Genomic DNA, 72,089 nt, shown 5'->3' with positions numbered 1-72,089 from the left:
AAGTGTTGGTCAATTGACACAAAAAGGATACCGAGTTATCTATCAAGGTCAAGACTATGTTATATATGACAAGCCCCCAAGCAAGCAACTGATAGGAAAGGTGCAGATGACGAGGAATAGACTCTTTCCTTTAATCATGAATTACAGTGGTCAAGTGAGTTATTTCACAATTGCATGGTCTGATGATTATTGGTTATGGCACTTTCAATTTTGACACTTGCACTTTTCTAGTTTAAGATTGTTGCAGTAGAAACAAATGGTGAGAGGATTACCTCCCATCAAAGAACCTCCTAGTACTTGTGAGTGTTGCATCTTGGGAAAGCAACACCGTGAAAGTTTTCCAAAGGGAGTTGCATACAGAGAAAAGCAACCTCTTGAGCTAGTGCATACAGACTTGTGTGGACCTATTAGGACACAGTCGATTGGTGGAAGTTGTTACTTCATTACTTTCATTGATGATTATAGTAGAAAGACTTGGGTTTACTTCCTGAAGCATAAGTCTGAAACTTTTTCAAAGCTCAAGGTATTCAAAGCCTTAGCAAAGAACCAAAGTGATAAACAGATCAAGGTATTGAGGTCCTTGATGGTTTCAACAGCAATAACCACATACAAATAGCCTCTGAAGACAAAGACAATACAACCTTTACCTTCCCATGGGGAACTTATTCTTATAAAGTACTGCCTTTTGGAAATTGTAATGCACTTGCTACATTTCAAAGGGTTGTCTTGGTTATTTTTGTTAATTTAATTAATGATTACGTGGAGGTATATATGGATGATTTCATTATTTACAAAAAGGTTTTTTAGTAAGCCCTTGATAGCTTAGAAAAAAACTTTAAAAGATGGCAAGAGTCAAATTTTTCTTTAAGCAATCAAAAATGTTTTTTAATTTTTAATGAAGGAGTTGTCCTTAGACATCATGTCTCTTTCTTGGGTATCAAGGTAGACCCACAAAAAGTTGCAGTAATTGTTAACTTGCCCATTCCATCTTCTCAAATATATGTGAGAATGTTTTTAGGACATGTGGGGTATTATAAGCATTTTATTAAAAAAAAACCAAAATTCTCCTTGCCATTGCTTAAATTTCTTGCAAAGGATATTGAGTTGTATTGGAATAATGACTACCGAATTGCTTTTTATGTGCTTAAAGATAAAATTTCCACAACTCCCGTGTTAAGAGGAACTGATTGGACATTGCCTTTCCATATATCTACAAATGTTTATGATTCAGTAATATGATTAGTTTTTGGGCAAAAATAAGAACAAAGAACATATGACATTTACTATATTAGTAAAAACTTGAGTCCAGGTAAAATTAATTACACTGTTATGGAAAATGAATTTTTGGTATTTGTTTATGCAATTAACATGTTTCGTCATTACATTATTGGTTATGAAGTATTTGTGCATACTAACCATTCTTCTATTTGATATTTAATGAAAAAACCAATAAAAAATGGAAAAATCACAAGATGGTTGCTACTATTATAGGAAGTGAATATCACAGCGCTAGACAGACCATGAAAGGCAAATCATGTATGGGATTTCCTTTCTCGTATCAATAATTCTGGTGAGATCATTCGTATAGTAGATAGTTTTCCTGATGAAAATTTATTTGCAATTTCTGTTATAATACCTTGGTTTGATGATATTGCTAATTATTTGTCTACAAGAAAGTTTCCACCACACTTTTCATCAAAATAAAATCAGAACGTAATCAGACAAACTGTTAGATACTCATAGATTTAGGGATTTTTTTTATTATATAATAGTATATATGGCCATATGTAGATGTTAGAGAATAAGAGGTGTTATATATCTTGAAAGCATGTCACTGTCATGATGAGCCATGTGGAGGACACTTTTCAGATAAAAGGATCACCTACAATTCTCCAGCTTGGATACTATTGGCCAAGTCCCTTTAAAGATGTCTGAAAGTGTGTGAAAAGTTTTGATAGTTGCCAAAAGATGCGTCATCCAGTTATAGCTAATGGAATGTCTCTTTATCCACAAGTTCTTAAAGAACCTTTTGATAAATGGGACTTCAACTTTGTGGGACCCATTAATCCATCATCAAAGAAGAAAAGATACATATTAGTCTCTATAGACTATGTGAAAAAGTGGGCAGAGGAAAATGCCTTGGTAAAAGCTAGTGAACAATTAGTACTATATTTTCTTTTTGAAGATATTTTTGTTCGTTTTGGAGTACTAGAGAAATAATTACTGATCAAGGGACTCAATTACATCAAATATAGTTGATTCAATCATGAAGGAATACAAAATTGAACAGTGGAAATCCACTCCTTATCATCCACAACCTAGTGGTCAAGTGGAATCTACAAATAAGGTTTTGGAAGGCATCTTGACAAAGACCATTCCACTTCACCGAACAGATTGGGCAGAAAGGCTTCTTGTGGCCTTATGGGAATATAGAACAACATGGAAGAGTGCAAGAGTCATACTCCATATGAACTGGTCTATGAAAAACAAGTACTTTTTCCCATTGAATTTCAAGTTCAAAATTTTAAAATTGCAGCTGAATAGGGATTAGACTTGTTTGAACCTCAACAACAAAGAGTCTTATAGTTAAATTAATTAGATGAAATGTGATTAGATGCTCTACATAAGACCACTCTTATACAACAACAGAGAGATAAATGGCATGACAAATTTATAAAGAAGAAGGAATTCAAAACTCGAGATTGGGCCTACTGGTTGAATCAAGGTTTAAAGACTTCAAATGTAAGTTTACTACTAATTGGTTGGGACCATATGAAATTCAAAATGTGTTTAATAATGATGTTGCAAAAATAAAAACAATCGATGAAATAAACATTTCATTTATTGTCAATGGTGTATACTAAAGCTATATCATCAACCACTTTCTACAGATGATTTTCTTCCAATTTTTTAGCATGCAAAGATGGACATTGTGGCTAAAGGGGGTAATACCCCCCATCCACTTCCATTTTTAATTTATATTTCTAAAATAATGAGCTAACTCTGTTCCTTGTAGTGCTCATTAAACAATGAGAAGGACATCTATCAATTTTAGGTTTATTTCTTTATCTAGCTTTGATATATTAAATAACAAAAAAACAATTTTGTAGAGTTTTCTTTAATTTTTTCAGACTCTCTAAAATTGAAAATACTGGAGAGCATTAACCATCCTGGGCTCGAGAAAAATCCACAGGATAGTAGTTGACTTTTTTGTAAGTTTTTCAAACTCTATAAAATTGAAATAAACGGCGAGCATTAACCATCCTAGGCTCGATAAAAATACATAGGATAGTGTTCTAAATATATAAGTAATATAATTTGGTAATAAATGGCATCCACTCAGAGAAAGAGCCTCTCGCTTTCAAAAACAATATGAAAATTGTTTGCTATAAATACATAATTAAAAATGTTCTACATTCCTGTAGACATGGGAATTTATGAAAATATGTATTCTTAATCCCTATAAAAACAGAACTAAAATAGTTTCCTATAAAAAACTTTAATTACAGGGATCTCTGATCTTAAAGAAATTTCAATATTTATTGGAAGAAAGATCATCTTTTGTGACTAATTATCCTTCATACGAAATTGGATTAAAGAGAAATTTACATTTGATATCAGCTGTGGAAATGTTAAGCAGTATTAATAAGAGAAATGAATCTTTTCATAATTCCTGTAAATAGGGGAAGATTCTTGTAAAGAGAAGTTTAAATGCTTGCAAGTAAAATTAAGATTCCTGTGAGTAAAGTTTAAACTCCTACAAGCAAAATTTAGATTCACGTAAGTAAAGTCGAAACTCTTGTAAAGTCAAATTTCTACAACCAAGCAATGGTTTTCTGTAAAATCGATCTCAAAGAAAGAAATGGTTGCAATAAAAAGACCTTTATCTCATCATGACAACAAAAGTGAAAGTAGAAACAAATATTATATTTTGTACTTCCTTGAAAATGTAACAAATTTATTTACATTTAATTATTAAATTGAAAAGAATTTTAAATGTGTGATTTTATTTTTAAATAAATTCTATGTCACTCCCCATAACCCATCATTATAACCATGATTCATGAATTTTTATGTAATCACTTTATTGATAACTGCCTATCAACTATGAGTTATTACCCTGTAATATCTAATGGCGTCAACCTGCCTCATGATGATAAACCTGTTATGGGTAATGACTAAAAGAAATGACATTTGTACCTTCAGTTACAAATATCATTTCTATCCAAAATCAATTTATTCATGCCATTACACGATATAATTCACAGTACCTTTCAATTTCAAAGTCTCGTACAATGTAGTATCGCTACTTTGTAGCATACCCTATATCCTCAAAACCACGTCTAAGTATTTTGACCAAAGATAAGAGTGAGAATGGTGGCTCTAGGCATGGTGCGTACTGAACCATTTTGAATGTCTATCCTAGAACATTTTCAAGCCTATAGAATACACTTTCACAAAGATGGACTACTTCAATTATTTAAAAAAGTTTAGTGACATAATGCTATTGTCACAAAGAAATTTGCTAGTACATTCAGTGTACAAACAACAAGAGTTGGAAACATTACATTAACAATTTTGGAGGAAACCCTAGATATGGTTACAGGGCTACCACGAATAGGTGAAAATTGGTGTAAAGGGAAGATAATAGCGAAAGAAACAACTACATAGCTTTTTAGTATATCCCAGGGGAATGTCGACTAGGCCAAAGGAGTGCCAAGACTATGCTTAAAAGACCCATGGGGTGATATCGTTTATTTTATGCAAAAGTACATGACCTATGAGGGAAGGTACAATATTATATTCCTTTATCATATAAGATTACTCGAGGATGTTAAAAATAATTCTATAAGAATAGGTTTTCCATTATTTTTTTATAAAATCTCTTCGAAAATGACAGTTAACTTTCAGAAATGTCAAGAAAACAAAGAAAGATTCATGTATCATCATGGTTTGATTAAATTAATTATGATAGATAAATTGGCTAGAATGAATCAGACAAGAAGTGATTTCGTACAAATAAATCAATTTGGAATGGAAGAAGCATATCCTCTTGAAAACCCTCATGAAATTAATCCAAGCCCTAATGAAGAACAAATAGAGGGAAATGTACCAAAGACACCTAATTCCTAGAAACAAGATAATTTAGAGCCACATAACCAAAATCGAATTGGAGAAAACAAGGATGAAGAACAAGGGTTACAAGAGAAACAAGGGGATCCAAAATCCCCACCATCCATTGAGGTTATTGGGTCTTCAACTACAGGTAAGGAAGCAAAAACCAGTTCTAGCCGAGTGCAAACAATTGGTAGTAGGCTTGTAATGAGACAAATACAACTACTAATAGAAGCCTATGGAGAAGAATACACTTATATAAAATCAAAGACTCCTTCTAAAAAACCAAAAACTAAGGCCCAACTATTTTATGAAGAAGCTCTCGAGGAGGTACAAGCCGAAAAAACTGAAGAGTTTCAAGAGGGAATTCTTAAGAACGTGCAAGATGAACAAACAAAAAAATTTCAAGAAGAAAAAGAAGTATACACTGGTGGATATTATACTAAAGAAGCCTTTGTGGAATCAAGCCAAATACCTCAACATGAACCAGAGGTATACCCACTTCAAAGTCAATCACCGTAGGAATAGCGAGAAGAAGATGGGGGGCAATCAACTTAACCAGTTCAAAAACAAGAAAGCCCTAAAATTCAAGTAAACATGTTACTGAATAAAAATTGAAGAAAAGGAATAAGATCATTAAAGAGTTGAAACAAAATTTACATAGGGAAGAAATGTTTAATGAAACAATAAAGTCAAAGAATTAATTATTGAAGGATAGGGCTTATAGAAACAAGGGAAAATGCCAAAATATGAAAAGAAAATGTGAAGATTTATATCGAGAAAGTATCCATAGAATCCAAATTAATAAAAGGTTGGTAATAAGGATTAGGGGCTTGAAGGCAAAGTTGAAAGAAAAAGCTAGTAGAGTAAAACCCTCCAGCACTAATCTGAATCTTTTTATCCAAGCAATTGGAGCAGTACAGGGCAAGTTGAGAAGTCAAATTTTGATAGATAGAAGGAAGAAAAACAATTTTGACCAATCATCAAAATACTAGCAGAAGTATCCAATTTTGGTTGCATAAGGTCATGCAAAAGATCAACTTGGGGGACAATTTTGCGCTTCAATTTTCATATCCATGACCATCCCGTTTTTGACATCATATATTCATTTGAAGCTTCACTTTACACCATTTTTACCCATTTTTGGCATTTGAAAATGAGTATAAGGTAAAAAGAATTTGCGATATAATTTTTTTGTTGTTAATCTTTAAATGTTTATAAAAAGTTATTTTGTTACTAATAAGGATGAAAGGTACCAATTTTGTTGATACAAGAATTGAGTCACCAATTTGTTCCACATCAACAAAGGATTTGTATATTAGAAGAATTGGTCCAAGTGAAGGCAAGGTGTCGAATTTGGCAGAATATCCTAGGACTGTCATCATTTTTCTCTAACAAATTCTAAAAGAAGAATACACAGTATAGTTTCAGTTTCCTTAAGTTGTTTTAGCATAAAAATATGGAATTGACCATAATTTTTGGCAGCTCTCTTAAGTACTTTTCCTTTGTATAAAAGTAAACAAATGGTACATAGAGAGGTTAGAGAGAGAGAAAAAAGGCATACCTTTATCCAGACTCTGTTGTATCAAACATTCTTCTTCCAGTAATATCAAAGTTGCAATAAATGTTTTAAATCTTTATAACAACACTTACAAGGTGGTCCCCTTGGTACATGTTGCTTGTATTGTGTTATATGTTTTTAAGGTTTCATATGGTTTGGCATGATTTTTATTTAAAATTTGTGAGTTGTATGCTCTGAACATTATGCTCTGTTTCCTTGTAATCACTTACTATTTTCCTATAATCACATACTTTCAATTCTTACACACTTTAAATTATTATAATTACCCACTGTTCTTGTAATCATGTATTTAAAATTTTAATAATCCCATGCTTAAATTCTTGTAAATTGTATATTTAAAATTCATGTAGTGATCTTATAATCACAATAGGAATTTTCATAGTAACCATTAGAATTTTTATAGTGATACTGTAATCACACATCACAAGAATTTTTGTAACAATTTCAATATTTTTTATAGTAATCTTGTAATCACATAGGATCCTACTTAGTTGTTGTAATTACATATTCTTGTTTTTTTTTAGTAATTTTCTTAAGATTGATGCTTCAAATCATTTAATTAATTAGATATTTATTATTTGATTTATGTTTTCAGAATAGAAAGAGTGATTGTAATTAGAATTTGCTTTTGAAACTCAGAACACTGATTTTATTTAAATTTATTTTCAGAACAATTTTAATTGATTTTGATGAACAAATAATTCAGATGGAGTATCTCGTCTGTGATATATTAGTATAAGGGGAATCAATTCTGCCTTGTGATTGATTTTGATAGAAAAGCATTAAGAATGGATTTGCACATATTGTGTTTCACCTCAAAGTTTACCCATGGGGATTGACAAAATAAATGTTAATTTATTTATCCCACTTTATGACTTGACAATAGTTGAGTGTGAATATGTGGGAGGTGTTTATTGACAAAACAATATTAATTTATTTATCCACTTTATGACTTGACAATAGGTGAGTGTGAGTATGTGCGAGGTGATAACAATGCCCTTAAATGTTTAGATGAGTTTTTTATAATATTGATAATAACATTTAACAATATAGATATGAACTTAATCCTATACATTCAATTTTTATTTGTTAATTGTGAGATAAAGATATTTTCTTTTATACTGTGAGCTCTCACTTACATTCATTCTCATTTCCAAAATATAGGTTACACTATCAACTTTCTTGACTTGTTCAATCAACAAAACTATAATAATTTAAGAACCCTTCTTTCTTTCTTTCTAGTTAATCATAAAAACAAAATATTAAAAATTCTCAATTAATTTTTTAGAATGGAACTTAGTGATCTAAATGAACATTAATCATTTTTATTTAGTTTAAAAATAAATAAAAATAATTAACTTGAAAATTGATATTTTCAAATCAATGATTTAAGTTATATAAATATTTTTGTCATACATCCATCCTCATACTTCAATATTCTTGAGAAAATGATGAATATAAGTACGAATCATTTAATTTGACATTTATTAAGACACCTGCACATTGATAATAAAAAAATTGTATTTTAATTTGACATTGTTGCACTGCATGCAGTCATCGATGACTTTTGTGATGGGCTTGGCGTAAGCGGGGCGGTACGTATCACCAAAGGCGGCTACTTGCCGACCTATTTCAGTGTTTAGGACAGATTTCCCAAGGTTCTAATTGGTCAAATATAACGTGCATTATTCATCTTTTCTCTGTTCAACATTTACAGCTACGTCTAGTCACCTCTTCTTATCTCATCCTCAAATTCATGAAGCAAACTACGCCAATCTCTCTATATAAATGGGGATCACTAATGCCCTTCCCACTTATAGTTGTAAGTATCGCTCTCTGCTCTCAAACACTAAACAGAAGATCAGTGAGCACAAGTACGCGCGTTAACTATTATTTGCTGGCGGCATCTATTTTATCATATCATATCATGGCGTCCACACGAAATTATCTGGTTATGCAAGTTCTGTGTTTTTGCGCAGGTATGTATCCCTCCACTAACTTTTCATTTTCTCATATTAGGTATAGGTTGATTCAACTCAATCGATGACCAATATATAGCTGCCCTTACATTTGAGGTAACGTGGAAGTACACATTGTGTTGGCACTGCAGGTTTCATGCTTCTATCAATGCTACTATGCACCAATGCACAAGGGGGCCCGATAAGGGTAAAAATTTTCTCATCTCTTCCATTCCTTGCAGTTAGATCCGTGGGTAACAATGATATTTGCTGGTTGAATCTATGACATTAATAATTACGTTTTGATTCGATATTTGTGATGTACTGTGCATGAATGTGCAGTGTTCCGATGTCTGCTTTGCTGTGTCATACACTACTTGCACTTCTTCGGGAAACCAACACCTCAAGCCCTACTGCAATTGTTGTTCTGCCCGAACAATCATACCCACAGGGGGCAGCTGCACTCTGCATCTCACCAATGGCACCCAAGTTACTTGTACTAATTAGTTTTAGTGTACTGCGGGTATCAAGTGTGACTAAATAAATGGGAGAATAATAAGAATCGGATATGTGTGTTTTGATATCTGATTATGCTACTATAATAGCAGTGGAATAATTCCATGCATTTCTGTATGTGTATGTTCTGTTATGAATAATAACAGGCGAGAAGAGGACATCCGCTTATCAATATGTATACGCACCTTTTCAATATTTATACGCATACTTTTAATGACAATAGTGTTGTATATATTACGACGGTAAATTATGTTTTCCATCGAACTGTTCACTTTTAATTAATAGAAGTAAGATGACCCAAATTCAACGTATTGCATAACGTTTTATTCATTTATTTTCTAAAAGTCTTCTGCTCATACTTATTTTTATGACAAAGAAGTGTAATTAGTCTTTTCGAAGTTTAAACTCCGACGCGTTTCATACTTGTTACTATCATATGTGAACATGATTATATGATGGAAATACATCGCTAACAAATTGCTGGAAGGATAGGAGCTTTGAACATGTATCAAATTGAAAGGTTAAATTTGTATGAAAGAAATATTTTGAGAAAAATCACATTAGAAGAATTTTGTTAAAGTTTTTAGAATCAACTAGTGTGGTTTATTAAGTTGAAAAATCTGAATATGGCTACTTGTTAAATATGGAGAGCAGAACTTCCAATGGCTAGGTTTGATTAGACTAGATTGGACAAACTGCTATAATCTCTATGAAACTGTTAAATTTGACTAGTCAAATTATTTAGTTAAAATAATATTATTAGAATAGTTAATATATGCATAAGTGTTTAATATTAATATATTTTTATAAAGTTTGTCATTAAAGTTAAATAGGAATATTACTTTAATATTTTTGGTTGATTAAGTAAAAGGATTTAAAAAAAAAAACTTGGGACTATAATAAAAAGTAACCATCAATATTAATATAAAATATTTATTTAAAACACTATTTAAAATATTAACCATTAGAAAATTGAATAAATTATCATGATATTTTTATTTTTCCACATTTTTCATATTTTTCTGTATTTCACGAAAATATGTATTAATTCATTATATTTTATTTTATATAATTCGACATGTCTATTAATTATTAAAAATTAATGTTTGATTAGTAAAAAAATTATCAATAACTATAAAGAAATTCTTAATCATTAATATAGAAATTTATATAAATAAGAAATTCTTAATCATTAAAATAAAATTATATAAATTTTGAATAGATACATTTCAAATAACATTAATATTTTTTTATAATTATTTTTATTATTATTATAATATATTTGATTAAATTTAATTCTTCGAAATTTTAAAATTTTTAATATTTTTATAAATATTAAAAAATATAGAAAATATACTAAATATCATTTATTAATTACTTAGTATATTGATACTCATCTTAAATTTATAACATTTTTCATTAAAACAATACACTAAAATATTTATGATTTTTTAAATTAAAAAATATTATAATATTCAACATGTAACTTTTTTTTGTGAGTTGTTTCATTGTAGATTTCCATAGTTACAAGAAAAAAGTACAAGAAAATGTGTTACCAGAAAATAAATTATATTAACACTTATCTCTATAAAATAATTAAATAAATAAAAAACAATCTCTACATAACATGTAACTTATCCATAAATCTTTAGTAATAACACATAACCCATCCATAAATCTTCAATAATAACACATAACCCTTATATTAGTGAATCAAAAGCTATGAAGACGGGGTAGCTTCACAAGTAAGTGATAAAATGTTCAGTTCCCAAGGATGCTGCAAGGGGATCTTCAAGGGACACATGAAGTGCACTCGTTTGTTTCATTAATATTCATGGCCTGCGGGTGAGAAACCAACGTCACATACAATACACGCATCTCGCTCACCAACCAAGAATTAATTTATGTTTGAATGCTGACATGTTTGGAATTGAATACTAACAAATCAGATAGGAACAACTGTTATCTTTGAATATTGACATGTTTGGTATTGAATAATAACAAAGCAGATTTGAACAACTAATGGTACGGAATTCAAATTAGCAGGCCTTAAACACCACATCATTAAATGTTCTCGTGCTTGTTTGGTATTGAATACTAACAAAGTAGACCGGAACAACTAATGAACGGAATTTAAATGAGCAGGCAATTGGCATTCAACACCACATGATCAAAGCATCAACTTCACTAAAATGGTGAAGTGCAAATTTATATGTAGTGAAAGAATTTATTAAAAATTATAAAAAATAATTTCAAAGTAGGATGGAAGTATTAGTAAACCAAAATTCAAGGTAAAATAATGATTGAAGTTTAAGTTTCATGTAATCAGAATTAATAATTTCAGGTTTTTTTCTCTATTATTTATCTTAAATTGACCTGGTTAATTGATGTTGAATTTAAGTATACGTTATATTTACTTTGAAAAAATCAAAAGGCTTAAACTTATTAAGTAGTCGTAATAAATGTAGATATGTTTTTGAGAGATTATAATTTGTTTATATTTTAAAATGAATGTAATTTAATAAAAAATATATAAAATGTTAATTTAGCTTTGCATTTTACCGCTATACAAAATACTCTGTGTATAAGATAATTTATAAAAATTTACAAATACATAATTACATATAATTTATAAAGAAAAGTGATGGGTATAAAATCAAAATAATTTAATACAATTTATAATTAGATTATAGAATCATCTTTTACCATGCAGGAGAAGACTATTGTTGTAGTGGTGACTATCACCCTCTAAAATTTTGCCTTAGCTTTGCTTTGGAGCTTCCCTACCAACCATCTTTAGCAGCATGTCTTGCACTGTCCAAGTACATAGGTTTTAGCTTAGTTTTAATGGCTTACCAGTCTGTGTTGGTCAATTTGTTTGCCTCCCACCATCAGAGTATCATTCCTGACTTAGTCAATTTTTTGGCTAAGGTGCTCACCTAGCAAATTGCGTAATTACGGAGGGGAACCAACCTTCACTCCAGAAATTGCGCAATCGAGTTGGGTTGCCTACTGGGCTCTAGAAATGCGCAATCCAACCAGACAAGCTTCCCTCTGAAAAGTGCGTAATTTAGGCCAACACTGGGCTTCAACTAAAAAATTACGCAATTATGAATGACAGTCAGGGCTTTAGTCCAGAAATTGCGCAATGCATGAGGGACAACCTGTCTTGCTCAACCCAGAAACTGCGCAAAATTTCATCCCCAAGATTGCACACTATTGCATGCATGGAAAATTTTAGGGGCTAATATTCGCAGATGGGCTAATTTTTCATGATTTTTCCAAAAAATAGATTCACTGATTTCTATTTTCTATAAAAATGATTCGCCCAATTTTTACAACATAAAATTATTTTACCTCAAAAATCACCAACATTATATAGAGAGTATATATAAAATCATTATAAATTTGAATAATTTTACAACTACATCAACAAACATTTTATAGTATCCATATTAGCGACTAGTGAGATTAGCCAATGTTTTTAAACTTCAATATAATTTTCCATTCTTAAAATTTTCCCTGGTTGCATGTGCTTTCAGGTTGACCGGTTCCCCTCATAACTAAGCAATCCTGATTTGCATGCATGGGCTGATTTTTCCCAAAAAAGCAAAAAAATATCCCTATATTTTAGTGATCTATTTTTAGTACCTGGAGGTTACATGCAAATATCATTTTAGAAACTTCCTACCAAGTGTTTCTTTTTCCTAGATTTGTGGCATGCATGCCATAAGCATCATCCTTATCAAACTTATTTATTCGAAGCTGCACAACTCATTCCTCACATCAATCTTGGAGCTCTGACCTCCCACATCGCATCTAGGAGCATTCGGCACATCCAACTCAGCTTTTTCCAGGTAAGTTTTATTTTCATGTCTTTTGCTGCTTTTTTGTCGCTTTTTGTATTTCGCTTTGTGTGAATGCTTTTTGCTTGGTTTTGTTGAACGTTTGTTGTCGTTTTAATGTATGTTAGCTTGTAAAATCATTCTTTCAAGTTTTTCATTGCATCTCATTATTGTCGCATGCATGACACTGTTTTTGCATTAAAGGTTGTTATAGCGGTGACTTGCTTCACACACATGCTTGTTTTCCCATTTTCTGAATCGTGCACTCACTATTTGCATGCATGATCATTCACTCTTTCTTACACTTAGCTTCGCTATGCATTCAGAACTTTTCATGTTTTTAGTCGCCCGTTGAAGGGTTTGGGCTACCTTGGCCCGAACCTTGCCTTGGCCGACTAGCAATGCGCATTTCTGAGAGTGAAGGCTCTGCCTTCCCTCCAGAAACTACGCAAAGATAGCCCAACACTCGCCTCTGGGCTTTCTTTGCACAATTGTGGAAGGTAGTGCCCTACTAACCCCAGAAATTGTGTAATGTAGTTGTTGGGTTTGCATGTCATTGCTGACTGAAACTGCGCAATGTAGTTGCTGGGTTTGCATGTCATTGCTGACTGAAACTGCGCATTGTGCAGTTTCAATCCTAAGTAGGCCAAGCTAGACTGTACAATGTGCAATGTCAACAGTCAGACAACTTCTTGACAACCCGGACTGTGCCTTGTGCAGTTTTGGCAGTCAGTCTCCCAGCCTCCCAGTGAAAATTGCGCAATCTTCCCAGTCAGTCACCTGGGTATGTTGCATGTCAGTCCTCAAAGTTGTTTTGGTTTTCAACTGACATATTGCTTTCCATGAGTGTTGCTATGTCTCTAGGTATCGTAGGTGTTCGTCCGTCTCTCATCACTACAGATACAATGGCCTCCAAGAGAGTAGGGTCAAAGGACACCATCGAGAGCACAACTGAAGTTGTAGTTGAGCAAGTGTCTATAATCTTGCCTATCTATGAAGACACCAAGTTGTTTGTAGACAAGGACCTCAAGATGAAATGGTAATACATCAATGATACATTCTCAGGCACATTTGAGGAAAATCTGGAAGACCGCAAGGTCTATGTCAATATTCACAAGTCTGATTTGTACCAGATTGCATGTAGGTATCCCGCATTTCCATGCACAGACATGATCCACTGGATTGTCTCGCATACTGATCCCGAGACAATGGTGTTGAACAGGGCCAGTGGAACACAACTTGCTACCTTCAGGGCGAAGGACTTTTAGGAGATGTATCACTTGTCATAGTCGGTGATTACAATGGAGAAATACTCTAGCAGACCCAGTAGCAGTGCAAACTCAAGAGATATCTTGAAGAGCTGAGCAAAATAGCCATCCAAGTTCAAGACAACATCCTGCAAGGTTTACAAGATGAAGATAATGTGGAAGGCATACCAGTACTTGGTCATCTTTGCATGTCACTTATATGGCCAAGAGAGCACAAAGACCTTCCCGCAGAGTTGGGTTATCGTGTTGGACCAACAGGCCAGCAAAGGAAGACCTTAGAACTGGTCTGACTTATTGGATCTCAGGTTTAAGGAACAAGCTACAGAAGCCCGACATCCGCCCAAGGGTCAGTAAGCAGAGATATTCATGTCTGCTTACATACTGGATGTAGTCTGTGCCTGTTAGCAGTTCCTAGGCTTGGGTTGGGCATGGAAACCTATGGGACACCTTTGGAAACCTCTGTGCACACTTATTGCATATTGTTCTTTGAATGTAGCTTCTGTGGAGTTATCATACAGTTGTCAAACTATTTTTTCACCTCGGTGTACAAAATGATATTTGAGCAGGATCCGACTTGCATGTCACAGGCAGTGATGGAGGCATTGATCGACATATAATATTGGTATGCCTCACCCCTTAGCCCCTTCATACGGATGTACAACACGAAGAAGGCTCCACATGTTTTACCGAAGTTTTCCATGGGCAAGCTCGTCATGCAAGAGGTGTCATATCACACCTCGACAGGGTTGTCAGTGAGTCTGCACATGTAGAAGAAGGCGCCTTGGCCCTCTCTTCCTTTGTGGATCGATTTGTATGAGATACAAAATCTCAAGCATGTTGAGGCCAATATGAAGGAGTTCAAAAGATTCAACTTCGGCACCAGAAGTTTCAATCGGTGTGACTCACATTGCTTGGTGAAGGACCACTGTGTGAGAGTGTAATTCCCTTGGATCCACGAGGCGTGTCATTGGCTTGAGGAAGACGCATGGAGATATTGTTATCACTCCTCCAGGCTCAATGAACCAGTCGAAATAACTTTAGAGTAGTTAGCAAAGCAGAGGGAAGTAGCATCTCAGATAGCAGCATCATCAGCAGTAGCAGAGGGTATCAATACTGCGTGTGACAAAGCTAAGAGAAAGGTTATTGACAGTGCAGAGGCAGAAAAAAGCTGCAATTTCAAAGCAAATCCACCTGTGTTGAAAGAATCTTTGGAGATTGAAGCTAAGATGCGACAACGCGATAAGAGGATCACGCAAAGGCTAAGAGAGAAATAAAGGATGGAGGAAATAGAAAGGTAGTTGCAGGATTTGAAGTAACAACTCAAGGAAGAACAAGAGTTGTGAAGAAGAGAGAAGGAAGCATAGCAGGAACAGGCACAACAGGAGGTGCAACATGCATATATTGATGAAACTGTGCCCATACAAGTTATAGACTCATCTTAGCATCTGGCACAAAGCAGACATGATGAGAAGTCACAAGAGCAGTACTTAGCTCAAGAGTTTGAACAGATGATAGAGAAGATGGACACGAATATGGTTAAGCCAGAGTCAGATCAGGATATTGACCTCATGCCTCGGAACCAAGATGTCACCCCACTGCCTTCACGAGATCCGAAAGTAGAGAAAGTCCCAAGCAATCAAGGAGACACAAAGATCCTTGAAGACAATCTGAAAGTGGAGATGCACAACATATATTTTGACGAGTCACAACACAAATTTGTGTAGTCACGTAGAGTGCCTTCTCTGGATGTTCACATATCTCCTGTGCAGTTTGAATAACGAGTGATCATAGCTGAAGCGCACAAGCATCCAACAACATTAGTTGATGTTACAAGAGCATATGCCAAATCCACCAGCTCGAGTGTTCGATTCTTGATAGCTGAGAATGAGTGCATGGCTAAGGAGTTACAAGCAGCTAAGTAAGGAGGAGAACTAGTTACATCATCTACTAGAGCAAAGTTGAAGAGAGCTATACTAGATGAAGCATCATCTCTCGAAGCAGTCGTGCAGATGTTTTATTCCAGATTCATCACTGTGCATAAGTCAGTTGTCCATCTCAACAGTTGGCAGCAGTGCTATACTAGGAGAGCAAACATCTTATCAAATCTACATACTACTGTCGATCACATGCAAACATGGAAAATGAGGTATAAGGGAGCCCCATTCCACTTGCCAAAGATGATGAATCCAAAGGCGGTATATTTGAAGGCATGCATCCAGAGTCAAATCCAAAACTATGAGGAACTCCCGTAGCTCATCACCAGTTTGCAGGCTTCACATGCACGGGTGTTGAGAAGCATGGATGTCATTTTGCGCATGCAAACGATCCCATCCATTGGCACACTCACTGAGGTGAAATCAAACAACCAAGTCCAATTGGAGCTCGACATGTACTTTGATGAGTTGATGCGCATAGTAACCAACGTAGACTTGGAGATCAGTGCAGACACTATGCATCAATATGTTGCTGGTCTAACTACACACAAGACTACGATGTGCATATTATTAGACGAGTTGGGAAGAGGTGCCAAATTAGTGTACCCTGATGCAACGGAGACAAGAGTTCACTTTCAACAGGATGTCACTATTAAGCACGTGGAAATTATAATGGACTACCAAACTTGGCATTAGTTCACCATCGTTGATCATTGTGAGGATTTCGAAGAGTTGGTCTTCCCACAGGTGTCTGAGTCTTAGTAATGTCTTGCATAGCTTACTAAAGCCTATTTTGTCTCACATGGTTACATGTGAAGATTGTAATGTAACATCTTGTAAAAGTGAAAGACTAAGTGTCGATAGTAGAGTGTAACAATCATGTAGTAGTTGAAGAGTCATGAGGTTAGGTGAAGAGTCACAAAGGATAATCTCAAGGGTCACCCCACCCTTTGCTATTTATAGAACCTCATAACTCATTGTACAGGCTTTTGGGAGCCAAGCTTCCTATAGGTGTATCTTAGAGAAAGCTTGGAGTGTATTGTAAGGAGCCTTGGCTTCTCCACAATGCAAAGCTAATGTATCTCTTTGGAGGATCACGCGGCAGTGACTGTAACGTTTCATTGTCGTGGCTAGTGGTTGGTCATAGTTGTATGTATGATTGGATCTTTCACTTTCATAATATAACAAATCCAACACATTTCATGCATATGTTGTTAGTGTATTTCAGCTAGCTTAGTTACTCTAATGATATATGTAGTTGTAGTTTACTCATGTATGTATGGAATTTTCTATATATGTTTGTATGAATCTTATCGAGACGTGGTGTTGGTTTAACCATCACTTTGGATCGTTGGCTAACCTGCTTTCTAGTTTGTGATGTATTTCTTCTCATGTGTTCCCTTTCAAGTTGTGTGCTATCACAGGTTTCCAAGGGGCACACTCATACCCCCATTCCATGTGTCAGAGCCATTCATGCACCTTCCTTGACTTGTTGCATATGTCATACCCTTGCTACCAACAAGGAAATCTTACTCACTTATGCACACAACCGCGATCAAGGCAATACCATACTACCCACTTTTGGGACTCCTACACCAAACGCTCTGAGGTCTAGTTGGGACTTCTTACTGGGGAGATCCCCTGACATGTTAACAGGTCCAACATCGTCAACATTTTTGGTGCTAGAATGAGGGCTAGATGACAAGATGAGTCCTCGCATCCTCTTTTGAATCTTCACACATCTTTCATGGATATCATTAGACTCCTCATTCCCCAATGTTTGTCTAATGCTAAACCTGTCGACATCACGAGGGAGTTTCATGCTCTCTTGTCAGAATTCACGTACAATGGTGAAGGCCAAGTGGCCTAGCCTGAGTACTTACTTGACTTCCTTGCATTATTGGAGGATGCAGATGATTTTGATGAAGTCAAGGTCAGATTGATGCTTTCACACACACTTCGCGAATCCCCACAATGATGGTGCTAGAACCTACCTCACAGTTGTGTACACTCACTTAACTAGTTTTGTGATATAATTGAATCTACTTTCCATCATTTTGATTCTTAACCACTTGACAAAAAAATGTTAAAACAATGCAAGACTCCCCATGAATCGCCTATGGATTTTTGGCAGCTCTTCCGTGTACTTCAGTTTGAAGCTCCAAAAAACAAGATGAAATTCCAATGTCTTTGGGACAGATTCGAATATTGTCTTCACAAACAATTCTGTCCCAAGATGAAGTTGAAGTTCAAACCTCACTTAGCATACTTCGGTGATGGAGTTGCATAATCACAAGTGGACATAGTCGTTGTCACAGGTGATTGTCTACCTTCCCCTCATCAAACAGCTCCACCACCGTAGAGTGATGTGGGAGAACATACATACACATCTGTTCAACTGTCATATCCTCCCAGCATCACTTCTTTCAATTTTCGCAGAGATTTGATTGCGAAGCCCATGGGTTGTCGTATGAATTTGTTACCTCAACCTACATCTTCGCGTTCTACTGATCCTCCAAATCACAATGTCTTGTGTTCTTCCATTATGAACTATACACCTATTGTGAACAAGGATCAAGGCACCGACGGAGTTGGTGTTGCACAACCAACCTGCATTCTCATTTATGACCAGTATGGATGGGAATCTAAACATCAACCCACGATGAAGGATGATCTCCTTTTATCTGCGTCTCCTCCACTTTTCCCAGACATCTTTGGTCATTCTACTATCTCTGATTTTCCTTTTGTAAATCCATCCATGGATGCATACACTGTCGATCACTCGCAGAACACACCCGATGTCAGTCCATCATTCGACAATGGAGAGGAAAAATTATTCATTGAAAATCCACTTGCTTTTTCATCCGCTTTTTCTAGAAATGCAGAGGGTGAACATTCTTGCTTCTCATCTACCCCTTTGTTTGATTTCTCTAATCATGAGGATGCCGATGAAATCATTGATTTTTTTGATCGTATCTGTCATGATCCATTTACTCCCGTTTTTTATCATGATGATGATTCTATCACTGTTGATTTTTCAAAGCCATCTATTTATGATGATCTATTTGTCGATAAAGTTGAAACCCCGCAGGCTGTCGAGGCACGTCAGCTTGAGGTGTTGTTTATGTCAGGCCCTCATTATCTTGAGGTTGGTTTCACTTCCGATCAGGAAATTGTTGAAACACCCAAGGCTCCCCATCACCCATCTGTATGCATTGAAGGTCAATCCAACACACATATTTCACTTTCTCCACTTGAACTACATGATCCCATCACTCATGCATTGGAGGAACCTTACACAACAAGCACACTTGCATGACGCAAATTGTCTATGTTCCTCGCATTTGCTTTCATGTCACAATCAAGAGAGTGCATATGATTAACATCTGCACGCAGTGTAACACAACGCCATGGTAAGTCCATAGATTGCATGTCATGATCTTTCACTTTTTTCTTTTCTATGGATGCATTTAAACATAGAGTGTGTTTGTCTTCATTGTTATATCTTTCATGTTTGCTGGTTCACCTGACCCTGTTATTCGCAAACCATGCCTTCACCAACATGGGTCAACAAATGCGTCGGTGGCTACATTAGAAATATCACTTCACGTGATTAGGCCCATGCACCATTAGCTTAGGAGTAAGAGTAGTGTTTTCTTGTGTCTTGTTTGCTTGCATGTATGTTTGCTTTCTTTATTTGTTGTTTGTTTGCCTACTTTCTTGCTTTATTTACATGCTTTTCTTTCTCACTTTCTTCTGCTCTTTGTTTTGTTCATTTGTTTTCTTTTTTACGTTCGTAGGATAGTTTTGCATGAAACCGTGTGTGACTCTTGAAACAAGCAAGGTAGAGTACAAGAGGACTTGTACAACTATCAATACTTGGTTATCTATTGTTCAGTCTTTGTATAGAACTTGTTGTCTTCATTCCATGATACACCAATGGAAAATATGTTCTATTCAAAGTGAACCTTGGTGATAACACAACGCTTGCGTGCCAACTAGTATCACCTACTATACTTGGTTGTTTTTGGGTTAACCCTTATCAACTCAGGCGAGTAAAGTAAGGTGAGGGGGGAAACCTTAAAAAGTACGTCAGAGGTATATACAAAATAATTATCTAAATGAAAAACCTATTCTGCTATCAATAAGTTGAGATCCCTCTTCCACTTTTGAAATAAATAAGTGCTATGCACAGTTCTTGAAAAAAAGAAAAATGAAAAAATGAAAATGTGAAAATTTTTGAAAAATGAATAAGGCGAAAGAAGAGAAAGGCTTCCTGTGTAGAGAGGTGATGGAAGTAACTCTGTTGGGGTACTTACCAAGCTTGTTGGCAGCAGAGCGATGTTTGTGTTCCTACGTGACTCCATTGGGGTACTATCCAGGCCTGGTAGCAACAGAGCAACAACAAAGACGAAACTTAAAGTTTGACTATCATATTGCTTGCATATGAATATACCCCTCATCCCCAATCGAAACAACTGTGTTGACTTAGCTTGGAATGTGTGTTGACAAACCAAGAGCATGGAAGATGCTACATCTTTCAATCAAGCTAGTGTGGAAACCGAGATGATCTAAGAACTGAACAATACTTACAGAGGAGTTAGACTTGCTTTTCACGAAACAAAGTCCATTTAGAGAGCTAGAGTTCTACTAGTGTGTTGCCAAGTGTTGTAGCGGATATAACCACACTCCAAAATTTTCCCTTATCTTTGCTTTGGAGCCATCCTACCAACCATCCTTAGCAACATGTCTTGCACTATCCAAGTACATAGGCTTCATCTGAGCTTTCATGGCTTACCAGCCTGTGTTGGTCACCCTGTTTGCCTCCCACGCACAGGCTATCATGCTAGACTTAGTCAATTTTTTGGCTGAGGTGTTCACATTAGCAAATTGTGCAATTATGGAGGGGAACCAACCTTCCCTCTAGAAATTGCATAATGCAGATGGGCTACATGTTGGCTCTAGAAATGAGCAATCCAGCCAGACATCCTTCCCTATGAAAATTGCGCAATTTAGCCCAACACTAGACTTCAACTAAAAAATTAGGTAATTCTAACTAATGGCCAGGGCTTCAATCTAGAAATTGCATAGTGCGTGAGGGGAAACCAATCTTTCTCAACCCAGAAACTGCAAAAATTTCATCCCCAGGCTTTGCAGACTGTTGCATGTGCTTTTAGGTTGACCGATTTCGGCCAGAACTGAGAAATCCTGATTTGCATGCATGGGTCAATTTTTCTCAAAAAATCAAAAATCAAAAAGAAAAAAAGTATCCCTAGATTTTAGGGATCTATTTTTAGCAGTTGGAGGTTACATGCAAAGATCATTTTAGAAACTTCCCACCAAGTGTCACTTTTTCCTAGATTTGTGGCATGCACGTAATAAGCCTCATCCTTATCAAACTTATTTATTCGATGTTGTAGATCTCATTCCTCACATCAATCTTCGAGCTCTCACATCCCACATCACATCTAGGAGCATTCAACACATCTAGCTCAGGTTTTTCTGGGTAAGTATGCTTTTCATGTCTTTTGCTGCTTTTTTGTCGCTTTTTATATTTTTCTTTGTGTGAGTGTTGTTTTCTTGGTTTTTTTGAATGTTTGCTATTGTTTTAATGTATGTTAGCTTGTAAAATCATTGTTTGAAGTTTTTCATTGCATCTCACTATTGTCGCATGCACGACACTGTTTATGCACTAACGGTCGTCGTTGCAGTGTCTTGCTTCACACACATGCTTGTTTTCCCATTTTTTGAATCATGCTTTCACTATTTGCATGCGTGATCATTCACTCTTATTTACACTTAGCTTCAGCATGCATTCATAACTTTTCATGTTTTCAGTCGCCCATTGGCAAGTTTTGGCTGCCTTGGCCCAGACCTTGCCTTGCCCAGCCTGCAATGAAAATTTCTTAGAGTGAAGGCTCTACCTTCCCTCCAAAAATAGTGCAAAGATGGCCCAGCACTAGCCTCCAGGCTTGATTTTTTCAATTCTGGAAGGAAGTGCCCCCCCCCCCCCCCCCCCCAAAGCAATTGTGCAATGCAATTGTTGGGTTTGCATGTCATTGTTGATGGAAACTACGCATTGTGTAGTTTCAGTCCTCAGCAGGTCAGTCTAGACTATGCATTGTGTAGTTTCAGCAATCGATCATCCTCCTAAGATCCCTGATTGTTCCTTGCGTAGTTTTGGTAGGCAGTCTCCCAGCCTCCCAATGAAAATTGCGCAATCTTCCCAGTCAATCACCCGGGTATGTTGCATGTTAGTTGCCAAAGTTGTTTTGTTTTTCAACTAACAAATTTCTTGCTATTAGTGTTGCTATGTCTCCAGGCATCGCATGTGTTCATGCATCTCTCAGCACTATAGGTATAATGGCCTCCAAGAGAGCAGGGTCAAAGGACACCGTCGAGAGTGCAACTCGAGATGAAGTCGAGCAAGCGTCTATGAGCTTACCTATCTATGAAGCCACCAAGTTTTTCATAGGCAAGGACATCAAGATAAAATGGCAGGACATCAATGATACATTCTCAGGCACATTTGAGGAAAATCTATAAGACTGTAGGGTCTATGTCAATATTCACAAGTCTGGCTTGTACTAAATTGCATGCAGGTATCCCGTGTTTCCATGCGTGGACATGATCCACTGGATTGTCTCGCATACTGATCACAAGACAATGGTGTTGAGCAATGCTAGTGGAACACAACTTGCTGTCTTCAAGGCACAGGAATTTGAGGAGATGTATCACTTGCCACAACCGATGATTACAATGGAGAAACCCTTCAGCAGACCCAAAAGCAGTGGAAACTAAAGAGATATCTTAAAGAGAAAGGTGAAAGAGCCAGCCAAGTTCAGGGCAATGCCCAACCAGGTTTACAAGATGAAGATACTTTGGAAGGCATATCAGTAATTGTTCATCTTTGAATGATGCGTATATGGCCAAGAGAGCACAAAGACCTTCCCACAGAGTTGGGTGATCACATTGGACCAACTGGTCCAGCATGTTGGCTCTCAGGTTGAAGGAACAGGACAGAAGCCCGACATCTACCTAAGGGTCAGCAAGCGAAGATATACATGTCTGCTTACATACTAGATGTAGTCTGTGCACGTCAACAATTCCCAAGCTTGGGTCGGGCATGGACACATTCAGAAACATCTATGCACACTTATTGCATATTATTCTTCGAATGCAGATTCCGTGGAGTTATCATACAGTTGTCAGACCACTTTGTCACCTCGGTGTACAAAATGATATTTGAGGAGGATCCACTTTGCATGTCGTACGCAGCGATGGAGGCATTGATCGACATAGCAGAGTGGTATGCATCACCTCTTGGCACCTTCATATGGATGTACAACACAGAGAAGGCTCCGCATGTTTTACTAAAGTTTTCCATGGACAAGCTCGTCATGCAAGAGGTGTCATATCACATCTCAACAGGGTTGTCAGCGAGACTGCATGGGAAGAAGAAGGTGCCTTGGCCTTCTCTTCCTTTGCAGATTATGTTATATGAGATAGAGAATCTCAAGCATGCTGAGGCCGAGATGGAGCAGTTCAAAAGATTCACCTTCGACACCAGAAGTTTCAATCCATATGACCCGCATTACTTGGTGAAGGACCACTGTGCGAGAGTGCAATTTCCTTGGATCCACGGGGCGTGTCATTAGCCTGAGGACAACCCATGGAGATATTATTATCACTCCTCTAGGCTCAATGAACGAGTCAACATATCTTTAGAGTGGTTAGCAAAGTAGAGGGAAGGAACATCTCATAGAGTAGCATCATCAACAACAACAGAGGGTAGTAGACCTGCGTGTGACAAAGGCAGGAGAAGGTTGTTGATAGTACAGAGGCAAAACAAAGCTTCAAGTTCAAAGCGGATCCACTTGTGTTAAAAGAAGCCTTGGAGATTGAGGCTAAGAGGCGACAACGCAACAAGAGGATCGTGCAAAGGTTACAAGAGAAACAAAGGATGAAGGAAACAAAAAAGGAGTTGCAAGAGTTGAAGCGGCAACTCAAGGAAGAATAGAAGCTGCGCAAAAGAGAGAAGGAAGCATAGTAGGAACATGCACAACAGAAGGCGCAACATGCATAGATTGATTAAATTGCATCCACACACGTTATAGACTCATCCAAGCAGTTGGCACAAAGCAGACAAGGTGAGCAGTCGCAGGAGAAGGACTTAGCTCAAGAGATTGAACAGATGATAGAGCAGATGGACACGGATATGTTTTAGCTAGAATTAGATCAAGATATTGACCCATGCCTTAGAACCAAGAGGTCACCCCACCGGCTTCACCAGATTTAGAAGCATAGCAAGTCCCAAGAAATCAAGGAGACACATAGATCTTTGAAGACAATCCGAAAGCGGAGGTGCAGAACATATCTTTCAACAACTCACAAAACACAGTTGTGCAGTCATGTAGAGTGCCTACACTAGATGTTTAGATATCTCTTGCATAGTTTGAAGAATGGGTGATCGTATCAGATGTGCGCAAGCATCCAACAGAATTGGTTGATGTTACCAGAGCATATGCCGAAGACACCAGCTTGAGTGTTCGATTCTTGATAGCTAAGAATAAGCACATGGTTAAGGAGTTACAAGTAGTCAAGCAGGGAGGAGAACATGTTACATCATCTGCCAGAGCAAAGTTGAAGAGAGAGATACTGGATGAAGTATCATCTCTCGAAGCAGTCATGCGGATGTTGTATTCCAGATTCGTCACCGTGCATAAGTCAGTTGTCCATCTCAATGATTGGTAGCAACCATGTGCTAGGAGAGCACACATCTTGTCAAATATGCATACTATTGTCGATTGCATGAAAACATGGAAAATGAGGTACAAGGTACATGCCCAATCATACAAGGAAAGGTACATTAGTTAAACTTTGTTTAATTATGAGTTGTTTCTGTCTTAAGAAAAAATTATGACACGATTTCTCGAAAGAAATGGAGTGTCAACATTATGTAGAGTGAATGCAATAGTTAGGATTATTTCCAATAGCCCACACTAGCCAAGTTAACCAACAAAAGTGGCTACTGTGAAGATCATGAAAAATAACTGTTGTCTACTCTTCCAACATAGATCTATCAAAGCCGCAAAGAAATGTCGCTTCCTACTAGATGACAAAAATGGATCTCTATAAAAATAAGTTGTTTGTAGTCAAGTTCAAACACAATGTAAAATACAATGTAAAAGTGTAAAACACCCATGGATTAGAGTGCAATACATAAAAGCCTTGTATACATAGAGTAAATAATTTGAAGAACAAAGAGGATTACTTCATTACTTTGAGAAAAAATGTTGTACATCAACCAAATTTATAGGAGAAATGGAAGCCTCTAGCCATAGTCAAAAGGTAAGGCTAACAATTCAACAAATAAGTACGCTACCTAAGTTTCCACGTTCCAAGGCTTCTTTATTGGAACTCCAAAAATAATCAAAATGACACTAAAATAAACAATGAAAAAGTTAGTATATTAGAATTCACCAAGAAATAAGAAATAGATCATGAAGTGAAATTTGGAATTCATGAGTGCTAATACAAACATCTAAATTTTTCTTTGAAAATAACCGGAAAAAGCTAATCAATTAGTTAATTCAATATTTTAAGCGAATCATAAAACACCCACAAATAACACTCAAAAAAATACGATTTTTGAAATCATTGCTAAAATGTTATGAGTTAGTAAATTAAGAAATGTGACCTTGGATGACAAAGCTAGAGCCAAAGGACATGGGCTAGTTGTTCTCAATGCTACCCTAACTTCCTAACTTCCCTAACAATTACGTAGGAGTCAATTAATTAGTGCATATAATTTAAAATTATTAAAATAAGGCCTACTAAGTGCTTTGTGTGTGGACCATCTTGGTGGAATAAGGAATGCTAAATATTTTCATATTAAACAAGGGGAGCTGCGACGCAGCGAGTCCCTGCGTGAAGTTGAGCCTGTCTATTACGCAGAGGAAAACACATATCAATATATAGTCAATGGCATAAAACAATGAACTGAGTTTTTAAGAAGCAAGTTGAGCCTGTCTATTACGCACTACAAAGTAGAGGAAAACACATATCAATATATAGTCAATGGCATAAAACAATGAACTGAGTTTTTAAGAAGCAAAATGCAGCTTCTGTATACAGCATCGTTGAAATCAGAGATAGCAAATTTATAAGTTCAGTTATGCCACACTTGCACCAAGTGATGCTACTGCTAAGAAATTTTATACTGTGCATCCGAAAGTGAAACTTTTAGAGTATTGGAAGGAACTGAGTTTTTAAGAAGCAAAATGCAGCTTCTGTATACCAGAAGTGTCACCCATTAACAAAAGCATCGTTGAAATCAGAGATAGCAAATTGACATTGATTTTTGCTGCATCGAGTTGCTTTCCTCAGAGCAAAAGGTAGGAAAAAGCCTTAATGACAAAACTATTACACACTGCAGTCGATCTGATTCAAGTTCTTATCTAACTTATGAAGTTATTAGGACACGGACATTGACTGTAGGCCGAGAGATACATGCTGTCTGCAGTTGAGCAGAGCCGGTGATGGCGTACCCAAATGCATATTTGAAGCATCCGTTGTACACCTGTATCAGAGATATAAATCATACATGGTAAGCATTCTTTGGACATGGGATGTCGTAGGCTTCAGTTTTTAAGAAGTGGTAGTAAGAGCTAAGAGCAAATTTAAACTTGCTAACATTTGACAATTAGATCATAACCCAAAGCCATGACAAATGAATATATTGTTTCAGTGTGCTGCATCGAGTTGCTTTTCTTTGTTTTTCAGATTAATTCACAACAGGGCTTAATAAAAATAGCTAAGAGCAAAAGGTAGGCAAAGCCTTAATGACAAAACTATTTCACATTGCAGTCAGCCTATGCTAATGGATTCCATGTTATGTGAAGCGGGGAGGTGTATGTGAATATCCAGGTGCAGAGGAGGCCAATTTATACAAAAGTTCAATGTGTTTGTAAGGTGGTTTTAAGTGTGAATGGAGCTAAAATACTTGAGGTGCAATGAAGTGGTCGATAAGACATGGGGAGCGAATGGCATGTGGAATGATGTATTTGGCGGCAGAAGTGATGTATCTGACATCGGGCAATCTTGGTGGTAGATTGGTATCTAAGTGCAGAAATAATCTTGAAGATCAGATTGGATGAGGCCAGTATTTAATGATGGGCATATCGATCTGACATGGGGAGCATCTATGTCAATATCTAAGTGCAGAAATAATCTTGAAGATCAGATTGGATCAGGCCAGTATTTAATGATGGGCATATCGATCTGACATGGGGAGCAAATGGCATATGGAATGATGGATGTGGCGGCAGTAGTAAATGCGAAATTAGGTGCCCAGGGTAGCTTAGAAAGGCTTCTTGTTCCAACAATGTGATTTCATCGCAAAATGCTACATAGCACACTTGAATTTCATCCACTTAAATCAGAACTACTCTGATTTAATAGCAAATCAGAATAACTTGAGAGTTATAAATACAAACCTTTTTTAATGATGTTTGTAACATGCCAATAGGTTGGTAAAGATCATCTCCTCCACCAAATGTGCAGGTTGACACAACAGCTTTACAATTGTTCATAAATCTTTTATCTTCAAGATCAATATCAAAGCCTCCACGTTCACTATAGAAACCACAGTGTACAGTTGTTGTCTCCTGTACCTAAACAGAAAACCAGTCCACAAAATTTAAATACAAGTGTTGAGATTAGGCACCGCAAAAAAATTGTAAGTGTATTTAGTTATGCATATGACAAACCATGTAACAGTTTAGAACATCAGACTCACAATCAGTTAAAGTGTCATGCATCCAGCCAAGCATACGGAACAAATTGTTCACGTAACATACTGTTGAATCAAAAGAAATATTTGGCCAAAGTTCAAACATTTGGGCCCCCACAAAAATCTCAGAAATATCTGGTATCTGGAGGCAGCTTATAACCTTGAAACTTTCTTGTCTCTCTTGGAACAGCATAGAGCACACTTCTAACAGGACTATCACTGGCCTGTTCTTACCAAACAAATTGCCATGTGCACGATACAATAATAGCAAGTTGAGAAGCAGGGTAGCTTCAGGATTATTTAATCAAGTACAATCATGATAATAAATGTGTGTGGAAACAGAGCAGTGAGACTCCTACGTATTTCTATGGTTGAGCTGTTGACATTCTCTCTGTCCCTGGATGAAGTTGGTGTACTTCTTGAACAAGCTTGGAGTAATTGAGAATGTTTCCCTTGGTTAATGGAAGTGTTGGTGCTGTAGCAGCTATGGGCCTGGATTGCTCCCTTGTTCATGGGGTTTGATCTGGAAGCCATAGAGTTGGCAGGGGATATTGGCTTCGTAAGCATCAAAGCCTGGATTGCTCCCTTGGTCATGGGTTTTGTTGAAGAGATCACTATAGATCCACTGTCCTCCTATAATATCAAAAAAAATAAAACCAGAATATAGAAGAAATACAATAATTTTACCATTCAGTCTCTGATCACTGAAAGGCAGATTGCGAACAACAATGACACGGCAGTCCCATTGACTTACTTTAGCGGTCATTTGTTGGACATGAATAAAATTATCTTATGTTGGATGGAGAAATGGTATATGAACATCCTTATTCTCATCTATATTAAGTGGTGTTATAAATCTGCTTGTTTGATAACTGGATTAGCGTTTGTTGAAGAGATCAAAATAGATCCATTGTCCTCTTATGATCTCAACAAGATTAAACCCCGAATATGGAATAAATACAAAAATTTTAACAGCAAACCTTGTGACTGACCTTTGGAATTTTACCATTCAGTCTCTCACCAAGTTTCTTTCCTTCTGCTTCTTGTTCCAACAATGTGATTTCATCCCAAAATGCTACATAGCACACCTGAATTTCATCCACTTAAATCAGAACTACTCTGATTTAATAGCAAATCAGAATAACTTGAGAGTTATAAATGTTGACACAACAGCTTTAAAATTGTTCATAAATCTTTTATCTTCAAGATCAATATCAAAGCCTCCACGTTCACTATAGAAACCACAGTGTAACAATGTGTGACAATGTAACAATGTGTGACCATAACTGCCCTTCGATGCCAAGAAGAGGCTCACGAACATGAAATTGGATTTAATTGTTGCAATTCCAATACTGGAGGAATGGATTAAGCGTATAACCAATTGATTGAACACTGCCGTGAAACTATTGGGTGTTAAATAAAAGATACATTCATTTCATCTATTCACAATGATGCTAATTGCACTATTTATGCTCAGTGAGCAGTTAAGGTGCAATCACAGAGTTGACACCTCGGAATTAGTCATCTTCATTCATGCTAGTGTGGAATCGTGGATTGTGAGGTCAAAGTATGACGGGTCACCTTATTTACGTTTTGGAACCATTTGTTGTTGTCACAAATTCTGTTGAGGGAAGGGCTCTGTGTTGTTAGCAAAACCTTTGTTGTACATTATTTGATGTTGACTAGCTTTATTAGCCTACCATTCGAAAGCACTCTCCTACAGGCATGACAATATCGAATTAAGGGTTGTATCTTTGTTAAGCCTGAAGTTGGGTAAGGTATACTGGCCTTAACGATAATTAACCTTTCAACACTATTTGATTCATACAATTCTAGCTTGCCAAGTTGATTTGTAATGAATATGCCATCCTGTAGGAAGATTGCCAAGCTCTTCTTTAACATTAGCCATATTGAAGTTACCATAAAGATTCCATGAAATAGAAGCAAATTTTAGGCTAATTCCAAGTTTATCTTTCACTAGTAGTGTTGAGGGATAAATGTTGGGTGACTATTAACTTCATTATCAAAACTCAAAGTAGTTCGTGAGTTTCTGTATTATGAAGAATGATCTCTGCTTTTAAAACGGAGTATGGCCATCAGTAAGATACAGAACATGTGTATATGTGTCACATGAACAATTCTGGCATTACCACAATAATCTATGAAATGTTGAAACGAAGCTAACCCTTTGCAACCATACTGTAAGGCCATGGCATTTATTTCTGTTTGCTAGGACCAAGTTTGGCCATAGGAGGAATTCTTGTACCCTCACAAGTTCGTTGTAACCTTATTAGGGTTTGGGCAGGGGTGTAGCATTAGTAACTTGTAATAAAACAACAGATCCCTATTGTACAGTCACATCACTGCTTATGAGTTATGCTCAAATGATGTATGGGAAAAGAGAATTTTGGTTGCACCTACACCCCATTGTGGGATATGTGGCATAAAAATCCTAACAGTATGTATTTCATCAATAATAAATTTTGGGAAATGTTGTAGTTGTTGATTGATAGACAAGAGTATGGCCATCAGTAAGAGACAGAACATGTGTATATGTGTCACATGAACAATTCTGGCATTACCACAACAATCTATGAAATGTTGAAATGAAGCTAACCCTTTGCAACCCTACTGTAAGGCAATGGCATTTATTTCTGTTTGCTAGGACCAACTTTGGCCATAGGAGGAATTCTTGTACCCTCACAAGTTCGTTGTAACCTTATTAGGGTTTGGGCAGAGGTGTAGCATTAGTAACTTGTAATAAAACAACAGATCCCTATTGTACAGTCACATCACTGCTTATGAGTTATGCTCAAATGATGTATGGGAAAAGAGAATTTTGGTTGCACCTGCACCCCATTGTGGGATATGTGGCATAAAAATCCTAACAGTATGTATTTCATCAATAATAAATTTTGGGAAATGTTGTAGTTGTTGATTGATAGACAAGTCTAGATACATAGCACAAGCATCTGCAAATGTTAAAAGTCTTTGATCCACAAGCCACCATTGACAGTTGTGCACCATTTGAGGTATGTTGGACCTGGCAGTTGAAATGAAGCTAACCCTTTGCAACCCTACTGTACACCTTCAGATCAGGTTTAAAGGATAGCTCTGGATTGATTTCGGTCAATAGGAATGCTACAGTTTTGTCACTACCCTGGACAGCAGATGAAAAAACACAAAATGCAAAACATGCATAGACTGACATTCGAACTAAAAATTGCAACAGCTTCGCTATTCACTTACAGAGAAACGTAAGTTCTCCCGGTTGAATTGTGACAATTTCGTTAGTCATGACTAGTTTTATGCCAGGTAACACACACCTACAATCCAAGCCACAAGAAACAATTTTTTGGGCATTTGTCACTACCCTGGACAGCAGATGAAAAAACACAAAATGCAAAACATGCAAAAGGCTTGGACTTGGACACAAGTCACTGCAAGAGATTTGCAATCCCTAGAACTCTCTGCCAACAAAAGATTTTCCGGTAAACTCCAGCCTCAGCCATTCTTGTAACTACATAGCTACTAACAAAGACCAAAAGCAAAATGCCTGGAAATAAGACACTACACGAGATTTGCAATCAATAGAACTCTCCTACAAAGAAGAAGGCTATTGGACAGAGGGGCAGGTGCATGCATGTTCATATAGAAAGATATAACTACTTCAGTTTTGCTACAGAAAAACTAGAGTTCCACAGCAATGGCATATGCATTTTCTTTATAATTTGTCTAGCACATGAAGTTAAGAAGTCGAAATAACATAGAATTTGAAAAACAATAATGGGAATATTCTAAATGAAACTCCCTGACTCTCCAATACAGATAAATGTCTATTTTATTTTATTTGTCTAGTACCATTCAAGCAAAATCTATTCACGTGTGGTTTCAGATCGGATAGTCAATATGTGTCTCAACTTTTTAACACAGCACGAATAACAGTCAGATGAACGATAATATTTTAAGTACCTAATCAGTGGGTCTGTCCAGAGCAAGGGAACCTGACATGCCTGGCACCAGGCTAGAACCAGTGAGAATATCTCTAACAATGCCGCTTATATTGAGATCAAGAAGTGCCTTGGCAGCTAAAGCAGATCCACCAGCAAATTTAGATAGAATCCTAATCAAACCCTGCAAGCCAATTGATAATATGAGACCATGCAATAAGTTATAACAGAACCTTCCAATTTTTTTAACGAATAAGTCACTTATGTTGATACCGTATATGTGGATGTACTAAGAGATGACTGGCCACTTCCAGAAGTACCGACAGATATAAGTCTTGCTGCTTGTGTAACCAAGCCATGATTACAGAGTTCATCTAATTTCTCAGAAGAAGAGGCAAAAGATTCTACAATCCGAGTCAAACAAATACATGCATCTTCGACCACCTGCGTAACAAATATTTATCATTGGCCAGAGGAGGAAATGTACTTCAAGGTAAACATTCAAAGGATCAATAAAAATTGAACACAGAACACAAACAAATATCTTTATAAACGCACTCCTACGTTAAATATGAAAGGAGAATATGCAAAAAATAGATTACCTTTGAGTCATGAAATTGAAGAAGATTTGTCAATATTGGCACAGCATCCATTACAAATTCCGCTGCATCAGATGGAATCTTCTTGCAAATGTTTGCAGCAGTGGACAATGCTACCCTCTAGTGCCAGTGAGAATATCTCTAACAATGCCGCTTATATTGAGATCAAGAAGTGCCTTGGCAGCTAAAGCAGATCCACCAGCAAATTTAGATAGAATCCTAATCAAACCCTGCAAGCCAATTGATAATATGAGACCATGCAATAAGTTATAACAGAACCTTCCAATTTTTTTAACAAATAAGTCACTTATGTTGATACCGTATATGTGGATGTACTAAGAGATGACTGGCCACTTCCAGAAGTACCGACAGATATAAGTCTTGCTGCTTGTGTAACCAAGCCATGATTACAGAGTTCATCTAATTTCTCAGAAGAAGAGGCAAAAGATTCTACAACCCGAGTCAAACAAATACATGCATCTTCGACCACCTGCGTAACAAATATTTATCATTGGCTAGAGGAGGAAATGTACTTCAAGGTAAACATTCAAAGGATCAATAAAAATTGAACACAGAACACAAACAAATATAAATTTAACGCTATGCCATCTTTATAAATGCACTCCTACGTTAAATATGAAAGGAGAATATGCAAAAAATAGATTACCTTTGAGTCATGAAATTGAAGAAGATTTGTCAATATTGGCACAGCATCCATTACAAATTCCGCTGCATCAGATGGAATCTTCTTGCAAATGTTTGCAGCAGTGGACAATGCTACCCTCTAGTGCATTCCAAGAGCAGACTCAAACATAAGATTAAATTTTCCTATATAAACAAAAGCTAATGAAATACAACTTTTGCGACTGTACGTGAACACCACTGGAGAAAAATTCCAGATAAGATAGCACTGCCATTAGAGCACCAGCACGAAGGCATCATCCCTCTTACAATCCCCCTTAGCAAACCCTGAAAATATACTTACATGTATCTCAATATTATGGCCGGATCCTCCTCCGCTTGTCCGCCCCTTCACAGATTCATAACATGCCAACAAAAGTAAGCTCTCAACTGTACCAGCTCTCAACTAAGAAACGACAATGCAACATCAAATTTCAAATTTAAATAAAAATAAGAAAATCAACCGATGTCAATAAAAATAAAAATGAAAGTCGAAACTTTTATCCACCTTGTGGGCCCTACATGACGGCCATGTGCCTAACACCTATCTCCCTAGCATAACACATGCAAGCTATACAGCAGGCCACCTAAGGTCGCATCAGGTTAACAGCTGTGATCAGGGAGATTGAACCCTGAAACCCGGGCACTGTAGCTGGTGGAATACTACTACTCAAGTCCATCCTCTTCCTGGATTGAAGAAACCCACAAACGCATATTTGAAAAATCGATGGTTGCAGACCTAGACCTAGAGTGGAATCCTTTTCCATTGGAGGATGATTTCTTTGCCATCAGAAAGAAATGGCTCTGCGATTTCAATTCGAATGTGAAGAAGGCCATAGAGAAGGAGCCCTTCATTTATCGCATCAGAACTCTAGTTTATTGTAATAATGGCTTGTATCCCTTTAGCAAATCGTTGTCTTAAGGAGGGCTAGGTTACCGGAAGGTCGGATGCTCGGACCAGAGAACTCTCTTTCTATCTTGTATTCTTCTATGTCTTTTTCGTCATATCTGTGGAAGGGCTTTCAAGGCCATTTCAGAGGCAGTTACGAAGCATGGAGTACCATAGTTCCTCTATGGCAGAATTGGGGCATTAGTTTGAGGAAGAGCATGTTAAAATGAATAGGCTATTGGAAAAACAAAGGAGCTTCGCAGAGGAGGAGCGAAAGGCATATAAATTGCTCAGAGAACTCTCTTTCTATCTTGTATTCTTCTATGTCTTTTTCGTCATATCTGTGGAAGGGCTTTCAAGGCCATTTCAGAGGTAGTTACGAAGCATGGAGTACCATAGTTCCTCTATGGCAGAATTGGGGCATTAGTTTGAGGAAGAGCATGTTAAAATGAATAGGCTATTGGAAAAACAAAGGAGCTTCGCAGAGGAGGAGCGAAAGGCATATAAATTGCTCATGGATATAAACATGAATTACTGTAGAGTAAAATGTTGTTGAGTTCAGAAAACTACCCAAAGAGTTGCGTAATTAATTAAAGAGTTTGGAAGAACTCTGGCTTCCTCAAATCTCAGAGTACAGAGTATCATGAAAAATCATATTATGATGTTTTAGAATTTTTTTCATGTGGATTTCAAAACTTCAATCTCTATAGGTATTGAAAATGCATCGTTCTTTAAATTGGAAGCAGTTTCTAAAAGGATTTTCAAAGATTCAATATTCAAGAGCATTGAGGATGGATTATTTTCCAATTTCGTAGCAATTGATAAATAATTTGGTAGTATTAAATTCTCTACAAGAACTCAATTTTTTAGGGTTGCACATATGGAAGTGCTCATGATACATGTATCAATTAGCAATTTAGCTCTAGACCAACCTATGTACAAATGTATCTAACTTACAGCAGTGCAGCGAATACTGGAGAATTCTTCAGAGAAGATCTATCGCCTCTGCAGGTGCTCTCTCTTCTCTCCGTTTAGCATGGGACTCTGTTCGCCTCTGAGGGTTCATGATCTGGCTGACGGTGCAACCTGCAAATTCCTTGCTTTGTGTAGTCGTCGTGTGCCTTTTCTGCCGTCTCTACTGAGGAAAACCAAACCCTTAAACCCTCGAAATGAAGCCCGTAGGTGACTGGAAGGGTTTTCTCTGATTCAGAGCACGCCCAAAACAATCCATCATTTGCTAATCCATTCCTTCCGCCTTTCCTGAGTTCTTTCGGGAGTTGAATGTGGCCTTTCATGCATTTCCTAGAAGAGGTCCAAATGTATGCTCCTTGCTTTGTGTAGTCGTCGTGTGCCTTTTCTGCCGTCTCTACTGAGGAAAACCAAACCCTTAAACCCTCGAAATGAAGCCCGTAGGTGACTGGAAGGGTTTTCTCTGGTTCAGAGCACGCCCAAAACAATCCATCATTTGCTAATCCATTCCTTCCGCCTTTCCTGAATCCATTCCTTCCGCCTTTCCTGAGTTCTTTCGGGAGTTGAATGTGGCCTTTCATGCATTTCCTAGAAGAGGTCCAAATGTATGCTCTTATTCCAGCCACCATAATGTACAAGACCAGGCTCTGGTTACATGCAAGGTTTTCGTGGGTTACTCTATCAAGATCGACTAGTGTGTCGGCGCCCAACTCAACTTCAAAGCTCTGATGAACCCTAGCTCCACAAGCCATCCTCGTTCCTCCTTCCCGATGTGAGTGAAACTCGAGACCTTTGTGAGCGAAGTCGAGTGGTTGAAAAAGATTTGCAGAAGCATATGGCGAGAACCTCATTACCCACCCGTCAATACCAGCACACCGATGCGATGCAGCACAACACCTGTTAACCCTGCGACCTTAGGATATAGTTTACGAAATCGGGATATAGTTTAGGAAATAACGAAACCTGTAAGGAAGTAATGCTAGCATTAAGGCTAACAGTTAACGGTCAGGCACACTGAAATTAGCGATAACTTGCAAATTAACCTAAGTTCGGGCCTCTTTCGCCTCGGGAAGAGGCCAAATAAGATGGCGAAGGATGGCTAACAGTTAACGGCTTTAGAAACTTAGGACATCCGCGCTCTAACCGCCGTATAACAGAGAATCAAAGGGGTCAACTAATGCTAAGTCGGGGTCCCTGCGATTACTATAGTCCCTGCCGGATGCCAGATGGCAGGGACTAATAAGCGTTATTAGAGTGGTAATGTTCATATTAATAGAAAAAGTTTGTAGGCCCTTCCATACATGTCTTGAATGGACTTCTCGATGCAGCATCCACTAGTCTCTGCAAGCAATATCAAAATCAATATTCACCTTCAATTGTCAAGCATATATGTGTGGGTGATATGTTCAATATATTCACTCAAAAAAATTCAAGTATTGAAGTTACCAATAATATTTTGTGAGAGATACGTTGAATATATTTACTTAATTTTTTTTTTCAATTATTAAAATGTAGTAAATTTACTCAGCAAGATATGGTTTGTTTGAGTTAATGATATTTTGTTTCATTAAAATCGTATTAATGCTAAATAAAGCTATCTCAACTTTCTAATATACTTTAATCCATTTGCTAAAATTCATCATACGTTTATGTTCTTAAACTAAATATTTTATTAATTAATAGTAAACCCCTGCATATTATAAAAAGTGATTTAATCCATATTTTAATTTTATTATGCTTCATAAATATATGTATTATATTAAATCAAATTAATCGATTGCATTCACATTTATTAAATAAAAAATTAATTCCTTCTCTGATGTTTACAATAAATTAATTAGTTATCATTATATTTCTTTAATAAAACATTAATAGTATTTAATTTTGAATCTTATATGACAAGTCATTATATAAATTAATTAGTTATAGTTATATTTATTTGATGATGATGATGATGATGATGGTTAACGTCCGCTGAGACCAAATAATGATCTATCGGACCTAAAAAGACAAATTATTTATTTTGATTTAAGATTTTATTCCTATGCTCAAAAAGCTTGGAGAGAAGCCTCCCGAGTTCACTATAGTTTTGGCATTGTAAAAGGCTAGGAAGGTCAGTATTGTAACAAAGGTTGTGAAATTGAGATCTAATGTGGTTGTATGCAGGGCACTCTAAGAGGAAGTGGTTTTCATCCTCGATGCTCCTATTCTCACAAATATGGCAGATCCTTTCCATCCATGGCGTTTTAGGAACTGCCCAGCGGCCAGTTTCACTATGGAGCTCATGAGAATTCGTTCTAATCTTTGCTATATTAATTTTCTTCTTTGAGCTAGTTAGAATAGAGAGATACTTTTGATCTTCAAGGGTGGGGTTGATGACCTTCTTATAATAACTTAATTTTCTTTTAGACGCTAAATCTTTCTCACACCACAATTTTTCTTTGAACTTAGAAGTAACAATATCTTTAATGTTATTTATGTTTTGCAAAGCATCATTCTCATTGATCTCCCAATAGTTTAGCCAGGCCCTAGTGTCCTTATGCCATCCTCGGTTAAGCCTTAGGTGGTTTTGGCTGGAATTTAAAGCTATCTTAGGAAGTCTATGATTGGCTATGTTATTGAGCTTGCGCTTGTACAACAGAAACCTGAGCATAGCTAGGCTCTCAATAGGAGAAAGACCTGCTTCTATAAGGAGAATAGGACATTAATAGTTTTTAGTTTTGAATTCTATATGACAAGTCATTATTTTGTTGATATTATTAAATATTTTTAAAAAATTAATTAATTAATTAATAATATAGTACAAACTAATTGACTTTTAAAACTAATAATATCTACATATTTAACGTGTTAAAATTATATTAAAAATAAAATTTCCATTAGCAAAAAAATATTTTTATGTAATAATTAATGTAATAAAAATCTGATTTTTATTATAACAAATAATTACATATTTCATAATTATTTATAAAAATTAATTATATGTTAACCTTAATATATTTAAGAAGGTCTCTGCCATTTAAGTGTGGATGTTATATTTTTAGAAAAACTGCGATATTTGAAGTGGAAAAGGTAATTGCCTATAAAGTGAAAAGGGCTTGCATAAAGGAGAAAGCGATACTTATAATGGGAATACGATTCAGTGATTCCCATTTATACAGAGAAATTGGCGTAGTTGCTTTGACTAATTTGAGAATCAGATAAGAAGAGGCGACTAATCCTTGACCAATTAAAACCTTGGAAAATCTCTCAAATAGGTAAGGTAGCCGCCTTTGGTGATTACCCCAAGTTCATCACAAAAGTCCCCAATAACGGCATGTTGTTCATCAATGTCAAATTAAAAATGATTTATAAACCATTTTTTTAAGGGAGGCGCATATATATATATATATATATATATATATATATATATTCGAATTAAATGTCGGTTATAGAACATGTTAGGTTTTGAAATTCCAACTCAATTATTTATCTCAATTTGTCTCCTTACCCCCACCATAAAAGAGTTTGTATATTTTAAATTGCCATTCATAAAAACATAAAATTTGAAGGGCAAAATTATATTTGAAACTCTTCTACTATCTAGGGAAACAAAATGAAACAAATAATGTATAATATAAAATTTTATATAGAAATGATTATTTATAATTTATTAATTGTAAAATATTTAATAATATCATTTTCCAAATCTATATTTTCAATTATCAAATTAATTTTAAATAATTAGAAATAACTTTAATCATTTTTAAATAAATAAACAATAAAGAAAATAAAATTACATAATAATATAAAATACTTATTTATATTTATTATAAAAAAATTTATTTATATTCCTTATTAAAAAATTAAACATTACAAAATTGAATAAAATATAATGACATTTTAATTTATTTCTGATAATGAAAAATGTCATCATATCTTCAAGCTTCCGTATGTTTCCTGTGCTAATAAGGATAAAAACATAAACTCAATAGGTAACTTTTCAATAAAATCTAATATTACTAAATAGCACAAACTTAATAATAATAAATAGACTTGTTAGTAAATCAAAGGCATGAACAGAGGAAAGCTTCACAATTAAATGATAAAATGTTTAGTTCCCAAGCATGTTATCAAAGGATCTTCCGGGGCACTAGAAGTGCATTCATGTCAAGAGTAGCACACGGAAGACATGAAATGACAAACTAACACAAGAGGAGCTCACAGGTGCGAATCACTAGAAGATACCTCAAGCAAAACGCCACACAGGCTTCACATTAATCTCCAATATTAAATAGATACAATTTGTTAGGGACAACAAATCATATCCTTGAAGAATAGGAGCTGAATAACTTTGAAAAGGAAAATCACAACTATCTAACAAGAAGAGCCTATTCTCCATTAATTCTAACACTCGCCCTTAATGGAGAAAGGGTTCTTAAACACACCTAATATGTCCCTAAACAACCCAAACTTCAGTCTTCCCAGAGGCTTAGTAAATATATCAGCCATATTATCACAAGAATTACAATATTCAACACAAATTTCTTTGGACAACACCTTTTCCCTAACAAAATGAAATTGAGTGTCTATGTGTTTAGTGTTTTTATGAAACATAGGATTGTAAGCCAGATTGATGGAACTTTGATTATCATAATTGATAACCATAGCTTCTGTCTGCTCTTCCCCTGCACCTTTGAGAAGTTTGCGCAACCAAACTGCTTCACATGCTGCTGCACACATAGCTTGATATTCTGCTTCTGTTGAGGATAAGGCTACAGTATGTTACTTCCTGCTGCACCAAGAGATGGCCCCAGATCCAATGCTAAAGGTGTAACCTGTAATTGATCTTCTATCATCTAGATTTCCCGCCCAATCAGAGTTTGTATCACCTATCAAGCTAACATCAAATGAGTCAGAATACAAAATACCAAAGTCTGAAGTTCCTTGCAGATACCTCGATACTCCTTTTGCTGGAAGCCAATGGTTCTCATGAGGTTGAGTCATGAACTGACTCAAAACACTCACTGCATAAGCTAGATCTAGTCTCGTTGTAGTCAAATAAATAAGACTACCAACCAACTGTCTATACAATGTTGCATCCGCATATTTCGAACCATCATTCATCTGAAGTTTGTTGTTTTTTTGTAAAGGCACAAATGCAGCCTTGCATTCATCCATTTTAAATTCAGTCAACAAACTCTTAGTATACTTACCTTGGGACAAGAAAGTTTGGCTTGAATCTCTCCAAACTTCTAGACCCAAATAATGATGCATTTCTCCAAGGTCCTTCATCTCAAATTTCTATGATAATTGCTGCTTGATTTCTTCAATGAGATTGTCCAACACTCCCTGTCATGATCAGATCATCTACATATAAATAAATCAACACTATCTTCCCCTCATCATTAAACACAGTGTACAAATTAGGATCATTTTTTCTCCGTTTATAACCATGCATGAGGAAAAATGAATCAATTTTGTCATACCAAGATCTAGGAGCTTGTTTTAAACCATATAAAGCTTTCTTTAGTCTACAGACTAACTGCTCTTCTCCCTTCTTAACAAACCCCTCAGACTGAATTAAGTATGCTTCTTCTTTTAAATCACCATTTAAGAAAGTAGATTTAACATCTAATTGATGTATTTTCCAATGATGCTTAGTGGCTAAAGCAATAATCAATCTAATAGTATTTAATTTTGCAACATGGGAAAATGTTTCCTCAAAGTCAATACCTTCTTTCTGGTAATACCCCCATGCAACCAACCTTTCTTTATACTTATAAATAGACCCATTTGCTTTAAATTTCAACTTAAACAACCATTTGCAACCTATGGCTTGTTTATCATGAGGAAGCTTTACTATATCCCAAGTATTATTCTTAATAATAGATTCATATTCCTCTTTCATTGCTTCCTTCCATTCAAAACTCTTACTAGCTTCATGAAAATTAGAAGGTTCTGCAATGTTTAACATACCAGTCATGAGTGTACAATCCTTATACCGAGCTAGTAATTGTTTCAGCCTGCTAGATCTCCTAAGTGTGGGATGTCAACTATTCTGCTCTGTTCTTCTCTTTTTGGACTGAACTCAATTTCCTCCTCTTTATCTTGTTGTTGTTGTTGTTGTTGTTGTTGCTACTACTGACTGATCCTTGTTTCAACATCCTCATCTAAAAGTAAGGGTACATGCGATGCCATTCTTCATTATCTTGAACAAGATTTCCATCATCAACCCATTCATGGAATACTACGTCTCTACTAACAAACACCTTGTGAGTAGAAGGATCAAACAACTTAGACTCACTGCAGTATCTAATGAAAGTGCATTTAATGGCCTTTGAATCTAACTTCTTCCTATTTTCTTTGGGAACATGTACAAAAGCTTTACAACCAAATATTCTAAGGTGACTTACTGCAGGCTTGAAGCCAAACAACACTTCAAAAGGAGTTTTATAATCAAGACTTTTAGTGGGACTCCTATTCTTAAAATACACTGTAGTATTGATAGCTTCTACCCAAAAACCATTAGTTAGATTCTTACCTTTCAACATACTGTGAGCACACTCCACCAATGTTATGTTTTTCCTCTCAGCTACTCCATTCTGTTGAGGACTGTAAGGTGTTGTGTTGGCTTAATGGGACCTAACCCAGGTTCAAAAATGTTTAGCCAAACAAATCCCAACACTACCGGCCCTTTCGACAACAATCAGCAGAGCACAGACTGAAGTCTCACCTGAGGTAGTATGGGAGGATGCTAGAACCAGGTTTCCGCACCCTAGGGATGTCTTGATGAGGTCTGAATTGGTGCAGAGCGATCTTACGCGGTGTGATGCTTCCGTGCAGCTGTCTTCTTCAGAGCAACTACCTTAGTCAAGTGCGAGTGCAATTTACCCTTTTCTGTGCTTAATATTATTAGAGATCTTTGGTTACTTACGAAGGTACAGCTCTTTTAGTTACTATTTAACATGAACAGACATGCGCGTAATCATAAATCAGGAACAGATGCATAAACTAGAATCTAAACAGTTACACGATATTTCATAATCAACTTATCTTTATTAATGCCTTTATCCGATTACAATCCACTTCCTGCCCTGCGCACACAGTTGTATGGATCCGCGCACACAGTTGCAGAATCTACGAGGCCTCCATGCACATAGCTGCGGAGCCTCTATCTCCTATTACAACCCTTGACTTAGACTTCCCGACTCAGAGCGACTATCGCAATTAACAACCCATGCACTATAGATCTCCTTACCTCTTGTCCAAAAAACTATCTTCTACACCTAGAGCCTTGCTTTATTTATACATTCTCATGGTCCACGGACCATGGGTAGGCTGACTCATTTTCTGTTATTTTACCTTATTTTTGGGCAGACTACCCTTTGACTTGACTTATTACAACTCACGCTCCACGCATTTCGCGGAGATTTTACAATACAATACCCAAAATTATGGGCTTTAAGCCCAAAAACCATTACACGGGGGATCCGCTGCCCAACAGGCCCCCAACACAATCATCATGACTCGTCCTGAGTCACCTGGTTGGTGCAGTAATCTTTGTGCGAAGTTCATCTAGCAATCTTTGCGCTTCACTGACGTCCGCAACACATTCCTCCATTGTCTGCTGTATCAAATATGCGCTACGTTCTGATGCATCGTTGTTAGCAGCGTCCGCTTGCCTTTTTGCATATGTGTCCTGCATCTAGGTCAGCTTGCTCTCTATTGTGGCAGTGACCGTGAATGCTTCCTCGAGCCAAGGCTGGATGCGTGCTTTAAGCCATGCTTCTTTCTGTCGCACAATGTCCACTCGTTCTTTCAGATCCTGGGCCTCCCTTATCTTGGCCAAGCGCTGGGTGAGGGTGACCGTCTGCGCGGTTCCCCAAACATCGTCATAAGCCTGCTGCAATTCCTGCGCTTCCGTTTCTAGTTGCCGTAGCGTTGGGTCCTCCTGCAGTGAAGTGAGAATTAATAGGGACTGGTCCAACAAGCCAGTGTAGTCTTGTACAACATGATCTATCTCTTTCAACCCTGATTGAATGGCTTAGCGGCATTGCTCTCTGACTTCTGGGTTTATAGAGGACTGCACCTGCAATCGCAGCTTTGCTATCTGCAAGTTTAGTTCCAACTGCACCTTCGCAGCCTCCTCGTGGGTTCTGCGAACTCCAGCTGCCAATTGGTGAATCTTTTCTGCTGTGGGGAGCTCTGCTGGTACGACCAACTTCACAATACTACTACAAGCTTCCTCTACTGCCTTTTCTACTCCTTGTTTTTGCGCAACCATGCTGGCACACTGTAGGCTAAGCTGTTCTAGTTTTGTGTTTTGTGCACTCAAGATTTGGAGAGCGCGGCCCTCCCTAGCACAAATCTCAGCAGTTACCCCTTCCTACAGTTGGTGGAGGGTTTCTCTGGGAAGGGCGACCAAATTCAAACCCCAGCCCCTTATGTCGCCTTCGGCTGCTGCTACGATAACTCCTTCTAGCAACACCAAAGTGTGCATTGTGCTTGCGCACAGCATCTGTTCAGTCTCAGATATTCCTTCCGCAAGGTGTAGTGTCATCATTCTTGGGGTTTGCACCTGTAATGCCTGCAACTGCGCTCTGAGCGCCCCCAACACAGTTGTTTGCTCCATCATCAATTCTGCCAAGGCATCCTTATCAATAAGGGTTCCTCCCATGGACTCTGTTGCCTTTGTCCTTTTTCGCGTGGAAGGTTGCTCCTGGACGCGCAGCCTCTTGAGTTGAATCACATTTGTTGTAAGGTTCGCACATTCCTGTGTCTCCACCTCCCCTTGTATATTCTTCTCCATCAGAATTTCTTGGCCTTCCTCGGCCTCTTCAGCGACCACGGTTGTGGTCTGTGTCATTTTCTCTAACGTGGCTGCCTTAGCCGTCATCTGCGGCATGGCCGCTTCCTATTCTTGACGATTTTTTCTGCTAGCTTCGCAAGGCGTAGTTTGGTCTCCTTCTTCTTTTATTGCGCTACAATTTTTTCCAATTCTGCCAAGTCCGGGGTGTGCCACTCTGGAGAGCATGATGCCATTACTTCTAATATTACATCATCTGTGGCAATAAATGACATATTTTCACATGCTCGGGCTGGATCCTTGCACTCTCGAATATACAAGTTATGCATTTCTACCTTGAATTCCACCACACTCTGTAAAGTCTTATATACCGTTGGGGATGGGCATGGCCTACAGTTGATCCATGTTCGTAAAATTGCCTCTACAAATGTTCAAAATACCTTTATCTTCCGGATCCTTATCGCGTCTGTGGTCGCCCAGAGCGAGCTATTCCTCGCGGCTTCAGGTATGTGTTATTCCATGATGGGAAACTGGCTGTCTGCCGGCAACTCCCCAACAATCAATAGGATGGATAAGAGCACCCACGCGTGGTGGAAGGTCTTACCCTGGTCCCGTGCTTCCCTGCAGTTCGTCAAATATTCATCACATAGAAACTGCACCCAATTGAACTGGACCCCTTCTGCACACTGCTCTGCTAACACAATTATAGATGCCAGTACTTTGTCTGCACGACATTTCCTCATGAGCTTGTTGGCCAGCAACTGGGTGGCAACGCGCACCCCTTAATCTTTGATACTTGCGATTACGTAACCTTACTTCCTTTTTTCTAGCTTATATTTGGCCTTCATAGCTTCTGCAAGGCCCAAGTCACTACTCTTTCCGGCTATGTCTGCGGGATTGCTTCCTTTAATCGACAGCCGCGAGATTCGGTGAATTAAGTCAGCCGTGATGGGAATCGGCTCTTCTAGCCATAGATACCCATCATGTACTAGACATAGTAGCTATTGGATGACAAAGATAGTGATAGGCGTGCGGTGGTAGTGGGGTATCCACCGCAGATATAGTAACCTTGCCTTCTCCACACCTCGCAACCATTTCTACTATCGTAGTTTGTCCACGGCCAACTGTGGGAATTTCTCACTATCCACCAGGTCCCAGTCTTCGAATTTTACATTCGGTAACCATCCCAGCGACAATCTGTCAAACCCGATATCATCCGGAAGAAGTGGGGTTTGGAGCGCACTCTTTGAGGCCTCTAGGTCCTTTGGTACCTTAGCTATCCCTTTCCATGGGGAAATGTAGGAGGGTAACTCTATCGCTGAAGGTGCTTAGGAGATATTTTCCTCTTCATCATCTTGTGCCTCTATTTGAGCTATTAGTTCTTGCAGATCTTCCCCCTCCTCTTCTGTCGTAATAGTGACGGATTTACCCTTTTCGGCCAGTGAGATTTTACTAACTCTTGGGTGCTGTGGTGATACCCAGATGGGCCCCATTGTCTGTTTGTTCTTCTGTGGTCGCGGTGTGTGAGGGGACTTCAGGACCTCTGGTGCGCCTATTACCTCTCTACGCTCCTCCTGGGTCACCCAAGGTTCTTGGCTACCTCCCATAATTCGTACTCTAGTTCTCAACATTTTGTTTATATTGGACTCGATTAGTCACGCATTTATGAGTGGCAAGGTAGCTTAGGACTCATTGCTATGTTCTACCTCAATTCTTAACAACCCTAGAGCTGCTTGAAAACTACCTCATGGAAATTTATAGTAATAATCGAATTTTAATTCAGTCGTTCCCTCCATTTTTGAGTCCTTAGTACTTGCTTAGCAACAGGACTCCCTAAATCTAGCTCGTAATTCATGTCTTAAAGGTCCGCTGCCTACTCCTTTTCGCATTAAATTAGCCTTCTTGTCGTGAACAATGTCATCAACGGTCATCCCCTAGCCTATGCACGCGGTAGTGCATCTTGTTAAGTACGATTGCGAGCCTTGTGCTAGACAGGCTCTACGCGGACCCCCCTTTCCATGCATATTTCCTGCAACCTTGTTTATAGTCCCACACCTTCTTTCAACTACCTGGGGCGCTGAGATTGTGCCTTCTACAGATAGTCAGGTGGTCGCACCCTTGGTGCGAGGCTTCGCTTTTCCTGCTAGCCCAGGCTACTGGCACCTTCCACATGCCTTTGCATCATGTCCCCCTTTGGCTGGTACCTCCCCTTTGTTAGTAAGGTGCGGTTGCAGCCATAATAGTAGGGTCGCAATTTCTTCGAACGCCGTAGTAGTGCTGGCTGGACTTGGTCCCTTCATACTCATTTTTTCGCAGCCCGCTTGCACGACTTCGTTTTCCAGTTTGCAAATTTCTTCATCCAATGTCATACTTCTCTTCCTCAACCATGCCCATTCATCATCCAGTTCCCAAAGTTTCATGCTTCTGTGCCAAAGGTTTTCTTGTAGCTGCAAAATTCTTTTAACTAGGTCCCCACGTCCTGTTCCTACTACAGGAGTTGTAGTCCAAGGATGCTTTTCTGCCTTCCTAATTTCTTCTCGTCTTGTCATGGTTAGAAGCATTGCCACTCTCCAGTTTTTGCTTATGGTCCTATCATCCCATCGAACCACTGGGGCGCGTAGGTCCTGATCCAATCATCCCATCTGGTAAACTCTCTTCACGATCCCGCATGGCCTTGCAATTGCACGTCACTCATTCCGCTGCCACGTAGGGTCCTGCTTTTTGAACTTTAGTCTGGGTTGTGCCTGCCTAGCATGTGACTCTACCCATTGACACAGGTCGGAGTACAAACTGCTTTGCCCTAGTCACCCAACCCGTGTTTGACACTGGGAATTTTGAAACCGCAAGTGCGTCCTTCTTCTGTGTCCGCACCAACTCCCAATATTTTGCTGGTGCTTCTCCCACCCTCGTGAAAGTGTCGCGCACAATGCCCAAGCCATCGTGTCGCACTGCTGTTGTTTTGGTCTTGACCTTCCAATATCGTTTAAGAGTTCATCCCCTCCTTTGTACCCATCATATGTTGGTAATTCCATGGCTTCAGTCGTCACGTACCATAGTTATCTAATCATCTTGTTGTAATTTAGCGTTGATACCTCATGCAACTGGTTCTGCCAATGTTCTATTTCTTCATCAAAATCCAAAGTATAGGAACTGTCGCGCTCCCATTATATTCTCCCATCTTCATTCAGGTTTACCCGATCATGATCCTGTGCTATTATCTGGTAAACGCAGTCCAACTCATTGTCGTTGTCATCTTTACGCAGAGGTTCAGTGTAGCGCATTCTTTCAGCTGGATCCAGCGGAACGACGCCGCGTAGAGATTTTTTCTCAAAAATCATTTTTCACTTCTTCAGGTTGATGATTCCATTCATATCTCTAGCCCAATCTATCCCTAATAATGTGGGGTAAGGGTTACTGCCATCAACAATCTATATTAACTCGAAGTCTATCTGCGTGCTTGCATTGTCAATATCCACAGTTACCCCTTGCAGTCTCCCCATGGGCATGATCTTTTGTTGATCATCCATAATTGAATAGGAAACCACTGTAATGTGGGCCGACCCATCTGCTCCCAAGTCTGTTTTGGTAACATGTTTGCATCCAAACCCAGGTCTAAGATTACTTGATCCATCTCATATTCGCCAATTTGTGTTGTCAACTACATTTCCCATCCGGTGCGTAGAGCATGCTTCCCCATTTTTCGAACTACGCATGGCTCCCCTCACCCTGTGCACCTAGTGATCACCTCTTGGAGTCCTTTAAATACCTTATTGTCTCATAGCAGCTTCATGCATGTCTCTAAAAAGGTAGTAAGCATAGACGGACCCATTCTCGGTTCTGGTTGATCCTTACTACCTGAAGTAGAGACCTCCGTGAAGCTCTTTTTAGCTTCCATAAATGTTTCTTTTGTGCGATCCAAGTCAAACTCAAGTTCCTTTGCAGGAGCCTTACGTACCCAGGTATCCTCTTCAGGCTTCTTCCCCTTATCTTCCCCCATGGTCGCACCACTTCTAAGCATCATTTTTATGTTGGGGTCCTCTTCGCGCAGTTCGGACCTCATCATTTGGATATTTTGCGTCGGAGTGGGCTACAACACCCCTTTTTCATGCATTTGTGTGATCAGCGTCAGACAATCTATCATTTCATGATCAAACTATTCACAGTATGGGCAAGATAGTCTTGTCGGGTTGGTACAATCACAAGCATAGTGCCCAGGTCCTCTGTAATTGTAACAAATTAGCTGTCTGCGGCCCCTCCTGGGCCCCATTCCCCCGCGACCTCGACCTCACCCTTGGAAGCCACCCCGTGCTATTGCTGCAAATGGATCGAGACCTCGCGTTTCAGTCTGCATTTGATAAGCTGGGGTCCTATACATCATTAGTTCATAGCTCTGATGCGTTCGCTCATCATGACCCATGGATCTACAGAAATTGCAGTACAGTTGCTGTAGAGTCTGGGTATATTTCTGCAATAGGTGACAGTTGTCTGTGGCGTGCTTTCCTCCCACCTGACAAATCACGCACCAGAGAGCGGCGGACGCACTCAGTCCTGCTTGCGCCTCCGGTCTCAATGGCATTGGTCCCCCTCCTGCCAAATAGTTCGCGAATATAGGACAATGATCCTTACCGTGACCTTAGACTTTACATTTTATACACCACACTTTTTTGCATGCCTCTGGCTGGGGTGCCCTATCCTGCTTCAAAATCTGCATCTCTAAGCATAGGTTTTGTAGGTGCGTGTGGATTTGTTGGACTCCCAACCCTGTATCTTGTATTGGTGTTTCGTGCAACCTCATCACCATTTCAAATGCCTCTGCCTGGGTTGAGAGCTTCTGTTGTGACAATGTCATCCTTAGGTGTGGTGTCAAAGACGCCACAAACCACGCGCAGTGATGTGTATCCGTCAGTGTCATATTAGCCTCATGGATCATACTTTTCAGCCTTTGATCTAGATCCCAAGGGGTTTCACCTAGAAGCATCGCAATCTCCTTGAATCTGATGATCAATTGCGTCTCCAATTTTGGTCAGCTAAATTCTTTGTTCAATGTAGTTTGAATTTTTGCTATTCTGACATTCGGATGATCATTCGAGTGCTTGATATACCAAGTCAGTGTGCGATCCTGCAATGCACTTACCAATGTGGCCTTCTTAATGTTATCATCCGTAACCCCGTGCGCTTCCCACACTGCTCTTACTACGAACCAAAACTGATCAGGATCTTCATTTCCTACTCCTCTGAATATAGGCAACTTGATCGCACTCGCCATGCTAAACTGCTGGTTTGGTGGAGGCGGAGTGGGCGAAGTTGGAGGTGAAGAAGGTGATGGGAGTGGTGGCATTAGTGGAGATGATAACTGTGGAATGTGCTACTCGATCAAACTGACCGCACTCCTCGGAGAAACCCAAGTGTGCTCTTCCCCACTTGCTCACGGTGGTGAAATTAAAGGACTATTTCCTAACCCTTCGATCCCTTTGAAGATCCTTCCGCTTCGCATCGTTCCGCTCATTAATGTATGCGCATCACCTGTTTTTCACATAATAGCATCTTAATCCAAATATTCAAAGACTTGATGTACTTACCTCGCGATCCCTTGAGGAAGCGTCTTTCGACTTCATTATAGCTGACAGTCGTGTCTATCGCAAATTCAATGATAAACCCTCCTATTATCCGATCCAGCCAATGATCTATGACCCATGCGGTTTTATCTTCAGATGCCTCTAGCCTACACACTAACTTCGGAGTCCACACTATCGATTGATCAAGCTTGCACCTTCCCTAGCTATTTGCTAGCCTCGCGATCCAAGCATATAGTTCCAACGAGAATGTCGCAAAGAAGACCTCGTGGATTTCTGTATATATGAAACGATCCAACCACCTTTTCTCGGATATCTGCGGAGTTTTGTTTTCCTATATCACAAACTCGTGCAGCTTCTGATCCAACCAATCTTCAAGTTCTTTCTTCATAGGGTTCCGGTGTCCCGACATCAGACATCCCTTAGGTAGATCTCGTTCCCGGTAATGGAACCATTTGTTGGCTTAATGGGGCCTGACCTAGGTTCAGAAATGTTTAGCCAAACAAATCCTGACACTACCAGCCCTTTCAGCAACAATCCGTAGAGCGCAGGCTGAAGTCTCACCTGAGGTAGTATGGGAGGGTGTTGGAATGAGGTTGCCGCACCCTAGGGATGTCTTGATGAGGTCTGAGTTGGCGCAGAGCGATCTTATGTGGTGCGTTGCTTCCACGCAACTGTCTTCTTCGGAGCAACAACCTTAGTCAAGTGCGAGTGCAATTTACCCTTTTATGTGCTTAATATTATTAGAGATCTTTGGTTACTTACGAAGGTACAGCTCTTTTAGTTACTATTTAACACGAACAGACATGCGCGTAATCATAAATTAGGAACAGATGCATAAACCAGAATCTAAACAGTTACACGATAGTTTAGAATCAACTTATCTTTATTAATGCATTTATCCGGTTACAATCCATTTCCTGCCCTGCGCACATAGCTGCAGGGGTCTGCGCACACAGTTGCAGACTCTACCAGGCCTCGACGCACACAGCTGCAGAGCCTCTATCTCCTATTACAACGCTTGACTCAGAGTTCTCGACTCAGAACGAGTATCGCAATTAACAACCCATGCACTATAGATCTCCTTACCTCTTGTCCAAAAAACTATCTTCTACACCTAGATCCTTGCTTTATTTATACATTTTCATGGTCCATGAACCATGGGTAGGCCGACTCATTTTCTGTTATTTTAGCTTATTTTCGGGTGGACTACCCTTTGACTTCACTTATTACAACTCATACTCTACGCATTTCGCGAAGCTTTTACAATACAATACCCAAAACTGTGGGCTTTAAGCCCAAAAACCGTTATGCGGGGAATCCGCTGCCTAGCATGTTGTAAATTGCTGTAGTATCCCATGCTCTTTGCAGTATTTGATGAAATCCCCTTTATTGAATTCTCCACCTTGATTTGATCAAAGAAACCTAATGAACTTTCCTATATGCTTTTCAATTATGTTCCTGAATTCTTGAAATACTCAAAGGCACGACTCTTCTGTCTAAGAAAATACACTCATGTGAATCTTGTACAATCATCAACAAAGATTAGAAAATAGTAGGCCCCAACTAACGATCTTGTCTAAATAGGCCCACATAAATTAGTGTGTACAAGTTCGAGTATATCCCTCTGTTTCCTATCTTTAACAGCAGGAAATTCAGCTCTATGTTGTTTACCGAATGCACATGCTTCACAATCAATATGCAACTTTTTCATAACAGGAAGACCATCTACCATACATTTGTTCTGCAATAGAAGAAGGTCACTGAAACTGATGTACCCAAGTCGCTGATGCCACAAATTTTTAGCAGACTTATCCGATGACATCAATGCTTGCTGTGGTGTACTCTTCACATCTAGTTTGTAGAGTCCTCCTATATGAACTCCTGTAGCAATAGGATTCATCTGGTCCAACAAGTCTTTAGTAATACAATAAGATTTAAAGAATTTTACTTTGAGATCCTGATCTGTAATTTTTGATACAGAATAAGGTTCTTCTTAATACCAGGTACATACCACACATCAGATAGATTCCTGATCTTTCCATCAGGCAGAGTGAAAAAGACATCTCCATGTCCCTTGATCTCGTACCCTCTATTATCTCCAAGATATACTTTTACTCTAGTGTTGGATTCTCTAAAATTTCTGAACCATTGCTTTTTACTTGTCATATGTGAGGAGGCTCTAGAATCTATGAACCAAATATCTGATTCATCCTCCTCAGTGGCTAGTGCAGTCTCAGCCATAAATAATCTGGCATCCTAATTCTGATCGGCATCAGCCAGATGACCGACATATTTTTTGTGCTTGTACCTCTCCCCATCTGCCTTTTTCTTATGGAAAAATTTAGCAATAAGGCCTATCTTACCACAATAAAAACAATTAGGAGCAGAGTCATGTTTATGTGAGGTCATACCTTGTGGTGTAATTTTTCGTGTTACGTTGCCTTTCCTATGATTAGCCACTACTTTCCCCTTTAGCTTGAACTTGGTCATCAATGTAAGATTTGGATTTTGAGGTTTGAGGGACAACCTCCTTTCTTCTTCTTGTAGCAAGATCCCAGTAAGCTCTTCAAAGCCTGGAGGATTTTCTCTTGCATTCAATCCCATTATAAACATCTGATAATCATCTGTCATGCCGTTCATGGTAATCATCACCAGATCATCATTCGCCACAGTCTGACCGATATAAATTAGTTTATCTTTAACCTCCTTTATTCAAGATATGAATGAAGAAACATACTCATTATCCTCCATCTTAATGGAGAGAATCTTCTTCTCGAGGTACAAAGTTCAACTAGTGTTCTTGATCTTGTACATTTATTTGAGAATCATCCATATATCATTCACTGTCTTGCACTCCCGAATGTGAGGGATCATGAAATCTTTGACTGATAACTTGAGGTGAACCTTTGCCTTCATCTCCCTTTTCTCCCAGTCTTGAATTGTTGTATTCGATCCACTAGTTGCAGTGGTTGGCTTGACCTCATCACCGGTGGCAATGCCATAGGCATTCTGTCCCTCAAGTAGAGTCTAGAGATTAAACTTCTAATTGGTGTAATTGGAACAATCAAGCTTATTACTCTCATTGAGATAAGTTTCAGCAATTTGATTATTCATCTTGAACGAATAAAACCTTCAATAATTTAAAGAAACCCCAGATCTTCTTTAACAAAAATGTTGACCCCAAATTCCTTTTTTTTTAAAACGCCCCCTTAATATCGGATAATAATCCCTTCAAATAATGAGAGCCCTTCAATTAAAAGAACTCCAAAATTTTTAATTAAAGCTTTGAAAGAAAATGTTAGATCACTTTAATTCAACGCAGGTTCACCAGCAACGAACATTCAGGATCTCGTTCTCACATCCTTTCACTAGCAACGAATCTCATATCCTTTGCATGCCTCCATGGAATTCACGTTCACTGAATCCACTGCCTTCAGATCTCACTGAATTTGGCTGTTTTTTCTTCCCTTGCCGCAATAGGGAGCAAATCAGAAGGTTCACAAGGTTCACAGATCCATGTCAAATCCAAAAAAGAAAAAAACACAACCCTTCTCACGCAATCCCTTGGCGGGCGACTCCTCCACGTGGCCTCCGTGGCAATCCTCACTAGTCTTACATGCAACCACACGCAGCCGACTTCTTCCGCGATCTTGGCCTCCTCACATCCTCAGCAGTTCTGCTTGGCAGTATGGGCCTCCTTCATGTCACCTCGGCATCCAACAGCCACAACACCACCGACTCCTCCTTGGTGGCAGGCATACGCAGTTGACCACAAAAAATATATACAAATCCCTTTTTTGTTTCTACGACGATCGACGCCCTTATCTGCCAGTGAGTCACGACTCTCTTCGCAGATATTCAGGACAGAGTCGCAACATCGTGTTGAATTTTCATACTGAACTATGGGTGAAGTGCTACAATGTGATCGTTGTGTTTTTCTATCCAAACTACATGACGATTTCGCCTTAGTCGCACCCTTCACTTAGCATACTGGATTACCAACCCTGTAGCTCTAATACCATGTCAAGAGTAGCATAAGGAAGACATGAAATGACAAACCAAAACAAGAGGAGATCATAGGTGCGGATCACGAGGAGCTACCTCAAGCAAAACGCCACACAGGCTTCACATTAATCTCCAATATTAAATAGATACAATTTGTTAGGGACAACAAATCATATCCCTGAAGAATAGGAACTGAATACCTATGAAAAGGAAAATCACAACTATGTAACAAGAAGAGCCTATTCTCCATTAAATCTAACAATTCATGTGTTTCAATGTCACTTCATGTGTTTCATTGACATTGATGGGCCGCGGGGTTACACTTCAACATCACATATAACAAACATCTTGCTCAAGTCAATCAATCTATCTCTGTATGTCTAAATGCTTCATACGAAATACTAAAAAAACAGAAAATTCAAATGAAGGGAGAATTGGCCTTAGACATTGCGGGTTCCAAGAATCAAATTCACAAAATTTTTGTTTGCAAGTTTATTGAATACTAACAAACAAGAAAGGATCACATAATGGAAAAAATTCAAATGAGCGGGGTATGGGCTTTAGACACGACATGATCTAAGCATTAAATTCACTAAAATTGTTGTACTACAAGGTTATTTGTATTTATGTGTAATGAAGCATTTTATTGTCTTATTGGAAAATCATAAAGAAAAAATATTAAAAAAATAAAATAAAATAAATTTTTAGATAAGAAGGAATTATTAATAAATCAAAATTTAAGGTAAAATTATGATCAAAATTTAAATTTCTAATTAAGTATATGAGAAATTATACCATGTAATTGACACATTTTGTCTCTATGATTTATCTTCTATTGACAATTGTTATTAGATCAATTAATATTAAATTTATGTATATGTAATATTTCCCATAAAGAAATATGAAAATTTGAACTCATAAAATAGCATTCCTAGAAATCTTTGTTAAAGATTATAATTTATTTACCTTTTAAATAGAATGCAATATGATAAAAATCTTTCAAAATGTTAGCATAATTTTACATTTTGCCGCTATACAAAACAACATGCATAAAACATAATTTACAAAAAATTTCAAATGCATAATTTACATCATTTATATTACATAATTTATAAAGAAAGGACACATGCATGGAATGAAAATGAATTAAATCAAGGTACATATAAATTATGAAATCACCATTTATTTTGGAAGAGAAGACTATGTAAATAAAAGAAAGACGAGTTTGGCAAGTCCAAGCAACAAAAGAATGGATCATAAGGTCCATTCAATTTGCAATCACCCCTATCTAAGGGACAAGAATAGAATTCACCCATACCCAAATTACAAATTCTCATTATTAAACTATAACTTCAATAAATAAATAAGCAAGACATGAGGATAAGATTTATAAATATATAGATTACATAAAAATTACAATAATTCATTTCTTGAATTGGTATGATAAAGAGAAAAAAGATAAATAAAATTAGAATTAATTTTTTTATTGTATAGAAAAAATGATTAATAATTAAAAAAAAATCATAAAATAATAACTAACACAATATTTTATAAAAATTTTCTTCATCCTTTTAATAAAAAAATATATAATTTTCATTTCAATATTGACAAGGCCGCAAGTTCTGTGCTGCTTAGTTTAATAAAATATTTTAATGTCATGATATGTTGTATATACTCCAAACAATAATAAAATCGTAAAATGAGTTATATGAATATTTGTTTAACCTTTTTTTATTAATTTTTTAAATATAATTAAACTTTTTTTTAGTAGATAAAAGTTATATATATATATATATATATATATATATATATATATATACACACACTTGACATTGAAGAGAATAATAACAAATTAATAATTATTTATTTAATATTGAATGATGACAATTTTTTTTATATAATGTTTCTATTATAGCATACATGTCATGTCATTAGAGTATAGATTGATATAATGAGAGTTGTACAAATTGTACACATGTTATTTTTACATTTTTTCTCAAATTTATATTTTTTAAATTATTTTTTTGTAAATTAAAAAATAAAACCCATAAAAATTGTCTATTCAATACATTACACCAATGAGAAAATAAAATTTTTGAATTTAATTACAAACCGTTTGTGTTTATGGTACATAGTAATTAATATATAATATTATTTTTCAAATTATTTATATTTATTGTACATAGTAATAGTACATAGTAATTAATAATAAGTACACAAAAATAAATTCTTGTCATCATTACACAATAAGAGAGACATTTTAACCAATCCATAAATAAAAATATTTTTTATTTAAAAATAATAAATTTAATTTCATAATATTAAACTTTGGATAGATTTTAAATTTTTTTAGTCAAAAAAAATTAATAACAAATCAATAAAAAAATAATAAACAATGATGAAAACATATATAATAAGCAATTTTTAATATTATTTTTATTTTCACTGAAATAATTTTCTACCCTTCTCTCAAGGGCTAAAACCAAATACAATAACGACTTCAATTTTGATAACGGCATCCATATGCCTTATTTAGCCATGTAACGAATTGTTGATCAATGTTAGGATAGCGGTAGGGTGACTTCAATTCTGATAACGACATTCATATGCCATATTTAGACATGTAACCAATACTTCATCAATGTTAGGATAGCTTCATTGCAACCTAAAACATGGTTAAAATCACAATTACATGTTCAAAGGATTCGAAAACTTGAAACTGGTTTAAAAGAGTATAACTTATTATTTTAAAGGTGAGGATTTAAAATTTGTTTAAAATTTTATAATTTTAAAATGTTTTTTAGAGTAAGATAAGGAAACAAAAAATATACATTATTATTATTTATGAGGCCGCAAGTTACAAGTATTCGAAAATATATTGACTCGTCAATTATTTTGTATTGACAAAAATTTAAATCGAAATTTTATAAAAGATAAATTATGAAAAAAATAATTTATGGTTTTAAATTTTAAATTTTATTTTTCCAAATTTTGATTGACGCATAACATTGGACTCTTATTAGATAATTATTTTACTGCGTCACAGGATTGTATGGGATGTTCGTGTCCCATGTACATGTGCAGGCCATTTTAAATATGATGGGAATGCTCGTGAGATTTTCGGTTTTATTAAATTGAGTAGAAGTTTCATGTATGTGATAATAATAGGATTAGTTGTTATATTAGTTCTATTATTTTTTGAGGAGTTAATGCATTTTATATTTGTTGTGAGGGAATTTATGGTTCAGTTTTATGCTTCAGTCATATAAAAATGTAATCCGTAAAGGATTGAAAGTGTGTGTAGAGAAAGTAGAGGAAATAGGGGAGAGCTGAGAGCATGTGTGAATTATTAGATTTGTTGTAATCTTCTTTGAATAATAAGATTGCCGAACCACGCTAAATCTCTGTTTTATAATTTTGTGAGTTTTTTGTATGCCCTGTGTATATTTATTTTATTTCAGCTGTGGCTTGTTTATTCTAACACAGAGTCGGAAAAGAAAGAATGAATTTATGAAAGAGAATAAAAATTTGCATATGGGAGCCACATCTATCCTGCTCACAAAATACCTCCAATCAACTTATACCACCCACCTTTGATTATCCTAAGAAGTTGTTGAGCAAACACGAAATTGAACATTTATTTTATCTCTATATTAATGCCGATTAAACATTTATTTTATCTTTATACTAATGCCGAAGTAGTAGTGTAATATTTTTGGAATTAATGTCCGAGTAGTGATGTAAAATCTTTGAAAGATTGTTGAGCAGATTATGCGTGGTTGATAGCATGTTTCTTAATTCAATTATTTGCACAGTACGAACATCAATGTGTACATGCACATAATTCTTTGGCCTCACTAATTCAAGGAAATTGATAAAGTATCGAAAAACAAATATAGCTGAATAAATTTACTATTTACTGCAGAAGTGATTCAACATAGGTAGTTTGATTGGATTATAAACTGTCTCTATCAATGTCTCAAATAGGTTATTCTTTTTTCTAAAGAGAGGGTGTGTTGGTAATGCAGATAAGGGGTGCTATCCTTATTGTAAATATTTGAAAATGATTTTTCATTAATATGATGATGTTTATTTTAAAATTAGAAGTATATTAATTTTAGTATGTATAGTTGAAAATGACTTTTTAATTAATGTAATATTTAATTTAAAATATTAAAAATCAAAATAAATTTATATTAATTTCAACCACTTTTTTATAACTATGATAGCTATCTATTCTCACCCAATAAATGATTTGGAACCAAGTAATATGTGTGCTATAAATATATCTAAGCGCGGTAAAGATATAAAAGCCATTGGGGTAAGAAAAGTCCTCAATTAAATCAAACTTTTATCGCCATGTAGACCGGCTTACCTTACCCTTCGGCAAGAAGATTTGATATTATCCCTTACTTATGCACTTCCTGTTTGTTTCACCCGCAGCATACCTTGCAGTTCCAGATCGATAGCTAACAGCCAGATCGGTAGCTAACAGCAATAGCTAAGACATAAGAAGCACCTGCAGCACTTATTGATCGAAATAAAGGGGCAGACCTATCAGTTTTTTTGAGATAATCTATTAAAAAACAAAATAGGTTTATATTAATTTCAGATCTATATTGAGTGCAAAGATATCAAATTTTTAGTAAATTTATTCAACAAATTCATATTATTATTGAGAATACTATTATTTTATTTATATAAAATTCACATTTTATTTATATTATTATTTTATTTATATGAAATTCTCATATATATATTTTTAATTTTTGTTAAAATCATGATATATATAATTAGATGATTTATAATTTTTTTAATTTAATTTTTTTAATGTGATATGTGTTAATTATAAATATTAAATTTTTATATGCATGTTAATTAAATTTAAATTGAAAATTTTGAAATATAATACTTATGAATATGAATTTTTATTTTTTGTTTGTTAAGTTGTTTGTGACTTCTACAGATGACAACAGGTTTAATTTTTGGCTTGAGAAACCTTGACCTAGAGGCATCTAAGCCTCAACTTTTGTCTTGAGAAACCATGACTTAGGGGCATCTAAGCCATCAAAAATTAAAATTACTTGGGGAATGCACCTAATGTGGCCACACTAGCCCTTAACATGACTGGATTTTTTCCCATAGATTTTTGAACTGGTGACCTTCACATAGTGGACTAAGTTAACAATACACCCCATCATTAGCAATATGAATCATTATTTACATTTGAATGGCCAAATAGATCTTTTATGTGTGTACATATATTATTTAAATTTATTTTAATGTGATAAGTATATTATGCTATGATTTCTTTTTGAAAAATTGTTTGCAATTTAATTAATAAAAATAAAATTATAATATCGCAAACTCAATTAATTTGATTTCTTATTTTTGTTATTTTTTATTTTTATTTTTTTAGTTAATTCAACATCATGCTTTATTATTATTATTAATACAATGCTTCATTTTAATGATACTATAACATTTGTCTAATATTAAGTTGACATCTACATGTTTACATTTATTAGAAATCAGTACAATATCTCTCCCATATTGAACCACCATTTTAATTTTTACACTCATTTAATGGCACTACAACATCTCTAAATAATGTTTCTCAACTTAATTAATTTGAAACAGGTGTGCATATTAGTAGTATATTGTTATAATTCATTTTTTTTTTATGTGAAGAAGTTTTCCCTCTTAATTAATGAACCTTAATTAATGGTTGTTTTGTGTTTTGAAACATGCATGATATAGTTAAATTCTTTTAGATTTGGTTGACTTTGTGTGTCCTTTCATTGATTTATTTTTTATAATAATTTAGAGATATCTATGTATACATTTTTGAGTATTTGGGGAAGGGGCTCCTCATTTTTCTTTTGAACGCTTGAGTCAATAGACATTCTAAAGTTAGAGATAGATTACTAATGACTCTTAACCAAACTTAAGCTTGATGGCCAATGTGTTGCACTTAGGCTATAAATTTTTAATTTGTCTATTTTGTTGCAACATAGTGTTCATTGTCACCATTAGCCCATTGTTATGATTTTCCTCCTAAGCATAAATTATTCCTATTGTAAAGAAAATGGAAGTCTTATTACCTACAATAATTGCCTCTTGTCTTTGAACTACACATGGAATGTCTATAATCTAGTACACAAAGGGAAATACCCTAGATGATTGTGGTTTTCCATGCATTTCAAAATCCGAAGAGAACTATTCAAAATCCACCAATTCCAATACTATTTCCTAAATCCTCTATTGATGTTGAGAACCACACTAATTCAAACACCAACTTGATACAAAAAACGCAATGAAATATAATGTAACTATATAATTAAGGGAGCAACTAACCTAATATGTTTAGCTAATTAGAGATGCGTCCAAATAAATACCATACACAAGGTAAGGAGACACAATTCCTATACAATGTTGAGCTAATAGAAGCATGTAAAAAGCCAACCTCCTAGAATGAACATAGAATACATTATCCCACATACACCGAGGGCCTTAATAAAACGAAAGTGAAAGGGTCACTCCATTAAATCCGAAATGTGCAGTGGTACAGGGGATACACTTTGGTTTTTTCATTCTAAAAGATAGTTAAGGAATTGAGGAGAAGGATACTTAAGGGTTCCACTTTTCAGGTGAGAGACTTCATTAACATTAACCATAACATTTTATATTTGATTATTATTAAAATTAAAGTAACAGTATAAATTAAATGGCTAACTAAATTATAACTTCATTATTATTAGTACTATTAATTATAGATTCTAAAAAAGATTAGTATATGATTTAAACACACACACAGACACACACACACGCATATATATATATATATATATATATATATATATATATATATATATATATATATATATATAATGATATATTTAATAATGTAGATAAATCCCACTTGGCATGAAGATTCCTAACTTATAAATAGGCTTTGGTACAATACGATGGCTTGCTAATAACTTATCCTCCAAAATCCTTAACTAGTGTTCATATGATATATGTTTTTTTAATTAACCAATTTAATTAAAAAGAAAGAAATGACTTAACTACTTTTTCAATACCACGTTCTTAAGAAACCTATAGCTCATTTCATAGGACATTTATTCAATCAATTAAATTAAAAGGGAAAAATGGTCATAACTATTTAGAGATAAATCTTAAATATTTTCAATTTTTTATTTTATATATTAAATATCCTAAAATTGTAATTGATAAATTTTTTTCAATATTTTTAATCAAATACATTGGAAAAGATGCCATAAAATGACCATTTCATTTATTAGTTAAATTAGACAAATATAGTTGTCATCGACTACCTTAACTTTGTTAGGATATATTCTATAAAGTGAATCGACCATATATATCTGTAGCCCTTATTCAATTGTGGCATTTCAAAGTTCAATAATTAAACTAAGCCGTAGGGAACGCTAGCTATGCAACCTTGTTTTAAAAGTGATTATTTAAAATTTATTTAAAATATTAAATTTTAAATTGTTTTAATGAATAAAGATGTTTTTTTAGAGTCCATGATAACGAAGATGTGTAATGGCTTAGTTTAATGAAGCTATTTTGTTTGATTTTTGCTAGGAATTTGGAAAGATTTCAATATTTGGTTATTTGAATTGTATTTTTTAAATATTGTGAATTGTTACATTATCATAATATGTAATTCTTTCTCTTTTTAGTATTTAATTGAGAAATAATGGTTAAATGAAATAATTAAGAAATGCATTTTAATGTACCCCATAGAGAAAATAATATTTCAATATTTTAATATGAATATTATATATCATGATAATGATGTTGATGACCATTAAAGTACAACATGAGAAGTCATTTGTGTTTCATCTTTAGAATTTATAGGTTCAAATCCATAGGGATAATACATTTCTATAAACTTTAACCATCAAATCATTATGCAGAGACAAGTCCCTTATCACACACAAATTTGGTGTCTAGTGAGGAGTTGTTTAATCAACTTTCTAATTATTCAACCTCAATTACCTTCTAATTATTTAGCCCCAATTACCTTCTAATTATTTAGCATATAATTGAGGAACTGTACATTTAATTATCAATTTAGTGTTTGTCTAGAACTTGCGAACTATACTTCATTATGTATATTGTATAATGATATTAAGTATCATGAGGTTCTAGTATTGAAGATATGTTTCAGAGCAAGATATTAATTTCCTTTATAAGTCACCAAGGAAATCAAACCATACTTTCTTGAAATGAAGTGTTATTTCTGCTGCATCTCTGCGTTTATGTTTATTTTTGTATTTTATTGCCTTCTTGCATAAATCCAGATCAGTGGTATCAGAGCAATCTGCTCTTTCTTTGCTTTTTCTTTGCATGCCCCCAACGAGGTCGAGATATAAGGAGTTAGGGCTTGAATTAGTCGAACATTTGCAAGACCAGCCTCTCAAATCCCGACGATCTCCCATGGCATATGAAAAGAAAGATGAGGGGGCGGGAGATCCTATCAAAATCTTGCTTGAAGAAGCCCTCGAGCGACAAAGGAACATGATGATGGACAACTTTGCCCAAATCGTTCAGCGGCTACCCAAGGGCGACACATCTACTTCCAGCAGCTACTTTGGAAGCACCACACCCTTTAAGGTACAAGTTAACTTTGGCATTCCCATATTTCAGGGTTAGATAGATGCAGACGCCGTAGATAAATGGTTAAATCTGCTAGAAGGATATTTTTAAGTTCATGATTTTTCCAGCCAAGAAAAGATTACTTTTTCACTTCTCAAAGCTACCCCCCACGTCAAGGACTGGTGGGAAACATACTGTGAGTAGAAGGACGAGAAGGAACCCTCATTGTTTTCAGCCGCACCCACTCGGAATTCGTTCCGGGATGCCATCAAGGAGTAGTATTACCCTATCGGGAGCTATGAGGATAAATACATAAAGTGGATAATGCTATGAAAGGGAAGGGACCAAGATGTGCCAAAGTTTACCAATATTTTTCATGCCCTTCGCATAAAGTTGTTTATCAAGGATTCTGAGCGACATTTGGTACTCAAGTACCATGACTGCCTACACAGGTACATCCAGGATGAGATGGAGTTCGTGAATATCTCCTTGCCTGGCACGACGTACTGCGACACTACTAATATCAAGTAGAAGTTTAAACAAAAAAAGCGAGACTTTGGATATGAAAATCTGAAGTAAGGGAAAGGTGTCCCCAAACCATAGGGCGAATGATAGAGCCAAGGCGGGGTGACCCAGGATAATCCTCTGAAGCCGCAGGAAAAGAACAAAACCATGAAGTCAAAGAAGGACATAGGAAAGTGGTGTGAGTTACATAAGAGCCCCACTCACAACACAAGTGAGTGTCGAGCCAAGAAGTTGTTGGTGGCCAAATTGAAAGCTTCAGAATCAGATGCATGTTCCGACTTTGAGTCAGAATCCAACAAGAGGAGTGACAAAGGGGAGCAGATTATTGATGCAGACCCCAATGCCACTATTTCCACCACCACGATCCATAATAATGAGCCCAAAGATCCAGAGGATGGGGAGCATATTTTCCACTCACAAATGTGGGTGAAGGGTTCACCGCTGCAATTCATTCTTGACAGTGGGAGCCAAAAGAGCCTCATTTTAGTAGAGATCATGAAGCGGTTGGTCCTACTCTTATGGTTTGTTGTTCTTGGCGCTTGGAAATCCCTGAACAATAGCTGCATGTTACATTATGTTATCCATGTGTGTGAAGCAGGTCAAGTTGTTAGATCAGCTCTTGAACACATTTAGTATTCAGACCATTTTCCTAACCACTGATGGACAAATGAAAGCGAAATATCCAAGAGATGGTGATTGGTCCATAGGATGGTTCATCACTTGACAACTCTTATCGCTGAAGCCTCGACAAGTCGAGTCATCAATATTTTTGATCTTGCAAAAGTTCATCATCGATGGTCAAAAGCAGGTGTACTTTAAATGAGTTGTAAGGTAAGATCGAAGATGTGGCGAAAGAAATAACAGAGTCCAAAAGACTGCAGAGTGGGTAGAGTTGTTGATGAAGAACAGTGAGACAAAGATTATTTTTATTGTTATAATATGTGTTGTAATTGTGCATGTAAGAATTAAGGGAGAGTGTTGGAAGATAATTCTTCCATGTATAATTTAGAATTAGTTGCAGATTTGTAAGTAGATGTTATCCCTATTTATATTTGGAATTAATTGGATCTCACAAGCACCATAAATATGAGTTGTATTTATGTGAAAAATATAATAAAAATTATTTGTACATCCTCAGTTTTTTAACATAATCTATCTAAACTTTCTAATATACTTAGATCCATTTTCTAAAATTCATCATACTTTAGGTCCTTAAACTAAATATTTTATTAATTAATAGTAAACACCTCAATGATATAAAAAGTTAATTTAATTGATATTTTGATTTTATTATCCTTCATAAATTTATGTATTATATTAAATAAAATTAACTTATTGCATTCACATTTATTAAATAAAAGATAATTCTTTATTGAATTTCCGCAATAAATTAATTAGTTATAGTCATATTTATTTAATGGAAAATTCATGGTTTTTAGTTTTACAAAGCTAGCCGACAAGTCCTTGTTTTTACCCAAATAGATAATACTATGTTTTATAAAATTAATTTAAATAGGATAAACCATTTTTAAAAAATTATTATATTATTAAATATTTAAAATTGAAAGTTAATTAATACAGGTTAATTATCTTTTAAGACTATTAATCTACCTGCTAAAATTATTATTAAAAATAAAGATAAAATTAAGCCTAGAAAAAAATGTGTTTACGTAAATGTAAGGAAAAGATGATTTTATTTATAATAATAGCTACATATCTCATAATTATTTATAAAAATTAATTATATATTAACATTATCTATATTTAGAAATATATTTAGAAAGGGTTCGTGTCACTTAAGTGTATGTTATATTTTTAGAAAAAATGCTAATATGAAGTGGAAAAGTTAATTTAGTGTAAAAAGATAAAGATTTGCATAAATTTTTGGTGGGAACATTTACACTTTTACTCTTACATGTTAAAGTATTAAAAAAACATAAATAATTATAAGGAGTAACTCCCCATAAGAATATTTATTTCCATCTTGTTCTTATTCATTTTTTATGCAAATACCTAAATTATGGTTGGCTTTTATTAGACTAGCTAAAACATGATAAGATTACAAGATCTATAATTGTTACAATACTTCATATCTCTCAAAGTCACAAACACCATAAGAATGCAATTCACAAAGTACCCAGATGCTTATAGAAAGAAAAATTGTGATAAAATGTTTCTTGTTGCTGAAAATATCAAATGGATTACAAAACCAATACAACCTTAAGCCATATATGAAGGAATAGAAACACTGAAACTTGTTGTGACACAGAGAAATATTAACAAATTAAAACAACACGAGAAACGCTATAAAACACTTCGTACATATATCTCACAATGAATGAAAGAACCCAAGATGTTTATTGGACTTTTTTCAAAAGAAAACTCAGAAACACATAATGGCATACCCATATCAGTACTTACTATGAATGAAGAATCCAATGTTTTGGAGTGATAATTACATGAATTGCAATTTTAACAGTCATGAAACAGAAGGACAAAACCAAAAGCAAAATTCACATCCAAACAGTTAGGGAAACAATTTAGATTCTAAAATGGTAATGGTAAGGGAGGTAAGTGCCTCAATGAACCATGTAGTATACATGTTGAATTTATTTGTTTAGAGTGAGCTTCTTTTGTTTATAATGTTCTTTTAAATATATGAACAAAATATTATCATTTTTTTATTCTTAAAAACATTATATAAAATAAACAAAATTGCTTATGTTTAAACATGAAAAACCTTCCTTCTTTAATTTTTTACTAAGGGATAAGGACTTGAAAAATTTTGGTGGGTAGTAACCACTACTAAGTTTGTACATTCACAATTTTACTACTACATGTTAAAGCATTGAAGAGAACATAAATAATGGTAGGATAGTAAATATGTTAAAGAGTTGAACAAAATATAAATAATGGTAAAATAGTAAATATGTTATTTACATGAGTATCCCTTATTTTCAAGGGTTTTGATTTTAGATGCTTTCCCATAAAACTTAACAATGTTGCACAAATATTTAAAAATCATGGCAGCAATTATCCACATAGCATATTGGCTACAATAAGGCCTTCAAAATTATGTCAAGAAATAATTTTTTCAATAATATTGAAAAATGAATATTTGTTTTCTGAAATTAATCACTATAACTTATATTGGCAAATACTAAACTATTAATGATCAATAAAAAAAATTGATTACTATTAAAAAAAATTGATTACTATAATCTTATCGTATTATTAAATTTAATTTGTTTAAAAAATCATTTAACAATTTTATTTTATTTTATTTTTAAATTATATAAATATTCAATAACCAAAACCTATTCATAGTAATTAACTAATGATGAATATTAATTGATTGCTATATTTCTTATTTTTATAAAAATTTAATAAAATATTTTGAATTGTGCTAGATATTCCATATATTTATATAAAATATATTGCAATCTATTAAAAAGGAAAAGATATGACACTTTTATCATTAAATAACCAAAAAATTATTAAATGATAATTAAGTGCTGAAATTCTGATTTTCAAAAAAATAATAACAATAAAATATTTTGAAATTCGCTAGTCAAACAATTGCATCCTTATGAAAATATATGAACATTTCCGTATATTTATTTAGAATATATTTTAATGTATAAACAGAAAGACATATAACAGAGCTGTTATTCATACTCAAATATAGAAAGTATACAGGCGTATCTTCTCTTCTCGCCTCTTATTATTATTCATACCAGAACATACATAACTAGAGAAATGCACAAACTTATTACACTGCTATTTTAATAGCATAATCAGATACCAGAACATACATATCTGATTGTTATTATTCTTGCTTCGAATCTCCCATTTATTTAATCGCACTTTCCCACACAGTGAAAGTATGGACAAGTAACTTCGGTGCCATTGGTAAGATGCAGCGTGCAGCTGCCCCCTTTCGGTATCACTGATCGCGCAAAACAGCAATTGCAGTATGCCTGGAGCTGTTGGTCTCCCGATGAGGTGCAAGTAGTGTATGATACATCCAAGCAATTGCGAACACACACTGTACATCACAATCCAATCAAACATTAGTAATTTCATAGCAAATATCATTGTTACGGACGGATCCATGAAGGGATAAGAGGGATTGGAAAATTCTATAGATTCTACTTTGAATTTTCACCTTGCAGCAGCCTGCGATGCTGAGCAGTCTCTCCAATTCCCTGTGCACTAGTGCATAGCAGCATCGATAGAAGAATAATACCTACAGTGCCCATACAATTTGTTCCGCGTCATCAGATTAATAGGCATCAGATTTGAAGCCGCGTTAGTGAATGTTAGCTGTGCCATCGACTAAATTGAATCGACCTCCGCTAACTAATACGACCCAAATTTTATATGAAAAGTTACTCGAGAGATATGTACCTGCGGAGAGGCACATAACCAGAAAATTTCGTGTGGACGCGTACTTGTGATCGCTGATCTTCTGACAAGAGAGCGATACTTATAATTGGAATCCGATTCAGTGATTCCCATTTATATAGAGAGATTGGCGTAGTTTCTTTCATTAATTTTAGGGTCAGATCAGAGGAGGTGACTAGGCTTGGCTGTAATTGCTGAATAGAGAAAGCATGAGTAATGCACGCTGTACTGTTTGACCAATTAAACCCTTGGAAAATCTCTCAAATAGGTGATATGTTCAGGGCTGCTTACCCCAAGTTCATCAATAAAGTCCTCAATAACGGCATGCTTTCATCAAAGTCAAATTAAAAATGATTTATTAACCATTTTTTATGGAAGGTGGAGATATATATATTCATCCACGTCGAATTAAATGTCGGTTATAGAACATGTCATAAATGAAAGAGTTTTGGAGACTAGATCTCATATTAACAAATTAACATAGGACACGTAAACACCCATACACGGTCAATTAGGGATGGAATTTGATGAGAAATCGAAGATTTTTCAGTAAAATACAATTAAAAATTTTGCAATATTTTTAAGATGTTTCCTTCCCATTGTGAAAATAGGTGAAAACTACCATCAAATTTGATGGGTGGCTCTATTTTAAAATTCTAAGCTTGTCGATTATTTGTCCCAATTTGTCTCCCTATCTCATGGCACTGCTTGCATATTTTAAATTGCCATTCGTCTACGCACTAAATATGTAGGGTGGGGTTATATTTGAATTTCTTCAACCATTGGATAGGGATTAAAAGAAGTTCCTCTTTGAAACTTTAGTCACTTTTGTTATCTTATATGAGTTAAAAATAATTAATATTATTTTTGTATTAATGGAGAAAATGGTTACATTGATGTAACGTTCTCCCTAGTTTAGGATTAGTTCCTAAAGTTTAGGGGTTTGGGTGCAACTTCCTAATTCCTAGTATTGTATTTAATGATGTAATCTTTCATTGATGAATATAGAGTGTACGAGAGTGATCTCTCTGTTGTTGGTGAGTGTAGTCTCCAGGTGCAGGCCACACCTGAGAGCTACATCTCTTTCTTTTCAATTTTGTTCACATTTTATCTTGGTATCAGAGCTCAGATTGGGTGAGCCTGATCTTTTGTCACCTTGTGGCTGAAGTGCCTTTGTAGCTAGCTTACCTGTGTGGTAGAATTGCCTGTGTGGCTTGAAGTGCCTTTGTGGCCGCGTGTACACAAGAGCTTTGTGCTCAATTGAGCAGGTGGACTGCAAAACACCTGGCTCGGACTCAGATTTATTTTATTTTATTTTATTTTATTTTTTATTTTTTTTTTCTTCTGAGTGGAGAGGAGATTGGCGCGCTTTTTGCGCTGACAGAAGCGCCAGGAGGGGGAATTAGCGCGGATTTGTTGGGATTAATCGCGCCAGAGCGCAACGTCCAATTGGCGCGGAATTTAAGGAGGAAATCACACCATAACGACCAATTGGCGCAGAATTTAAGGAGGAAACTGCGCTAGAGCGCCAGAACGTTCAATTGGCGCGGAATTTAAGGAGGAAATCGCGCCAGCAAAAAATACTCTAACCGATTTTTAATTGGCGCGGATTTTTCGCTCGGGATCGCGCCAACACAAAGAGGATTTTTCGCACACTGATTGAGGACGCGCCAATCTTCCTTCAAGGGGATCTGCGGGAAGCCTCAACTTCGTTTGGCAGTTTGCAAGGGGTGCAGATCGGCGAAGTTGCAGATCTATCTGGGAGAGGCAGATCAGATCAATTTTTGATCAGATCGGATCTTCGGCTGTATTGAAGACGCCGAATTTGCTCATTGGAGCGGGATTGCCAGACACTGCAGATCGGATCCAGAGGTGACAGATCGATCTGACAGGTATTGTTTTTTGTTGTTGGGTAGATTCAGAATGAGTAATACGATGGAATCTTACCTTAACGAGTCTGGTAAACTTAATGGATCTAACTTCACGAATTGGAAGTTTAAGATCCAGACCTTGCTCGAGGGTGCGAATGCTTGGTCCATAGTTACAGGCGATGAGCAGAAGCCGAATGGAGGGCCACAGGAGCAAGATTGGGAAAAACGAGAGAACAAGGCCAAAGTCTTGTTGAAGATGTCTGTGAAAGACAATGTTATTGCGCACATCAGAGACTGTAAAACGTCCGCGGACATCTGGACGAAAATCAAAAGTCTGTATGAGACCCATAATACGAGCAGAGTCTTGGCACTTAAAAGCAAGCTATTTTCAATGAGGATGGACGAGAGGGAGACTGCTACTGCATTTGTTGCGCAAATTAAAGATGTGAAAGACGGATTGGTGGCCATCGAAGTGGCGGTGTCTGATGAAGATCTTGTTGCAATCACAATGAACGGGATGCGTGATGATTTTCAAACGTTCATCACTGGAGTGTCGGCAAGGGAGAAAACGCCCTCATTTGATGATCTCACTGGGATCTTGCAGCAAGAGGAGGAGCGGCGACAGAACTTGAACCCCCAGAGTGATGATCTTGCGCTGATGGCGAAACGAAAATCATCCAAAGGAAAGCAATCACAGTAGCAATCAAAGCAGAAAGGAGGAACATCACATAAGAATCTGCATTCTCATAAAGGTATGCTTGCAAATCATTCTAAAAAGAAATGTTATTATTGTGGAAAGACGGGTCATAATCAGAGAGAATGTTATAAGAAGCAGGCTGATGATGCAAAGAGGAGGCAAGCAAATGCAAAGCACAGAGGATACTTTGTTGAAGAAGAAGACTTCAGTCATGAATTTCGATTGTTCACAGTCGACTGTGCCCTTTCAGCATCTAATGAAGATGACATTTGGTATGTTGATTCCGAAGCATCCTCTCACATGACAGGTAAAAAGGAATTATTTGGTAGTCTTGAAGAAAGTATAAATGGATCAAAAATATATCTAGGAGATGATAGTGGATATGAGATTAAAGGTCATGGGGTGATTTCAGTTAAGTTACCAAATGGAAAAATTAGTCACCTTACAAATGTTTTATATGTACCTGGAATTAAGAAAAATCTGATATCTGTATCCATGATGGCTGATCAAGATATGCAAGTTGAGTTCTTCAAGACTCACTGTGTGATAAAGGATTGCAGGAATGAAATAGTTGCAACAGGCATGCGAGTTGGAAGCCTATACAAACTGGATGCAAAAAGCATACCAAAGCAAGCCATGGTTGCAGGAGGATCGACAGCCGAACAACTCTGGCATCAGAGGTTCGGTCATTTGAATTTGCAGGACCTCATGTTATTGCAGAAGAAAGGTATGGTCGAGGGACTCCCTATCTTTCGTAATGTTCAGTTAAATTGTGATGGTTGTGCCTTAGGAAAAATGCATAGAGAACAGTTTCATGTGCATGATAGGAGGAAGGAAACAGATGTTTTAGAACTAGTGCACACTGATGTATGCGGACCTATGCAGACAAGGTCGCTAGGAGGAGCATACTATTTTTTGTTATTCACTGATGACTGCACTAGATATTCATGGGTTTATTTTTTGAACAAGAAAAGTCAGACTTTCCATTGCTTTATAGAATTTAAAACCTTGGTGGAAAAGCAGTTTGGTAAGAGTACAAAATTTTCCGATCTGATCAAGGGAGAGAATACAAGCTAAAGGAATTCATGAAATTCTACAAATCTCACGGGATTGTTCAGCAGTATATAGTGCCACACACACCACAGCATAATGGAGTAGCAGAGCGCAAAAACAGAACCTTGGTGGAGTGCGCAAGGAGCATATTACAAGGTAAGGGTCTGTCTAATAACTTTTGGGCAGAGGCTATTAATACTGCTGTATATTTGAAGAACAGAAGTCCTACCAGGTATCTTGGCTTCAAAACCCCTTTTGAAGCTCTATATGGATTTAAACCAGCAGTAAACCATCTAAGAGTATTTGGGTCAAAAGCATTTGCCCATATACCCAAAGCTGATAGGAAGAAATTAGATCCTAAAGCTGTGAAATGCATCTTTGTTGGTTATGGCACAGAATTTAAAGCATATAAATTATACAATCCTGAGTCTCGTAAGACATTTGCAAGCAGGGATGTAGTGTTTCATGAACAGGTACAAGAAGGGAAAGATGACGTTGGTGATGATTGGCACATTCCATTGTTGTTGGAGGAAAGCAGCGAAGATGAAAGAGAGCAGGAGCAGAAAGAAGAGCAAAAAGAAGAGCAAAAAGAAGAACAGCAAGAAGGTGATAATGCAAGCCCAGTTATAGCAGAAGAAAACAAATTTGAGGTAAGTCCCCTACCAAGAAGGTCAGGTAGGATGACTCAATTACCATTAAAATTAAGAAACTATGCTTTGATGTCAAAGGTTTTGAACATTGTAGAACCCTCTAATTACAAAGAAGCTAGTCAATTTAAGGAATGGAGAGCTGCAATGAATGAAGAAATGGAATCAATTCTTAGAAATGATACTTGGGATTTAGTTGAACTGCCTAAGAATAAAACACCCATTGGATGCAAATGGCTGTTTAAACCAAAAATGAATGCAGACGGAAGTATAGATAAGTTAAAAGCTAGGCTGGTTGCAAAAGGATATTCACAGCAGGAAGGTATAGATTTTGATGATACTTTTGCACCTGTAGCAAAGCTAAATACAATCAGAATGCTTATTGCTTTAGCTACTAAATGTAATTGGGAATTGCACCAGCTTGATGTTAAATCTGCATTTTTAAATGGTGATTTAAAAGAAGAAATTTACTTAGTACAGCGAGAAGGATATGTAAAGCAGGGGCACGAACATCTTGTTTGCAGATTGAAAAAGGCTTTATATGGTTTAAAGCAAGCACCCAGGTCTTGGTACGAAAAGGTTGATTCTTTCTTTGTAGAGTATGGTTTCCATAGAAGTTTAAATGACCCAAATTTGTATACCAAGTACAATAATCAGGGGCGGATTATTTTGATTTCTCTGTATGTGGATGACATGATTATAACAGGAAATGCAGATGATTTAATCAGAGGAATCAAAAGGCTTATGGCACAAGTTTTTGAGATGAAGGATCTCGGAAGCCTTCACTACTGT

The 72,089-nt window shown here is 36.4% G+C and overlaps 1 protein-coding gene and 2 long non-coding RNA genes across 4 annotated transcripts; 1 reads left to right on the top strand and 2 right to left on the bottom strand.

The window, feature by feature from the left end:
- The first annotated feature begins 8,500 nt into the window (after positions 1–8,500).
- LOC149256937 (uncharacterized) lies at positions 8,501–9,391 on the top strand. Its single transcript, XR_016256356.1, has 3 exons — positions 8,501–8,676; positions 8,808–8,863; positions 8,998–9,391. It is a non-coding gene; the product is annotated as an uncharacterized LOC149256937 (long non-coding RNA).
- A 16,883-nt stretch (positions 9,392–26,274) lies between these two features.
- Positions 26,275–35,620, bottom strand: LOC149256936 (E3 ubiquitin-protein ligase UPL3-like). 2 transcript variants are annotated; one of them, XM_089413181.1, is made up of 10 exons: positions 35,089–35,620; positions 33,547–33,591; positions 33,229–33,345; positions 32,881–33,051; positions 32,565–32,791; positions 32,236–32,406; positions 31,985–32,146; positions 29,005–29,100; positions 27,717–27,893; positions 26,275–26,800 (listed from the first exon to the last, which is right to left on the bottom strand). In XM_089413181.1, exons 5-7 carry the CDS (start codon positions 32,613–32,615, stop codon positions 31,985–31,987), a joined length of 384 nt encoding a protein of 127 aa, XP_089269307.1. In that variant the 5' UTR covers positions 32,616–32,791; positions 32,881–33,051; positions 33,229–33,345; positions 33,547–33,591; positions 35,089–35,620; the 3' UTR covers positions 26,275–26,800; positions 27,717–27,893; positions 29,005–29,100. The 2 variants fall into 2 exon arrangements, with proteins under 2 accessions (XP_089269307.1, XP_089269310.1); XM_089413184.1 differs by lacking the exon at positions 29,005–29,100.
- A 30,687-nt stretch (positions 35,621–66,307) lies between these two features.
- Positions 66,308–67,158, bottom strand: LOC149256935 (uncharacterized). Its single transcript, XR_016256341.1, has 3 exons — positions 67,033–67,158; positions 66,791–66,871; positions 66,308–66,670 (listed from the first exon to the last, which is right to left on the bottom strand). It is a non-coding gene; the product is annotated as an uncharacterized LOC149256935 (long non-coding RNA).
- Between the last annotated feature and the right edge of the window lie 4,931 nt (positions 67,159–72,089).

Source organism: Pinus tabuliformis, chromosome 6 (assembly GCF_031772625.1).
Source record: "Pinus tabuliformis cultivar Carrire ecotype Pingquan chromosome 6, CPIR1, whole genome shotgun sequence".
In the NCBI taxonomy this organism is placed as follows: domain Eukaryota; kingdom Viridiplantae; phylum Streptophyta; class Pinopsida; order Pinales; family Pinaceae; genus Pinus; species Pinus tabuliformis.
The sequence above is the reverse complement of the archived record's forward strand: the minus strand, read 5'-3'. Positions and strand labels throughout refer to the sequence as shown.

Coding starts and splice junctions, on each gene's coding strand:
- LOC149256936 (XM_089413181.1), bottom strand. CDS start 32,615: ATGGATGCTGTGCCAATATTGACAAATCTTCTTCAATTTCATGACTCA. Junction 32,407..32,564: donor TTCAATTTCATGACTCAAAG/GTAATCTATTTT, acceptor TTTGTTACGCAG/GTGGTCGAAGATGCATGTAT. Junction 32,147..32,235: donor TTAGTACATCCACATATACG/GTATCAACATAA, acceptor ATTGGCTTGCAG/GGTTTGATTAGGATTCTATC.